The sequence below is a fragment of the Narcine bancroftii genome, chromosome 1 (genome assembly GCF_036971445.1).
Source record: "Narcine bancroftii isolate sNarBan1 chromosome 1, sNarBan1.hap1, whole genome shotgun sequence".
NCBI lineage: Eukaryota > Metazoa > Chordata > Chondrichthyes > Torpediniformes > Narcinidae > Narcine > Narcine bancroftii.
This window is the reverse complement of record NC_091469.1, coordinates 184,107,167-184,179,255: the sequence shown is the minus strand read 5'-3', so window position 1 is coordinate 184,179,255 and position 72,089 is coordinate 184,107,167.

The window sequence follows — 72,089 nt, the reverse complement described above, 5'->3', positions numbered from 1 at the left end:
GGCGGGGAATCTGAGTTTGGGAATCAGAGGCGGAGAATAAGATGTGGGGAATCAGAGGCGGGGAATCAGATATGTGCAATCAGAGGAGGGGAATCAGAGGTTGGGCATCAGAGGCGGGAATCAGAATTGGGGAATCAGACATGGGGAATCAGAGAAGGGGAATCAGAGGCAGTGAATCAGAGATGGTGAATCAGAGGCGGGGAATCACAGGCAGGGAATCAGACGCAGGGAATCAGTGGTGGTGAATCCAAGATGGGGAATCAGAGGCGGGGAATCAGAGGCAGGGAATTAGACACGGGGAATCAGAGGTGGGGAATCAGAGCTGAGGAATCAGAGGCGGGGAAGCAGAGGCTGGGAATCTGATATGGGGCATCAGAGGCAGGGAATCAGATAGGGGAATCAGAGGCGGGGAATTAGTGGCAGGGAATCAGAGGCGGGGAATCAGAGGCGGGATATCAGAGGCAGGGAATCAGATGTGGGGAATCAGACATGGGGAATCAGAGGCAGGGAATCAGAGGCGGGGAATCAGAGGAGGGGAATCAGAGGTTGGGCATCAGAGGCGGGAATCAGAATTGGGGAATCAGACATGGGGAATCAGAGAAGGGGAATCAGAGGCAGTGAATCAGAGATGGTGAATCAGAGGCGGGGAATCACAGGCAGGGAATCAGACGCAGGGAATCAGTGGTGGTGAATCCACGATGGGGAATCAGAGGCGGGGAATCAGAGGCAGGGAATTAGACACGGGGAATCAGAGGTGGGGAATCAGAGCTGAGGAATCAGCGGGGAATCAGAGTTGGGGAATCAGAGGCAGGGAATCAGATATGGGGCATCAGAGGCAGGGAATCAGATAGGGGAATCAGAGGCGGGGAATCACAGGCAGGGAATCAGACGCAGGGAATCAGTGGTGGTGAATCAGAGATGGGGAATCAGAGGCGGGGAATCAGAGGCAGGGAATCAGACGCGGGGAATCAGAGGCGGGGAATCAGAGCTGAGGAATCAGAGGCGGGGAATCAGAGTTGGGGAATCAGAGGCGGGGAATCAGATATGGGGAATCAGAGGCGGGGAATCAGAGGCGGGGAAACAGAGGAGGGATATCAGATATGGGGAACCAGAGGTGGGGAATCGGAGGGCGGGAATCCGAGATGGCGAATCAGAGGCAGGGAATCAGATATGGGGAATCAGAGATGGGGAATCAGAGGCAGGGAATCAGAGGCGGGGAATCAGAAGCGGAGAATCATATTCCGGGAATCAGAGTCTGGGAATCAGAGGTGGGGAATCTGAGTCCGGGAATCAGAGATGGGGAATCAGAGGTGGGGAATCAGATATGGGGAATCAGAGGCGGGGAATCAGAGGCGGGGAAACAAAGATGGCTTATCAGATATGGGTTATCAGAGGTGGTGAATCAGAGGCGGTGAATCAGAGATGGGGAATCAGAGGCGGGGAATCAGAGGCAGGGAATCAGACACGGGGAATCAGAGGCGGGGAATCAGAGCTGGGGAATCAGAGGCGGGGAATCAGAGTTGGGGAATCAGAGGTGGGGAATCAGATATGGGGAAACAGAAGCGGGGAATCAGAGGCGGGGAAACAGAGGAGGGGAATCAGATATTGGGAATCAGAGGTTGGGAATCAGAGGCAGGGAATCAGAATTTGGGAATATGAGATGGGGAATCAGAGCTGGGGAATCAGAGGCGGGGAATCAGAATTTGGGAATCAGAGATGGGGAATCACAGATGGGGAATCAGAGGCAGGGAATCAGAAGCAGGGAATCAGACGCGGGGAATCAGAGGTGGGGAATCATAGCTGGGGAATCAGAGGCGGGGAATCAGAGTTGGGGAATCAGAGTTGGGGAATCCGAGGTGGGGTATCAGATATGGGGATTCAGAGGTGGGGAATCAGAGGTGGTGAATCAGAGATGGGGAATCAGAGGCGGGGAATTAGAATCAGGGAATCAGACGCGGGTAATCAGAGGTGGGGAATCAGAGCTGGTGAATCAGAGATGGTGAATCATAGGCGGGGAATCACAGGCAGGGAATCAGACGCAGGGAATCAGTGGTGGTGAATCAGAGATGGGGAATCAGAGGCGGGGAATCAGAGGCAGGGAATCAGACACAGGGAATCAGAGGCGGGGAATCAGAGCTGAAGAATCAGAGGCGGGGAATCAGAGTTGGGGAATCAGAGGCGGGGAATCAGATATGGGGAATCAGAGGCGGGGAATCAGAGGCGGGGAAACAGAGGAGGGATATCAGATATGGGGAACCAGAGGTGGGGAATCGGAGGGCGGGAATCCGAGATGGCGAATCAGAGGCAGGGAATCAGATATTGGGAATCGGAGATGGGGAATCAGAGGCAGGGAATCAGAGGCGGGGAATCAGAAGCGGGGAATCATATTCCGGGAATCAGAGTCTGGGAATCAGAGGTGGGGAATCTGAGTCCTGGAATCAGAGATGGGGAATCAGAGGTGGGGAATCAGATATGGGGAATCAGAGGCGGGGAATCAGAGGCAGGGAAACAAAGATGGCTTATCAGATATGGGGAATCAGAGGTGGTGAATCAGAGGCGGTGAATCAGAGATGGGGAATCAGAGGCGGGGAATCAGAGGCAGGGAATCAGACACGGGGAATCAGAGGCGGGGAATCAGAGCTGGGGAATCAGAGGCGGGGTATCAGAGTTGGGCAATCAGAGGTGGGGAATCAGATATGGGGAAACAGAGGCGGGGAATCAGAGGTGGGGAAACAGAGGCAGGGAATCAGATATTGGGAATCAGAGGTGGGGAATCAGAAGCAGGGAATCAGATGTGGGGAATCAGAGCTGGGGAATCAGAGGCAAGGAATCAGAGGCGGGGAATCAGAAGCGGAGAATCATATTCCGGGAATCAGAGTCTGGGAATCAGAGGTGGGGAATCTGAGTCCGGGAATCAGAGATGGGGAATCAGAGGTGGGGAATCAGATATGGGGAATCAGAGGCGGGGAAACAAAGATGGCTTATCAGATATGGGGAATCAGAGGTGGTGAATCAGAGGCGGTGAATCAGAGATGGGGAATCAGAGGCGGGGAATCAGAGGCAGGGAATCAGACACGGGGAATCAGAGGCGGGGAATCAGAGCTGGGGAATCAGAGGCGGGGAATCAGAGTTGGGGAATCAGAGGTGGGGAATCAGATATGGGGAAACAGAAGCGGGGAATCAGAGGCGGGGAAACAGAGGAGGGGAATCAGATATTGGGAATCAGAGGTGGGGAATCAGAGGCAGGGAATCAGAATTTGGGAATATGAGATGGGGAATCAGAGCTGGGGAATCAGAGGCGGGGAATCAGAATTTGGGAATCAGAGATGGGGAATCAGAGATGGGGAATCAGAGGTGCGGAATCAGACGTGGAGAATCAGAGGTGGTTAATCACAGATGGGGAATCAGAGGCAGGGAATCAGAAGCAGGGAATCAGACGCGGGGAATCAGAGGTGGGGAATCATAGCTGGGGAATCAGAGGCGGGGAATCAGAGTTGGGGAATCAGAGTTGGGGAATCCGAGGCGGGGTATCAGATATGGGGAATCAGAGGTGGGGAATCAGAGGTGGTGAATCAGAGATGGGGAATCAGAGGCGGGGAATTAGAATCAGGGAATCAGACGCGGGTAATCAGAGGTGGGGAATCAGAGCTGGTGAATCAGAGATGGTGAATCATAGGCGGGGAATCACAGGAAGGGAATCAGACGCAGGGAATCAGTGGTGGTGAATCAGAGATGGGGAATCAGAGGCGGGGAATCAGAGGCAGGGAATCAGACACGGGGAATCAGAGGCGGGGAATCAGAGCTGAAGAATCAGAGGCGGGGAATCAGAGTTGGGGAATCAGAGGCGGGGAATCTGAGTTTGGGAATCAGAGGCGGAGAATAAGATGTGGGGAATCAGAGGCGGGGAATCAGATATGTGCAATCAGAGGAGGGGAATCAGAGGTTGGGCATCAGAGGCGGGAATCAGAATTGGGGAATCAGACATGGGGAATCAGAGAAGGGGAATCAGAGGCAGTGAATCAGAGATGGTGAATCAGAGGCGGGGAATCACAGGCAGGGAATCAGACGCAGGGAATCAGTGGTGGTGAATCCAAGATGGGGAATCAGAGGCGGGGAATCAGAGGCAGGGAATTAGACACGGGGAATCAGAGGTGGGGAATCAGAGCTGAGGAATCAGAGGCGGGGAAGCAGAGGCTGGGAATCTGATATGGGGCATCAGAGGCAGGGAATCAGATAGGGGAATCAGAGGCGGGGAATTAGTGGCAGGGAATCAGAGGCGGGGAATCAGAGGCGGGATATCAGAGGCAGGGAATCAGATGTGGGGAATCAGACATGGGGAATCAGAGGCAGGGAATCAGAGGCGGGGAATCAGAGGAGGGGAATCAGAGGTTGGGCATCAGAGGCGGGAATCAGAATTGGGGAATCAGACATGGGGAATCAGAGAAGGGGAATCAGAGGCAGTGAATCAGAGATGGTGAATCAGAGGCGGGGAATCACAGGCAGGGAATCAGACGCAGGGAATCAGTGGTGGTGAATCCACGATGGGGAATCAGAGGCGGGGAATCAGAGGCAGGGAATTAGACACGGGGAATCAGAGGTGGGGAATCAGAGCTGAGGAATCAGCGGGGAATCAGAGTTGGGGAATCAGAGGCTGGGAATCAGATATGGGGCATCAGAGGCAGGGAATCAGATAGGGGAATCAGAGGCGGGGAATCACAGGCAGGGAATCAGACGCAGGGAATCAGTGGTGGTGAATCAGAGATGGGGAATCAGAGGCGGGGAATCAGAGGCAGGGAATCAGACGCGGGGAATCAGAGGCGGGGAATCAGAGCTGAGGAATCAGAGGCGGGGAATCAGAGTTGGGGAATCAGAGGCGGGGAATCAGATATGGGGAATCAGAGGCGGGGAATCAGAGGCGGGGAAACAGAGGAGGGATATCAGATATGGGGAACCAGAGGTGGGGAATCGGAGGGCGGGAATCCGAGATGGCGAATCAGAGGCAGGGAATCAGATATGGGGAATCAGAGATGGGGAATCAGAGGCAGGGAATCAGAGGCGGGGAATCAGAAGCGGAGAATCATATTCCGGGAATCAGAGTCTGGGAATCAGAGGTGGGGAATCTGAGTCCGGGAATCAGAGATGGGGAATCAGAGGTGGGGAATCAGATATGGGGAATCAGAGGCGGGGAATCAGAGGCGGGGAAACAAAGATGGCTTATCAGATATGGGTTATCAGAGGTGGTGAATCAGAGGCGGTGAATCAGAGATGGGGAATCAGAGGCGGGGAATCAGAGGCAGGGAATCAGACACGGGGAATCAGAGGCGGGGAATCAGAGCTGGGGAATCAGAGGCGGGGAATCAGAGTTGGGGAATCAGAGGTGGGGAATCAGATATGGGGAAACAGAAGCGGGGAATCAGAGGCGGGGAAACAGAGGAGGGGAATCAGATATTGGGAATCAGAGGTTGGGAATCAGAGGCAGGGAATCAGAATTTGGGAATATGAGATGGGGAATCAGAGCTGGGGAATCAGAGGCGGGGAATCAGAATTTGGGAATCAGAGATGGGGAATCATAGCTGGGGAATCGGAGGCGGGGAATCAGAGTTGGGGAATCAGAGTTGGGGAATCCGAGGTGGGGTATCAGATATGGGGATTCAGAGGTGGGGAATCAGAGGTGGTGAATCAGAGATGGGGAATCAGAGGCGGGGAATTAGAATCAGGGAATCAGACGCGGGTAATCAGAGGTGGGGAATCAGAGCTGGTGAATCAGAGATGGTGAATCATAGGCGGGGAATCACAGGCAGGGAATCAGACGCAGGGAATCAGTGGTGGTGAATCAGAGATGGGGAATCAGAGGCGGGGAATCAGAGGCAGGGAATCAGACACAGGGAATCAGAGGCGGGGAATCAGAGCTGAAGAATCAGAGGCGGGGAATCAGAGTTGGGGAATCAGAGGCGGGGAATCAGATATGGGGAATCAGAGGCGGGGAATCAGAGGCGGGGAAACAGAGGAGGGATATCAGATATGGGGAACCAGAGGTGGGGAATCGGAGGGCGGGAATCCGAGATGGCGAATCAGAGGCAGGGAATCAGATATTGGGAATCGGAGATGGGGAATCAGAGGCAGGGAATCAGAGGCGGGGAATCAGAAGCGGGGAATCATATTCCGGGAATCAGAGTCTGGGAATCAGAGGTGGGGAATCTGAGTCCTGGAATCAGAGATGGGGAATCAGAGGTGGGGAATCAGATATGGGGAATCAGAGGCGGGGAATCAGAGGCGGGGAAACAAAGATGGCTTATCAGATATGGGGAATCAGAGGTGGTGAATCAGAGGCGGTGAATCAGAGATGGGGAATCAGAGGCGGGGAATCAGAGGCAGGGAATCAGACACGGGGAATCAGAGGCGGGGAATCAGAGCTGGGGAATCAGAGGCGGGGTATCAGAGTTGGGCAATCAGAGGTGGGGAATCAGATATGGGGAAACAGAGGCGGGGAATCAGAGGTGGGGAAACAGAGGCAGGGAATCAGATATTGGGAATCAGAGGTGGGGAATCAGAAGCAGGGAATCAGATGTGGGGAATCAGAGCTGGGGATCAGAGGCGGGGCATCTGAGTTTGGGAATAAGAGGCGGGGAATAAGATATGGGGAATCAGAGAAGGGGAATCAGAGGCAGTGAATCAGAGATGGTGAATCAGAGGCGGGGAATCACAGGCAGGAAATCAGACGCAGGGAATCAGTGGTGGTGAATCCAAGATGGGGAATCAGAGGCGGGGAATCAGAGGCAGGGAATTAGACACGGGGAATCAGAGGTGGGGAATCAGAGCTGAGGAATCAGAGGCAGGGAATCAGATATGGGGCATCTGAGGCAGGGAATCAGATATGGGGAATCAGAGGCGGGGAATTAGTGGCAGGGAATCAGAGGCGGGGAATCAGTGGTGGGGTATCAGAGGCAGGGAATCAGATGTGGGGAATCAGACATGGGGAATCAGAGGCAGGGAATCAGAGGCGGGGAATCAGAAGCGGGGAATCATAGGCCGGGAATCAGAGGCAGGGAATCAGTGGTGGGGAATCAGAGTACGGGAATCAGAGATGGGGAATCAGAGGCGGGGAATCAGATATGGGGAATCAGAGGCGGGAATCAGAGGCTGAGAAACAGAGGTGGCTAATCAGATATGGGGAATCAGAGGTGGGGAATCAGAGGCAGTGAATCAGAGATGGGGAATCAGAGGCAGGGAATCAGAGGCGGGGAATCAGAAGCGGGGAATCATTGGCCGGGAATCAGAGGCTGTGAATCAGAGGTGGGGAATGTGAGTCCGTGAATCAGAGATGGGGAATCAGAGGTGGGGAATCAGATATGGGGAATCAGAGGCGGGGAATCAGAGGCGGGGAAACAGAGGTGGCTAATTAGATATGGGGAATCAGAGGTGGGGAATCAGAGGCGGTGAATCAGAGATGGGGAATCAGAGGCGGGGAATCAGAGGCAGGGAATCAGACACGGGGAATCAAAGGCGGGGAATCAGAGCTGGGGAATCAGATGCGTGGAATCAGAGTTGAGGAATCAGAGGTGGGGAATCAGATATGGAGAAACAGAGGCGGGGAATCAGAGGCGGGGAAACAGAGGCGGGGAATCAGATATTGGGAATCAGAGTTGGGGAATCAGAGGCAGGGAATCAGAATTTGGGAATCAGAGACGGGGAATCAGAGATGGGGAATCAGAGGCGGGGAAACAGACGCGGAGAATCAAAGGTGGTTAATCACAGATGGGGAAACAGAGGCAGGGAATCAGAAGCAGGGATTCAGACGCGGGGGATCAGAGGCGGGGAATCATAGCTGGGGAATCAGAGGCGGGGATTCAGAGTTGGGGAATCAGAGGCGGGGTATCAGATATGGGGAATCAGAGGCGGGGAATCAGAGGCGGGGAATCAGATATGGGGAATCAGAGGTGGGTAATCAGAGGCGGTGAATGAGAGATGGGGAATCAGAGGCCGGGAATTAGAGTCAGGGAATCAGATGCGGGTAATCAGAATGGGGAATCAGAGCTGGGGAATCAGAGGCGGGGAATCAGAGTCAGGGAATCAGAGGTGGGGAATCAGAGATGGGGAATCAGAGGCGGGGTATCAGAGGCCGGGAATCAGAGGCCGGGAATTAGCGGTGGTGAATCAGAGATGGGGAATCAGAGGCAGGGATTCAGAGGCGGGGAATCAGACGCGGGGAATCTGAGGCGGGGTATCAGAGCTGGGGAATCAGAGGCGGTGAATCAGAGATGTTGAATCAGAGGCGGGGAATCAGAGGCAGGGAATCAGACACGGGGAATCAGAGGCGGGGAATCAGAGCTGGGGAATCAGAGGCGGGGAATCAGAGTTGGGGAATCAGAGGCGGGTAATCAGATATGGGGAAACAGAGGCGGGGAATCATAGGTGGGGAATCAGAGGCAGAGAATCAGATGTGGGGAATCAGAGCTGGGGAATCAGAGGCGGGGAATCTGAGTTTGGGAATCAGAGGCGGAGAATAAGATATGGGGAATCAGAGGCGGGGAATCAGATATGGGCAATCAGAGGAGGGGAATCAGAGGTTGGGCATCAGAGGCGGGAATCAGAATTGGGGAATCAGACATGGGGAATCAGAGAAGGGGAATCAGAGGCAGTGAATCAGAGATGGTGAATCAGAGGCGGGGAATCACAGGCAGGGAATCAGACGCAGGGAATCAGTGGTGGTGAATCCAAGATGGGGAATCAGAGGCGTGGAATCAGAGGCAGGGAATTAGACACGGGGAATCAGAGGTGGGGAATCAGAGCTGAGGAATCAGAGGCGGGGAATCAGAGGCTGGGAATCAGATATGGGGCATCAGAGGCAGGGAATCAGATAGGGGAATCAGAGGCGGGGAATTAGTGGCAGGGAATCAGAGGCGGGGAATCAGAGGCGGGATATCAGAGGCAGGGAATCAGATGTGGGGAATCAGACATGGGGAATCAGAGGCAGGGAATCAGAGGCGGGGAATCAGAGGAGGGGAATCAGAGGTTGGGCATCAGAGGCGGGAATCAGAATTGGGGAATCAGAGACGGGGAATCAGAGATGGGGAATCAGAGGCGGGGAAACAGACGCGGAGAATCAAAGGTGGTTAATCACAGATGGGGAAACAGAGGCAGGGAATCAGAAGCAGGGATTCAGACGCGGGGGATCAGAGGCGGGGAATCATAGCTGGGGAATCAGAGGCGGGGATTCAGAGTTGGGGAATCAGAGGCGGGGTATCAGATATGGGGAATCAGAGGCGGGGAATCAGAGGCGGGGAATCAGATATGGGGAATCAGAGGTGGGTAATCAGAGGTGGTGAATGAGAGATGGGGAATCAGAGGCCGGGAATTAGAGTCAGGGAATCAGATGCGGGTAATCAGAGGTGGGGAATCAGAGCTGGGGAATCAGAGGCGGGGAATCAGAGTCAGGGAATCAGAGGTGGGGAATCAGAGATGGGGAATCAGAGGCGGGGTATCAGAGGCCGGGAATCAGAGGCCGGGAATTAGCGGTGGTGAATCAGAGATGGGGAATCAGAGGCGGGGAATCAGAGGCAGGGAATCAGACACGGGGAATCAGAGGCGGGGAATCAGAGCTGGGGAATCAGAGGCGGGGAATCAGAGTTGGGGAATCAGAGGCGGGTAATCAGATATGGGGAATCAGAGGCGGGGAATCATAGGTGGGGAATCAGAGGCAGAGAATCAGATGTGGGGAATCAGAGCTGGGGAATCAGAGGCGGGGAATCTGAGTTTGGGAATCAGAGGCGGAGAATAAGATATGGGGAATCAGAGGCGGGGAATCAGATATGGGCAATCAGAGGAGGGGAATCAGAGGTTGGGCATCAGAGGCGGGAATCAGAATTGGGGAATCAGACATGGGGAATCAGAGAAGGGGAATCAGAGGCAGTGAATCAGAGATGGTGAATCAGAGGCGGGGAATCACAGGCAGGGAATCAGACGCAGGGAATCAGTGGTGGTGAATCCAAGATGGGGAATCAGAGGCGTGGAATCAGAGGCAGGGAATTAGACACGGGGAATCAGAGGTGGGGAATCAGAGCTGAGGAATCAGAGGCGGGGAATCAGAGGCTGGGAATCAGATATGGGGCATCAGAGGCAGGGAATCAGATAGGGGAATCAGAGGCGGGGAATTAGTGGCAGGGAATCAGAGGCGGGGAATCAGAGGCGGGATATCAGAGGCAGGGAATCAGATGTGGGGAATCAGACATGGGGAATCAGAGGCAGGGAATCAGAGGCGGGGAATCAGAGGAGGGGAATCAGAGGTTGGGCATCAGAGGCGGGAATCAGAATTGGGGAATCAGACATGGGGAATCAGAGAAGGGGAATCAGAGGCAGTGAATCAGAGATGGTGAATCAGAGGCGGGGAATCACAGGCAGGGAATCAGACGCAGGGAATCAGTGGTGGTGAATCCAAGATGGGGAATCAGAGGCGGGGAATCAGAGGCAGGGAATTAGACACGGGGAATCAGAGGTGGGGAATCAGAGCTGAGGAATCAGAGGCGGGGAATCAGAGTTGGGGAATCAGAGGCTGGGAATCAGATATGGGGCATCAGAGGCAGGGAATCAGATAGGGGAATCAGAGGCGGGGAATCACAGGCAGGGAATCAGACGCAGGGAATCAGTGGTGGTGAATCAGAGATGGGGAATCAGAGGCGGGGAATCAGAGGCAGGGAATCAGACGCGGGGAATCAGAGGCGGGGAATCAGAGCTGAGGAATCAGAGGCGGGGAATCAGAGTTGGGGAATCAGAGGCGGGGAATCAGATATGGGGAATCAGAGGCGGGGAATCAGAGGCGGGGAAACAGAGGGGGGATATCAGATAAGGGGAACCAGAGGTGGGGAATCAGAAGGCGGGAGTCCGAGATGGCGAATCAGAGGCAGGGAATCAGATATGGGGAATCAGAGATGGGGAATCAGAGGCAGGGAATCAGAGGCGGGGAATCAGAAGCGGAGAATCATATTCCGGGAATCAGAGTCTGGGAATCAGAGGTGGGGAATCTGAGTCCGGGAATCAGAGATGGGGAATCAGAGGTGGGGAATCAGATATGGGGAATCAGAGGCGGGTTATCAGAGGCGGGGATACAAAGATGGCTTATCAGATATGGGGAATCAGAGGTGGTGAATCAGAGGCGGTGAATCAGAGATGGGGAATCAGAGGCGGGGAATCAGAGGCAGGGAATCAGACACGGGGAATCAGAGGCGGGGAATCAGAGCAGGGGAATCAGAGGCGGGGAATCAGAGTTGGGGAATCAGAGGTGGGGAATCAGATATGGGGAAACAGAGGCGGGGAATCAGAGTCGGGGAAACAGAGGAGGGGAATCAGATATTGGGAATCAGAGGTGGGGATTCAGAGGCAGAGAATCAGAATTTGGGAATCAGAGATGGGGAATCAGAGCTGGGGAATCAGAGGCGGGGAATCAGAATTTGGGAATCAGAGATGGGGAATCAGAGATGGGGAATCAGAGGTGCGGAATCAGACGTGGAGATTCAGAGGTGGTTAATCACAGATGTGGAATCAGAGGCAGGGAATCAGAAGCAGGGAATCAGACGCGGGGAATCAGAGGTGGGGAATCATAGCTGGGGAATCAGAGGCGGGGAATCAGAGTTGGGGAATCAGAGTTGGGGAATCCGAGGCGGGGTATCAGATATGGGGAATCAGAGGTGGGGAATCAGAGGTGGTGAATCAGAGATGAGGAATCAGAGGCGGGGAATTAGAATCAGGGAATCAGACGCGGGTAATCAGAGGTGGGGAATCAGAGCTGGTGAATCAGAGATGGTGAATCAGAGGCGGGGAATCACAGGCAGGGAATCAGACGCAGGGAATCAGTGGTGGTGAATCAGAGATGGGGAATCAGAGGCGGGGAATCAGAGGCAAGGAATCAGACGCGGGGAATCAGAGGAGGGGAATCAGAGCTGAGGAATCAGAGGCGGGGAATCAGAGTTGGGGAATCAGAGGCGGGGAATCAGATATGGGGAATCAGAGGCGGGGAATCAGAGGCGGGGAAACAGAGGAGGGATATCAGATATGGGGAACCAGAGGTGGGGAATCGGAGGGCGGGAATCCGAGATGGCGAATCAGAGGCAGGGAATCAGATATGGGGAATCAGAGATGGGGAATCAGAGGCAGGGAATCAGAGGCGGGGAATCAGAAGCGGGGAATCATATTCCGGGAATCAGAGTCTGGGGATCAGAGGTGGGGAATCTGAGTCCGGGAATCAGAGATGGGGAATCAGAGGTGGGGAATCAGATATGGGGAATCAGAGGCGGGGAATCAGAGGCGGGGAAACAAAGATGGCTTATCAGATATGGGGAATCAGAGGTGGTGAATCAGAGGCGGTGAATCAGAGATGGGGAATCAGAGGCGGGGAATCAGAGGCAGGGAATCAGACACGGGGAATCAGAGGCGGGGAATCAGAGCTGGGGAATCAGAGGCGGGGAATCAGAGTTGGGGAATCAGAGGTGGGGAATCAGATATGGGGAAACAGAGGCGGGGAATCAGAGGTGGCGAAACAGAGGCAGGGAATCAGATATTGGGAATCAGAGGTGTGGAATCAGAAGCAGGGAATCAGATGTGGGGAATCAGAGCTGGGGATCAGAGGCGGGGCATCTGAGTTTGGGAATAAGAGGCGGGGAATAAGATATGGGGAATCAGAGAAGGGGAATCAGAGGCAGTGAATCAGAGATGGTGAATCAGAGGCGGGGAATCACAGGCAGGGAATCAGACGCAGGGAATCAGTGGTGGTGAATCCAAGATGGGGAATCAGAGGCGGGGAATCAGAGGCAGGGAATTAGACACGGGGAATCAGAGGTGGGGAATCAGAGCTGAGGAATCAGAGGCAGGGAATCAGATATGGGGCATCAGAGGCAGGGAATCAGATATGGGGAATCAGAGGCGGGGAATTAGTGGCAGGGAATCAGAGGCGGGGAATCAGAGGTGGGGTATCAGAGGCAGGGAATCAGATGTGGGGAATCAGACATGGGGAATCAGAGGCAGGGAATCAGAGGCGGGGAATCAGAAGCGGGGAATCATAGGCCGGGAATCAGAGGCAGGGAATCAGAGGTGGGGAATCAGAGTACGGGAATCAGAGATGGGGAATCAGAGGTGGGGAATCAGATATGGGGAATCAGAGGCGGGGAATCAGAGGCGGGGAAACAGAGGTGGCTAATTAGATATGGGGAATCAGAGGTGGGGAATCAGAGGCGGGGAATCAGAGGCAGGGAATCAGACACGGGGAATCAAAGGCGGGGAATCAGAGCTGGGGAATCAGATGCGGGGAATCAGAGTTGAGGAATCAGAGGTGGGGAATCAGATATGGGGAAACAGAGGCGGGGAATCAGAGGCGGGGAAACAGAGGCGGGGAATCAGATATTGGGAATCAGAGTTGGGGAATCAGAGGCAGGGAATCAGATGTGGGGAGTCAGAGCTGGGGAATCAGAGGCGGGGAATCAGAATTTGGGAATCAGAGATGGGGAATCAGAGATGGGGAATCAGAGGCGGGGAAACAGACGCGGAGAATCAAAGGTGGTTAATCACAGATGGGGAAACAGAGGCAGGGAATCAGAAGCAGGGATTCAGACGCGGGGGATCAGAGGCGGGGAATCATAGCTGGGGAATCAGAGGCGGGGATTCAGAGTTGGGGAATCAGAGGCGGGGTATCAGATATGGGGAATCAGAGGCGGGTAATCAGAGGCGGGGAATCAGATATGGGGAATCAGAGGTGGGTAATCAGAGGCGGTGAATGAGAGATGTGGAATCCGAGGCCGGGAATTAGAGTCAGGGAATCAGATGCGGGTAATCAGAGGTGGGGAATCCGAGCTGGGGAATCAGAGGCGGGGAATCAGAGTCGGGGAATCAGACGCGGGGAATCAGAGGCGGGGAATCAGAGCTGAGGAATCAGAGGCGGGGAATCAGAGTTGGGGAATCAGAGACGGGGAATCAGATATGGGGAATCAGAGGCGGGGAATCACAGGCGGGGAAACAGAGGAGGGGTATCAGATATGGGGAACCTGAGGTGGGGAATCGGAGGGCGGGAATCCGAGATGGGTAATCAGAGGCAGGGAATCAGACGCGGGGAATCTGAGGCGGGGTATCAGAGCTGGGGAATCAGAGGCGGGGAATCTGAGTTTGGGAATCAGAGGCGGGGAATAAGATATGGGGAATCAGAGGCGGGGAATCAGATATGGGGAATCAGAGGAGGGGATTCAGAGGTGGGGCATCATAGGCGGGAATCAGAATTGGGGAATCAGACATGGGGAATCAGAGAAGGGGAATCAGAGGCAGTGAATCAGAGATGGTGAATCAGAGGCGGGGAATCACAGGCAGGGAATCAGATGCAGGGAATCAGTGGTGGTGAATCAGAGATGGGGAATCAGAGGCGGGGAATCAGAGGCAGGGAATCAGACGCGGGGAATCAGAGGCGGGGAATCAGAGCTGAGGAATCAGAGGCGGGGAATCAGAGTTGGGGAATCAGAGACGGGGAATCAGATATGGGGAATCAGAGGCGGGGAATCAGAGGCGGGGAAACAGAGGAGGGGTATCAGATATGGGGAACCTGAGGTGGGGAATCGGAGGGCGGGAATCCGAGATGGGTAATCAGAGGCAGGGAATCAGATATGGGGAATCAGAGGCGGGGAATCAGAGGCAGGGAATCAGATGTGGGGAATCAGAGATGGGGAATCAGAGGCAGGGAATCAGAGGCGGGGAATCAGAAGCGGGGAATCATATTTCGGGAATCAGAGGCTTGGAATCAGAGGTGGGGAATCTGAGTCCGGGAATCAGAGATGGGGAATCAGAGGCGGGGAATCAGATATGGGGAATCAGAGACGGGGAATCAGAGGCGGGGAATCAGAGGCGGGGAAACAGAGATGGCTTATCAGATATGGGGAATCAGAGGTGGGGAATCAGAGGCGGTGAATCAGAGATGGGGAATCAGAGGCGGGGAATCAGAGGCAGGGAATCAGACACGGGGAATCAGAGGCGGGGAATCAGATACGGGGTATCAGAGGCGGGGAATCAGATTTGGGGAATCAGAGGTGGGGAATCAGATATGGGGAAACAGAGGCGGGGAATCAGAGGTGGGGAAACAGAGGCAGGGAATCAGATATAGGGAATCAGAGGTGGGGAATCAGAGGCAGGGAATCAGATGTGGGGAATCAGAGCTGGGCAATCAGCGACGGGGAATCTGAGTTTGGGAATCAGAGGCGGGGAATAAGATATGGGGAATCAGAGGCGGGGAATCAGATATGGGCAATCAGAGGAGGGGAATCAGAGGTGGGGCATCAGAGGCGGGAATCAGAGGCGGGAATCAGAATTGGGGAATCAGACATGGGGAATCAGAGAAGGGGAATCAGAGGCAGTGAATCAGAGATGGTGAATCAGAGGCGGGGAATCACAGGCAGGGAATCAGACGCAAGGAATCAGTGGTGGTGAATCCAAGATGGGGAATCAGAGGCGGGGAATCTGAGGCAGGGAATTAGACACGGGGAATCAGAGGTGGGGAATCAGAGCTGAGGAATCAGATGCGGGGAATCAGAGTTGGGGAATCAGAGGCAGGGAATCAGATATGGGGCATCAGAGGCAGGAAATCAGATATGGGGAATCAGAGGCGGGGAATTAGTGGCAGGGAATCAGAGGCGGGGAATCAGAGGCGGGGTATCAGAGGCAGGGAATCAGATGTGGGGAATCAGACATGGGGAATCAGAGGCAGGGAATCAGAGGCGGGGAATCAGAAGCGGGGAATCATAGGCCGTGAATCAGAGGCCGGGAATCAGAGGTGGGGATTCAGATTCCGGGAATCAGAGATGGGGAATCAGAGGCGGGGAATCAGATATGGGGAATCAGAGGCGGGGAATCAGAGGCGGAGAAACAGAGGTGGCTAATCAGATATGGGGAATCAGAGGTGGGGAATCGGAGGCAGTGAATCAGAGATGGGGAATCAGAGGCAGGGAATCAGAGGCGGGGAATCAGAAGCGGGGAATCATAGGCCGGGAATCAGAGGCCGGGAATCAGAGGTGGGGAATCTGAGTCCGGGAATCAGAGATGGGGAATCAGAGGCGGGGAATCAGATATGGGGAATCAGAGGCGGGGAATCAGAGGCGGGGAAACAGAGATTGCTTATCAGATATGGGGAATCAGAGGTGGGGAATCAGAGGCGGGGAATCAGAAATGGGGAATCAGAGGCGGGGAATCAGAGGCGGGGAAACAGAGCTGAGGAACCAGAGGCGGGGAATCAGAGTTGGGGAATCAGAGACGGGAAATCAGATATGGGGAATAAGAGGCGGGGAATCAGAGGCGGGGAAACAGAGGAGGGGTATCAGATATGGGGAACCAGAGCTGGGGAATCAGAGGGCGGGAATCCGAGATGGGTAATCAGAGGCAGGGAATCAGATATGGGGAATCAGAGGCGGGGAATCAGAGGCAGGGAATCAGATGTGGGGAATCAGAGATGGGTAATCAGAGGCAGGGAATCAGATATGGGGAATCAGAAGCCGGGAATAATATTCCGGGAATCAGAGGCTTGGAATCAGAGGTGGGGAATCTGAGTCCTGGAATCAGAGATGGGGAATCAGAGGCGGGGAATCAGATATGGGGAATCAGATGCGGGGAATCAGAGGCGGGGAAACAGAGATGGCTTATCAGATATGGGGAATCAGAAGTGGGGAATCAGAGGCGGGGATTCAGAGGCGGGGAAACAGAGTAGGGGTATCAGATATGGGGAACCAGAGGTGGGGAATCGGAGGGCGGGAATCCGAGATGGGTAATCAGAGGCAGGGAATCAGATATGTGGAATCAGAGGCGGGGAATCAGAGACAGGGAATCAGATGTGGGGAATCAGAGATGGGGAATCAGAGGCAGGGAATCAGAGGCGGGGAATCAGAAGTGGGGAATCATATTCCGGGAATCAGAGGCTGGGAATCAGAGGTGGGGAATCTGAGTCGGGGAATCAGAGGCGGGGAATCAGATATGGGGAATCAGAGGCGGGGAATCAGAGGCGGGGAAACAGAGATGGCTTATCAGATATGGGGAATCAGAGGTGGGGAATCAGAGGCGGTGAATCAGAGATGGGGAATCAGAGGCGGGGAATCAGAGGCAGGAAATCTGACATGGGGAATCAGAGGCGGGGTATCAGAGCTGGGGAATCAGAGGCGGGGAATCAGAGTTGGGGAATCAGAGGTGGGGAATCAGATATGGGGAAACAGAGGCGGGGAATCAGAGGTGGGGAAACAGAGGCAGGGAATCAGATATTGGGAATCAGAGCTGGGGAATCAGAGACGGGGAATCTGAGTTTGGGAATCAGAGGCGGGGAATAAGATATGGGGAATCAGAGGCGGGGAATCAGATATGGGCAATCAGAGGAGTGGAATCAGAGGTGGGGCATCAGAGGCGGGAATCAGAATTGAGGAATCAGACATGGGGAATCAGAGAAGGGGAATCAGAGGCAGTGAATCAGAGATGGTGAATCAGAGGCGGGGAATCACAGGGAGGGAATCAGACGCAAGGAATCAGTGGTGATGAATCCAAGATGGGGAATCAGAGGCGGGGAATCAGAGGCAGGGAATTAGACACGGGGAATCAGAGGTGGGGAATCAGAGCTGGGGAATCAGAGGCGGGGAATCAGAGTTGGGGAATCAGAGGCAGGGAATCAGATATGGGGCATCAGAGGCAGGAAAACAGATATGGGGAATCAGAGGCGGGGAATTAGTGGCAGGGAATCAGAGGCGGGGAATCAGAGGCGGGGTATCAGAGGCAGGGAATCAGATGTGGGGAATCAGACATGGGGAATCATAGGCCGGGAATCAGAGGCCGGGAAACAGAGGTGGGGATTCAGAGTCCGGGAATCAGAGATGGGGAATCAGAGGCGGGGAATCGGATATGGGGAATCAGAGGCGGGGAATCAGAGGTGGAGAAACAGAGGTGGCTAATCAGATATGGGGAATTAGAGGTGGGGAATCAGACGCAGTGCATCAGAGATGGGGAATCAGGCGGGGAATCAGAAGCGGGGAATCATAGGCCGGGAATCAGAGGCCGGGAATCAGAGGTGGGGAATCTGAGTCCGGGAATCAGAGATGGGGAATCAGTTGCGGGGAATCAGATATGGGGAATCAGAGGCGGGGAATCAGATGCGGGGAAACAGAGATTGCTTATCAGATATGGGGAATCAGAGGTGGGGAATCAGAGGCGGGGAATCAGATATGGGGAATCAGAGGCGGGGAATCAGAGGCGGGGAAACAGAGGTGGCTAATCAGATATGGGGAATCAGAGGTGGGGAATCAGAGGCGGTGAATCAGAGATGGGGAATCAGAGGCGGGGAATCAGAGGCAGGGAATCAGACACAGGGAATCAGAGGCGGGGATTCAGAGCTGGGGAATCAGAGGCGGGCAATCAGAGTTGGGGAATCAGAGGTGGGGAATCAGATATGGGGAAACAGAGGCGGGGAATCAGAGGCGGGGTAACAGAGGCGGGGAATCAGATATTGGGAATCAGAGGTGGGGAATCAGAGGCAGGGAATCAGATGAGGGGAATCAGTGCTGGGGAATCAGAGGCGGGGAATCAGAATTTGGGAATCAGAGATGGGGAATCAGAGGCGCTGATTCAGAGTTGGGGAATCAGAGGCGGGGTATCAGATATGGGGAATCAGAGGCGGGGAATCAGAGGCGGGGAAACTGAGGCGGGGAATCAGATATGGGGAATCATGGGTGGGGAATCAGAGGCGGTGAATCAGAGATGGGGAATCAGAGGCCGGAAATTAGATTCAGGGAATCAGACGCGGGTAATCAGAGGTGGGGAATCAGAGCTGGGGATTCAGAGGCGGGGAATCAGAGTCGGGAAATCAGAGGCGGGGAATCAGAGATGGGGAATCAGAGGCGGGGAATCAGAGGCCGGGAATCAGAGGCCGGGAATCAGTTGTGGGGAATCAGAGGCCGGGAATTAGCGGTGGTGAATCAGAGATGGGGAATCAGACGCGGGGATTCAGAGGCGGGGAATCAGACGCGGGGAATCAGAGGCAGGGAATCAGAGGTGGGGAATCAGAGGCGGGGAATCTGAGTTTGGGAATCAGAGGCGGGGAATAAGATATGGGGAATCAGAGGCGGGGAATCAGATATGGGGAATCAGGGGAGGGGAATCAGAGGTGGGGCATCAGAGGCGGGAATCAGATTTGGGGAATCAGACATGGTGAATCAGAGGTGGGGAATCACAGGCAGGGAATCAGACGCAGGGAATCAGTGGTGGAGAATCAGAAATGGGGAATCAGAGGCGGGGAATCAGAGGCAGGGTATCAGACACGGGGAATCAGAGGCGGGGAATCAGAGCTGGGGAATCAGAGGCGGGGAATAAGTGTTGGGGAATCAGAGGTGGGGAATCAGATATGGGGAAACAGATGCGGGGAATCAGAGGTGGGGAAACAGAGGCAGGGAATCAGATATTGGGAATCAGAGGTGGGGAAACAGAGGCAGGGAATCAGAGGTGGGGAATCAGTGGCAGGGAATCAGATGTGGGGAATCAGAGCTGGGGAATCAGAGGCGGGGAATCAGAATTTGGGAATCAGAGATGGGGAATCAGAGATGGGGAATCAGAGGCGGGGAATCAGACGCGGAGTATCAGAGGTGGTTAATCACAGATGGGGAACCAGAGGCAGGGAATCAGAAGCAGGGAATCAGACGCAGGGAATCAGAGGCGGGGAATCATACCTTGGGAATCAGAGGCGGGGATTCAGAGTTGGGGAATCAGAGGCGGGGTATCAGATATGGGGAATCAGAGGTGGGGAATCAGAGGCGGGGAAACTGAGGCGGGGAATCAGATATGGGGAATCAGAGGTGGGGAATCAGAGGCGGTGAATCAGAGATGGGGAATCAGAGGCCGGGAATTAGATTCAGGGAATCAGACGCGGGTAATCAGAGGTGGGGAATCAGAGCTGGGGATTCAGAGGCGGGGAATCAGAGTCGTGGAATCAGAGGCGGGGAATCAGATGGGGAATCAGAGGCGGGGAATCAGAGGCCGGGAATCAGAGGCCGGGAATCAGTTTTGGGGAATCAGAGGTGGGGAATCAGATATGGGGAAACAGAGGCGGGGAATCAGAGGTGGGGAAACAGAGGCAGGGAATCAGATATTGGGAATCAGAGCTGGGGAATCAGAGACGGGGAATCTGAGTTTGGGAATCAGAGGCGGGGAATAAGATATGGGGAATCAGAGGCGGGGAATCAGATATGGGCAATCAGAGGAGTGGAATCAGAGGTGGGGCATCAGAGGCGGGAATCAGAATTGAGGAATCAGACATGGGGAATCAGAGAAGGGGAATCAGAGGCAGTGAATCAGAGATGGTGAATCAGAGGCGGGGAATCACAGGGAGGGAATCAGACGCAAGGAATCAGTGGTGATGAATCCAAGATGGGGAATCAGAGGCGGGGAATCAGAGGCAGGGAATTAGACACGGGGAATCAGAGGTGGGGAATCAGAGCTGGGGAATCAGAGGCGGGGAATCAGAGTTGGGGAATCAGAGGCAGGGAATCAGATATGGGGCATCAGAGGCAGGAAAACAGATATGGGGAATCAGAGGCGGGGAATTAGTGGCAGGGAATCAGAGGCGGGGAATCAGAGGCGGGGTATCAGAGGCAGGGAATCAGATGTGGGGAATCAGACATGGGGAATCATAGGCCGGGAATCAGAGGCCGGGAAACAGAGGTGGGGATTCAGAGTCCGGGAATCAGAGATGGGGAATCAGAGGCGGGGAATCGGATATGGGGAATCAGAGGCGGGGAATCAGAGGTGGAGAAACAGAGGTGGCTAATCAGATATGGGGAATTAGAGGTGGGGAATCAGACGCAGTGCATCAGAGATGGGGAATCAGGCGGGGAATCAGAAGCGGGGAATCATAGGCCGGGAATCAGAGGCCGGGAATCAGAGGTGGGGAATCTGAGTCCGGGAATCAGAGATGGGGAATCAGTTGCGGGGAATCAGATATGGGGAATCAGAGGCGGGGAATCAGAGGCGGGGAAACAGAGATTGCTTATCAGATATGGGGAATCAGAGGTGGGGAATCAGAGGCGGGGAATCAGATATGGGGAATCAGAGGCGGGGAATCAGAGGCGGGGAAACAGAGGTGGCTAATCAGATATGGGGAATCAGAGGTGGGGAATCAGAGGCGGTGAATCAGAGATGGGGAATCAGAGGCGGGGAATCAGAGGCAGGGAATCAGACACAGGGAATCAGAGGCGGGGATTCAGAGCTGGGGAATCAGAGGCGGGCAATCAGAGTTGGGGAATCAGAGGTGGGGAATCAGATATGGGGAAACAGAGGCGGGGAATCAGAGGCGGGGTAACAGAGGCGGGGAATCAGATATTGGGAATCAGAGGTGGGGAATCAGAGGCAGGGAATCAGATGAGGGGAATCAGTGCTGGGGAATCAGAGGCGGGGAATCAGAATTTGGGAATCAGAGATGGGGAATCAGAGGCGCTGATTCAGAGTTGGGGAATCAGAGGCGGGGTATCAGATATGGGGAATCAGAGGCGGGGAATCAGAGGCGGGGAAACTGAGGCGGGGAATCAGATATGGGGAATCATGGGTGGGGAATCAGAGGCGGTGAATCAGAGATGGGGAATCAGAGGCCGGAAATTAGATTCAGGGAATCAGACGCGGGTAATCAGAGGTGGGGAATCAGAGCTGGGGATTCAGAGGCGGGGAATCAGAGTCGGGAAATCAGAGGCGGGGAATCAGAGATGGGGAATCAGAGGCGGGGAATCAGAGGCCGGGAATCAGAGGCCGGGAATCAGTTGTGGGGAATCAGAGGCCGGGAATTAGCGGTGGTGAATCAGAGATGGGGAATCAGACGCGGGGATTCAGAGGCGGGGAATCAGACGCGGGGAATCAGAGGCAGGGAATCAGAGGTGGGGAATCAGAGGCGGGGAATCTGAGTTTGGGAATCAGAGGCGGGGAATAAGATATGGGGAATCAGAGGCGGGGAATCAGATATGGGGAATCAGGGGAGGGGAATCAGAGGTGGGGCATCAGAGGCGGGAATCAGATTTGGGGAATCAGACATGGTGAATCAGAGGTGGGGAATCACAGGCAGGGAATCAGACGCAGGGAATCAGTGGTGGAGAATCAGAAATGGGGAATCAGAGGCGGGGAATCAGAGGCAGGGTATCAGACACGGGGAATCAGAGGCGGGGAATCAGAGCTGGGGAATCAGAGGCGGGGAATAAGTGTTGGGGAATCAGAGGTGGGGAATCAGATATGGGGAAACAGATGCGGGGAATCAGAGGTGGGGAAACAGAGGCAGGGAATCAGATATTGGGAATCAGAGGTGGGGAAACAGAGGCAGGGAATCAGAGGTGGGGAATCAGTGGCAGGGAATCAGATGTGGGGAATCAGAGCTGGGGAATCAGAGGCGGGGAATCAGAATTTGGGAATCAGAGATGGGGAATCAGAGATGGGGAATCAGAGGCGGGGAATCAGACGCGGAGTATCAGAGGTGGTTAATCACAGATGGGGAACCAGAGGCAGGGAATCAGAAGCAGGGAATCAGACGCAGGGAATCAGAGGCGGGGAATCATACCTTGGGAATCAGAGGCGGGGATTCAGAGTTGGGGAATCAGAGGCGGGGTATCAGATATGGGGAATCAGAGGTGGGGAATCAGAGGCGGGGAAACTGAGGCGGGGAATCAGATATGGGGAATCAGAGGTGGGGAATCAGAGGCGGTGAATCAGAGATGGGGAATCAGAGGCCGGGAATTAGATTCAGGGAATCAGACGCGGGTAATCAGAGGTGGGGAATCAGAGCTGGGGATTCAGAGGCGGGGAATCAGAGTCGTGGAATCAGAGGCGGGGAATCAGATGGGGAATCAGAGGCGGGGAATCAGAGGCCGGGAATCAGAGGCCGGGAATCAGTTTTGGGGAATCAGAGGCCGGGAATTAGCGGTGGTGAATCAGAGATGGGGAATCAGAGGCGGGGATTCAGAGGCGGGGAATCAGACGTGGGGAATCAGAGGCGGGGAATCAGAGCTGGGGAATCAGAGGCGGGGAATCTGAGTTTGGGAATCAGAGGCGGGGAATAAGATATGGGGAATCAAAGGCGGGGAATCAGATATGGGGAATCAGAGGAGGGGAATCAGAGGCAGGGAATCAGATGTGGGGAATCAGAGCTGGGGAATCAGACATGGGGAATCTGAGTTTGGGAATCAGAGGCGGGGAATCAGAGGTTGCGAATCAGATATGGGGAAACAGAGGCGGGGAATCAGAGGTGGTGAAACAGAGGCAGGGAATCAGATATTGGGAATCAGAGGTGGGGAATCAGAGGCAGGGTATCAGATGTGGGGAATCAGAGCTGGGGAATCAGAGGCAGGGATTCTGAGTTTGGGAATCAGAGGCGGGGAATAAGATATGGGGAATCAGAGGCGGGGAATTAGTGGCGGGGAATCAGAGGCGGGGTATCAGAGGCGGGGTATCAGAGGCAGGGAATCAGATGTGGGGAATCAGACATGGGGAATCAGAGGCAGGGAATCAGAGGCGGGGAATCAGAAGCGGGGAATCATAGGCCGGGAATCAGAGGCCGGGAATCAGAGGTGGGGAATCTGAGTCCGGGAATCAGAGATCGGGAATCAGAGGCGGGGAATCAGATATGGGGAATCAGAGGCGGGGAATCAGAGGCGGGGAAACAGAGATTGCTTATCAGATATGGGGAATCAGAGGTGGGGAATCAGAGGCGGGGAATCAGAAATGGGGAATCAGAGGCGGGGAATCAGAGGCGGAGAAACAGAGCTGAGGAACCAGAGGCGGGGAATCAGAGTTGGGGAATCAGAGACGGGGAATCAGATATGGGGAATCAGAGGCGGGGAATCAGAGGCGGGGAAACAGAGATGGCTTATCAGATATGGGGAACCAGAGGTGGGGAATCAGAGGGCGGGAATCCGAGATGGGTAATCAGAGGCAGGGAATCAGATATGGGGAATCAGAGGCGGGGAATCAGAGGCAGGGAATCAGATGTGTGGAATCAGAGATGGGGAATCAGAGGCAGGGAATCAGAGGCGGGGAATCAGAAGCCGGGAATCATATTCCGGGAATCAGAGGCTTGGAATCAGAGGTGGGGAATCTGAGTCCTGGAATCAGAGATGGGGAATCAGAGGCGGGGAATCAGATATGGGGAATCAGAGGCGGGGAATCAGAGGCGGGGAAACAGAGATGGCTTATCAGATATGGGGAATCAGAGGTGGGGAATCAGAGGCGGGGATTCAGAGGCGGGGAAACAGAGTAGGGGTATCAGATATGGGGAACCAGAGGTGGGGAATCGGAGGGCGGGAATCCGAGATGGGTAATCAGAGGCAGGGAATCAGATATGTGGAATCAGAGGCGGGGAATCAGAGGCAGGGAGTCAGATGTGGGGAATCAGAGATGGGGAATCAGAGGCAGGGAATCAGAGGCGGGGAATCAGAGTCGTGGAATCAGAGGCGGGGAATCAGATGGGGAATCAGAGGCGGGGAATCAGAGGCCGGGAATCAGAGGCCGGGAATCAGTTTTGGGGAATCAGAGGCCGGGAATTAGCGGTGGTGAATCAGAGATGGGGAATCAGAGGCGGGGATTCAGAGGCGGGGAATCAGACGTGGGGAATCAGAGGCGGGGAATCAGAGCTGGGGAATCAGAGGCGGGGAATCTGAGTTTGGGAATCAGAGGCGGGGAATAAGATATGGGGAATCAAAGGCGGGGAATCAGATATGGGGAATCAGAGGAGGGGAATCAGAGGCAGGGAATCAGATGTGGGGAATCAGAGCTGGGGAATCAGACATGGGGAATCTGAGTTTGGGAATCAGAGGCGGGGAATCAGAGGTTGCGAATCAGATATGGGGAAACAGAGGCGGGGAATCAGAGGTGGTGAAACAGAGGCAGGGAATCAGATATTGGGAATCAGAGGTGGGGAATCAGAGGCAGGGTATCAGATGTGGGGAATCAGAGCTGGGGAATCAGAGGCAGGGATTCTGAGTTTGGGAATCAGAGGCGGGGAATAAGATATGGGGAATCAGAGGCGGGGAATTAGTGGCGGGGAATCAGAGGCGGGGTATCAGAGGCGGGGTATCAGAGGCAGGGAATCAGATGTGGGGAATCAGACATGGGGAATCAGAGGCAGGGAATCAGAGGCGGGGAATCAGAAGCGGGGAATCATAGGCCGGGAATCAGAGGCCGGGAATCAGAGGTGGGGAATCTGAGTCCGGGAATCAGAGATCGGGAATCAGAGGCGGGGAATCAGATATGGGGAATCAGAGGCGGGGAATCAGAGGCGGGGAAACAGAGATTGCTTATCAGATATGGGGAATCAGAGGTGGGGAATCAGAGGCGGGGAATCAGAAATGGGGAATCAGAGGCGGGGAATCAGAGGCGGAGAAACAGAGCTGAGGAACCAGAGGCGGGGAATCAGAGTTGGGGAATCAGAGACGGGGAATCAGATATGGGGAATCAGAGGCGGGGAATCAGAGGCGGGGAAACAGAGATGGCTTATCAGATATGGGGAACCAGAGGTGGGGAATCAGAGGGCGGGAATCCGAGATGGGTAATCAGAGGCAGGGAATCAGATATGGGGAATCAGAGGCGGGGAATCAGAGGCAGGGAATCAGATGTGTGGAATCAGAGATGGGGAATCAGAGGCAGGGAATCAGAGGCGGGGAATCAGAAGCCGGGAATCATATTCCGGGAATCAGAGGCTTGGAATCAGAGGTGGGGAATCTGAGTCCTGGAATCAGAGATGGGGAATCAGAGGCGGGGAATCAGATATGGGGAATCAGAGGCGGGGAATCAGAGGCGGGGAAACAGAGATGGCTTATCAGATATGGGGAATCAGAGGTGGGGAATCAGAGGCGGGGATTCAGAGGCGGGGAAACAGAGTAGGGGTATCAGATATGGGGAACCAGAGGTGGGGAATCGGAGGGCGGGAATCCGAGATGGGTAATCAGAGGCAGGGAATCAGATATGTGGAATCAGAGGCGGGGAATCAGAGGCAGGGAGTCAGATGTGGGGAATCAGAGATGGGGAATCAGAGGCAGGGAATCAGAGGCGGGGAATCAGAAGCGGGGAATCATATTCCGGGAATCAGAGGCTGGGAATCAGAGGTGGGAAATCAGAGATGGGGAATCAGAGGCGGGGAATCAGATATGGGGAATCAGAGGCGGGGAATCAGAGGCGGGGAAACAGAGATGTCTTATCAGATATGGGGAATCAGAGGTGGGGAATCAGAGGCGGTGAATCAGAGATGGGGAATCAGAGGAGGGGAATCAGAGGCAGGAAATCTGACATGGGGAATCAGAGGCGGGGTATCAGAGCTGGGGAATCAGAGGCGGGGAATCAGAGTTGGGGAATCAGAGGTGGGGAATCAGATATGGGGAAACAGAGGCGGGGAATCAGAGGTGGGGAAACAGAGGCAGGGAATCAGATATTGGGAATCAGAGGTGGGGAATCAGAGGCAGGGAATCAGATGTGGGGAATCAGAGCTGGGGAATCAGAGACGGGGAATCTGAGTTTGGGAATCAGAGGCGGGGAATAAGATATGGGGAATCAGAGGCGGGGAATCAGATATGGGCAATCAGAGGAGGGGAATCAGAGGTGGGGCATCAGAGGCGGGAATCAGAATTGGGGAATCAGACATGGGGAATCAGAGAAGGGGAATCAGAGGCAGTGAATCAGAGATGGTGAATCAGAGGCGGGGAATCACAGGGAGGGAATCAGACGCAAGGAATCAGTGGTGATGAATCCAAGATGGGGAATCAGAGGCGGGGAATCAGAGGCAGGGAATTAGACACGGGGAATCAGAGGTGGGGAATCAGAGCTGAGGAATCAGAGGTGGGGAATCAGAGTTGGGGAATCAGAGGCAGGGAATCAGATATGGGGCATCAGAGGCAGGAAATCAGATATGGGGAATCAGAGGCGGGGAATTAGTGGCAGGGAATCAGAGGCGGGGAATCAGAGGCGGGGAATCAGATATGGGGAATCAGAGGCGGGGAATCAGAGGCGGGGAAACAGAGGTGGCTAATCAGATATGGGGAATCAGAGGTGGGGAATCAGAGGCGGTGAATCAGAGATGGGGAATCAGAGGCGGGGAATCATAGCTGGGGAATCAGAGGCGGGGATTCAGAGTTGGGGAATCAGAGGCGGGGTATCAGATATGGGGAATCAGAGGCGGGGAATCAGAGGCGGGGAATCAGATATGGGGAATCAGAGGTGGGTAATCAGAGGCGGTGAATGAGAGATGGGGAATCAGAGGCCGGGAATTAGAGTCAGGGAATCAGATGCGGGTAATCAGAGGTGGGGAATCAGAGCTGGGGAATCAGAGGCGGGGAATCAGAGTTGGGGAATCAGAGGCAGGGAATCAGATATGGGGCATCAGAGGCAGGAAATCAGATATGGGGAATCAGAGGCGGGGAATTAGTGGCAGGGAATCAGAGGCGGGGAATCAGAGGCGGGGTATCAGAGGCAGGGAATCAGATGTGGGGAATCAGACATGGGGAATCAGAGGCAGGGAATCAGAGGCGGGGAATCAGAAGCGGGGAATCATAGGCCGTGAATCAGAGGCCGGGAATCAGAGGTGGGGAATCAGATTCCGGGAATCAGAGATGGGGAATCAGAGGCGGGGAATCAGATATGGGGAATCAGAGGCGGGGAATCAGAGGCGGAGAAACAGAGGTGGCTAATCAGATATGGGGAATCAGAGGTGGGGAATCGGAGGCAGTGAATCAGAGATGGGGAATCAGAGGCAGGGAATCAGAGGCGGGGAATCAGAAGCGGGGAATCATAGGCCGGGAATCAGAGGCCGGGAATCAGAGGTGGGGAATCTGAGTCCGGGAATCAGAGATGGGGAATCAGAGGCGGGGAATCAGATATGGGGAATCAGAGGCGGGGAATCAGAGGCGGGGAAACAGAGATTGCTTATCAGATATGGGGAATCAGAGGTGGGGAATCAGAGGCGGGGAATCAGAAATGGGGAATCAGAGGCGGGGAAACAGAGCTGAGGAACCAGAGGCGGGGAATCAGATGTGGGGAATCAGAGACGGGAAATCAGATATGGGGAATCAGAGGCGGGGAATCAGAGGCGGGGAAACAGAGGAGGGGTATCAGATATGGGGAACCAGAGGTGGGGAATCAGAGGGCGGGAATCCGAGATGGGTAATCAGAGGCAGGGAATCAGATATGGGGAATCAGAGGCGGGGAATCAGAGGCAGGGAATCAGATGTGGGGAATCAGAGATGGGGAATCAGAGGCAGGGAATCAGAGGCGGGGAATCAGAAGCCGGGAATAATATTCCGGGAATCAGAGGCTTGGAATCAGAGGTGGGGAATCTGAGTCCTGGAATCAGAGATGGGGAATCAGAGGCGGGGAATCAGATATGGGGAATCAGAGGCGGGGAATCAGAGGCGGGGAAACAGAGATGGCTTATCAGATATGGGGAATCAGAAGTGGGGAATCAGAGGCGGGGAATCAGAGGCGGGGAAACAGAGATGGCTTATCAGATATGGGGAATCAGAGGCGGGGATTCAGAGGCGGGGTATCAGAGGCAGGGAATCAGATGTGGGGAATCAGAGCTGGGGAATCAGAGACGGGGAATCAGAGGCCGGGAAACAGAGGCGGGGAATAAGATATGGGGAATCAGAGGCGGGGAATCAGATATGGGCAATCAGAGGAGGGGAATCAGAGGTGGGGCATCAGAGGCGGGAATCAGAATTGAGGAATCAGACATGGGGAATCAGAGAAGGGGAATCAGAGGCAGTGAATCAGAGATGGTGAATCAGAGGCGGGGAATCACAGGGAGGGAATCAGACGCAAGGAATCAGTGGTGATGAATCCAAGATGGGGAATCAGAGGCGGGGAATCAGAGGCAGGGAATAAGATATGGGGAATCAGAGGTGGGGAATCAGAGCTGGGGAATCAGAGGCGGGGAATCAGAGTTGGGGAATCAGAGGCAGGGAATCAGATATGGGGCATCAGAGGCAGGAAAACAGATATGGGGAATCAGAGGCGGGGAATTAGTGGCAGGGAATCAGAGGCGGGGAATTTGAGGCGGGGTATCAGAGGCAGGGAATCAGATGTGGGGAATCAGACATGGGGAATCATAGGCCGGGAATCAGAGGCCGGGAAACAGAGGCGGGAATCAGAATTGGGGAATCAGACATGGGGAATCAGAGAAGGGGAATCAGAGGCAGTGAATCAGAGATGGTGAATCAGAGGCGGGGAATCACAGGCAGGGAATCAGACGCAGGGAATCAGTGGTGGTGAATCCAAGATGGGGAATCAGAGGCGGGGAATCAGAGGAAGGGAATTAGACACGGGGAATCAGAGGTGGGGAATCAGAGCTGAGGAATCAGAGGCGGGGAATCAGAGTTGGGGAATCAGAGGCTGGGAATCAGATATGGGGCATCAGAGGCAGGGAATCAGATAGGGGAATCAGAGGCGGGGAATCACAGGCAGGGAATCAGACGCAGGGAATCAGTGGTGGTGAATCAGAGATGGGGAATCAGAGGCGGGGAATCAGAGGCAGGGAATCAGACGCGGGGAATCAGAGGCGGGGAATCAGAGCTGAGGAATCAGAGGCGGGGAATCAGAGTTGGGGAATCAGAGGCGGGGAATCAGATATGGGGAATCAGAGGCGGGGAATCAGAGGCGGGGAAACAGAGGGGGGATATCAGATAAGGGGAACCAGAGGTGGGGAATCGGAAGGCGGGAGTCCGAGATGGCGAATCAGAGGCAGGGAATCAGATATGGGGAATCAGAGATGGGGAATCAGAGGCAGGGAATCAGAGGTGGGGAATCAGAAGCGGAGAATCATATTCCGGGAATCAGAGTCTGGGAATCAGAGGTGGGGAATCTGAGTCCGGGAATCAGAGATGGGGAATCAGAGGTGGGGAATCAGATATGGGGAATCAGAGGCGGGTTATCAGAGGCGGGGATACAAAGATGGCTTATCAGATATGGGGAATCAGAGGTGGTGAATCAGAGGCGGTGAATCAGAGATGGGGAATCAGAGGCGGGGAATCAGAGGCAGGGAATCAGACACGGGGAATCAGAGGCGGGGAATCAGAGCAGGGGAATCAGAGGCGGGGAATCAGAGTTGGGGAATCAGAGGCCGGGAATTAGCGGTGGTGAATCAGAGATGGGGAATCAGAGGCGGGGATTCAGAGGCGGGGAATCAGACGTGGGGAATCAGAGGCGGGGAATCAGAGCTGGGGAATCAGAGGCGGGGAATCTGAGTTTGGGAATCAGAGGCGGGGAATAAGATATGGGGAATCAAAGGCGGGGAATCAGATATGGGGAATCAGAGGAGGGGAATCAGAGGCAGGGAATCAGATGTGGGGAATCAGAGCTGGGGAATCAGACATGGGGAATCTGAGTTTGGGAATCAGAGGCGGGGAATCAGAGGTTGCGAATCAGATATGGGGAAACAGAGGCGGGGAATCAGAGGTGGTGAAACAGAGGCAGGGAATCAGATATTGGGAATCAGAGGTGGGGAATCAGAGGCAGGGTATCAGATGTGGGGAATCAGAGCTGGGGAATCAGAGGCAGGGATTCTGAGTTTGGGAATCAGAGGCGGGGAATAAGATATGGGGAATCAGAGGCGGGGAATTAGTGGCGGGGAATCAGAGGCGGGGTATCAGAGGCGGGGTATCAGAGGCAGGGAATCAGATGTGGGGAATCAGACATGGGGAATCAGAGGCAGGGAATCAGAGGCGGGGAATCAGAAGCGGGGAATCATAGGCCGGGAATCAGAGGCCGGGAATCAGAGGTGGGGAATCTGAGTCCGGGAATCAGAGATCGGGAATCAGAGGCGGGGAATCAGATATGGGGAATCAGAGGCGGGGAATCAGAGGCGGGGAAACAGAGATTGCTTATCAGATATGGGGAATCAGAGGTGGGGAATCAGAGGCGGGGAATCAGAAATGGGGAATCAGAGGCGGGGAATCAGAGGCGGAGAAACAGAGCTGAGGAACCAGAGGCGGGGAATCAGAGTTGGGGAATCAGAGACGGGGAATCAGATATGGGGAATCAGAGGCGGGGAATCAGAGGCGGGGAAACAGAGATGGCTTATCAGATATGGGGAACCAGAGGTGGGGAATCAGAGGGCGGGAATCCGAGATGGGTAATCAGAGGCAGGGAATCAGATATGGGGAATCAGAGGCGGGGAATCAGAGGCAGGGAATCAGATGTGTGGAATCAGAGATGGGGAATCAGAGGCAGGGAATCAGAGGCGGGGAATCAGAAGCCGGGAATCATATTCCGGGAATCAGAGGCTTGGAATCAGAGGTGGGGAATCTGAGTCCTGGAATCAGAGATGGGGAATCAGAGGCGGGGAATCAGATATGGGGAATCAGAGGCGGGGAATCAGAGGCGGGGAAACAGAGATGGCTTATCAGATATGGGGAATCAGAGGTGGGGAATCAGAGGCGGGGATTCAGAGGCGGGGAAACAGAGTAGGGGTATCAGATATGGGGAACCAGAGGTGGGGAATCGGAGGGCGGGAATCCGAGATGGGTAATCAGAGGCAGGGAATCAGATATGTGGAATCAGAGGCGGGGAATCAGAGGCAGGGAGTCAGATGTGGGGAATCAGAGATGGGGAATCAGAGGCAGGGAATCAGAGGCGGGGAATCAGAAGCGGGGAATCATATTCCGGGAATCAGAGGCTGGGAATCAGAGGTGGGAAATCAGAGATGGGGAATCAGAGGCGGGGAATCAGATATGGGGAATCAGAGGCGGGGAATCAGAGGCGGGGAAACAGAGATGTCTTATCAGATATGGGGAATCAGAGGTGGGGAATCAGAGGCGGTGAATCAGAGATGGGGAATCAGAGGCGGGGAATCAGAGGCAGGAAATCTGACATGGGGAATCAGAGGCGGGGTATCAGAGCTGGGGAATCAGAGGCGGGGAATCAGAGTTGGGGAATCAGAGGTGGGGAATCAGATATGGGGAAACAGAGGCGGGGAATCAGAGGTGGGGAAACAGAGGCAGGGAATCAGATATTGGGAATCAGAGGTGGGGAATCAGAGGCAGGGAATCAGATGTGGGGAATCAGAGCTGGGGAATCAGAGACGGGGAATCTGAGTTTGGGAATCAGAGGCGGGGAATAAGATATGGGGAATCAGAGGCGGGGAATCAGATATGGGCAATCAGAGGAGGGGAATCAGAGGTGGGGCATCAGAGGCGGGAATCAGAATTGGGGAATCAGACATGGGGAATCAGAGAAGGGGAATCAGAGGCAGTGAATCAGAGATGGTGAATCAGAGGCGGGGAATCACAGGGAGGGAATCAGACGCAAGGAATCAGTGGTGATGAATCCAAGATGGGGAATCAGAGGCGGGGAATCAGAGGCAGGGAATTAGACACGGGGAATCAGAGGTGGGGAATCAGAGCTGAGGAATCAGAGGTGGGGAATCAGAGTTGGGGAATCAGAGGCAGGGAATCAGATATGGGGCATCAGAGGCAGGAAATCAGATATGGGGAATCAGAGGCGGGGAATTAGTGGCAGGGAATCAGAGGCGGGGAATCAGAGGCGGGGAATCAGATATGGGGAATCAGAGGCGGGGAATCAGAGGCGGGGAAACAGAGGTGGCTAATCAGATATGGGGAATCAGAGGTGGGGAATCAGAGGCGGTGAATCAGAGATGGGGAATCAGAGGCGGGGAATCATAGCTGGGGAATCAGAGGCGGGGATTCAGAGTTGGGGAATCAGAGGCGGGGTATCAGATATGGGGAATCAGAGGCGGGGAATCAGAGGCGGGGAATCAGATATGGGGAATCAGAGGTGGGTAATCAGAGGCGGTGAATGAGAGATGGGGAATCAGAGGCCGGGAATTAGAGTCAGGGAATCAGATGCGGGTAATCAGAGGTGGGGAATCAGAGCTGGGGAATCAGAGGCGGGGAATCAGAGTTGGGGAATCAGAGGCAGGGAATCAGATATGGGGCATCAGAGGCAGGAAATCAGATATGGGGAATCAGAGGCGGGGAATTAGTGGCAGGGAATCAGAGGCGGGGAATCAGAGGCGGGGTATCAGAGGCAGGGAATCAGATGTGGGGAATCAGACATGGGGAATCAGAGGCAGGGAATCAGAGGCGGGGAATCAGAAGCGGGGAATCATAGGCCGTGAATCAGAGGCCGGGAATCAGAGGTGGGGAATCAGATTCCGGGAATCAGAGATGGGGAATCAGAGGCGGGGAATCAGATATGGGGAATCAGAGACGGGGAATCAGAGGCGGGGAATCAGAGGCGGGGAAACAGAGATGGCTTATCAGATATGGGGAATCAGAGGTGGGGAATCAGAGGCGGTGAATCAGAGATGGGGAATCAGAGGCGGGGAATCAGAGGCAGGGAATCAGACACGGGGAATCAGAGGCGGGGAATCAGACACGGGGTATCAGAGGCGGGGAATCAGAGTTGGGGAATCAGAGGTGGGGAATCTGATATGGGGAAACAGAGGCGGGGAATCAGAGGTGGGGAAACAGAGGCAGGGAATCAGATATAGGGAATCAGAGGTGGGGAATCAGAGGCAGGGAATCAGATGTGGGGAATCAGAGCTGGGCAATCAGCGACGGGGAATCTGAGTTTGGGAATCAGAGGCGGGGAATAAGATATGGGGAATCAGAGGCGGGGAATCAGATATGGGCAATCAGAGGAGGGGAATCAGAGGTGGGGCATCAGAGGCGGGAATCAGAATTGGGGAATCAGACATGGGGAATCAGAGAAGGGGAATCAGAGGCAGTGAATCAGAGATGGTGAATCAGAGGCGGGGAATCACAGGCAGGGAATCAGACGCAAGGAATCAGTGGTGGTGAATCCAAGATGGGGAATCAGAGGCGGGGAATCTGAGGCAGGGAATTAGACACGGGGAATCAGAGGTGGGGAATCAGAGCTGAGGAATCAGAGGCGGGGAATCAGAGTTGGGGAATCAGAGGCAGGGAATCAGATATGGGGCATCAGAGGCAGGAAATCAGATATGGGGAATCAGAGGCGGGGAATTAGTGGCAGGGAATCAGAGGCGGGGAATCAGAGGCGGGGTATCAGAGGCAGGGAATCAGATGTGGGGAATCAGACATGGGGAATCAGAGGCAGGGAATCAGAGGCGGGGAATCAGAAGCGGGGAATCATAGGCCGTGAATCAGAGGCCGGGAATCAGAGGTGGGGATTCAGATTCCGGGAATCAGAGATGGGGAATCAGAGGCGGGGAATCAGATATGGGGAATCAGAGGCGGGGAATCAGAGGCGGAGAAACAGAGGTGGCTAATCAGATATGGGGAATCAGAGGTGGGGAATCGGAGGCAGTGAAACAGAGATGGGGAATCAGAGGCAGGGAATCAGAGGCGGGGAATCAGAAGCGGGGAATCATAGGCCGGGAATCAGAGGCCGGGAATCAGAGGTGGGGAATCTGAGTCCGGGAATCAGAGATGGGGAATCAGAGGCGGGGAATCAGAGGCAGGGAATCAGACACGGGGAATCAGAGGCGGGGAATCAGACACGGGGTATCAGAGGCGGGGAATCAGAGTTGGGGAATCAGAGGTGGGGAATCTGATATGGGGAAACAGAGGCGGGGAATCAGAGGTGGGGAAACAGAGGCAGGGAATCAGATATAGGGAATCAGAGGTGGGGAATCAGAGGCAGGGAATCAGATGTGGGGAATCAGAGCTGGGCAATCAGCGACGGGGAATCTGAGTTTGGGAATCAGAGGCGGGGAATAAGATATGGGGAATCAGAGGCGGGGAATCAGATATGGGCAATCAGAGGAGGGGAATCAGAGGTGGGGCATCAGAGGCGGGAATCAGAATTGGGGAATCAGACATGGGGAATCAGAGAAGGGGAATCAGAGGCAGTGAATCAGAGATGGTGAATCAGAGGCGGGGAATCACAGGCAGGGAATCAGACGCAAGGAATCAGTGGTGGTGAATCCAAGATGGGGAATCAGAGGCGGGGAATCTGAGGCAGGGAATTAGACACGGGGAATCAGAGGTGGGGAATCAGAGCTGAGGAATCAGAGGCGGGGAATCAGAGTTGGGGAATCAGAGGCAGGGAATCAGATATGGGGCATCAGAGGCAGGAAATCAGATATGGGGAATCAGAGGCGGGGAATTAGTGGCAGGGAATCAGAGGCGGGGAATCAGAGGCGGGGTATCAGAGGCAGGGAATCAGATGTGGGGAATCAGACATGGGGAATCAGAGGCAGGGAATCAGAGGCGGGGAATCAGAAGCGGGGAATCATAGGCCGTGAATCAGAGGCCGGGAATCAGAGGTGGGGATTCAGATTCCGGGAATCAGAGATGGGGAATCAGAGGCGGGGAATCAGATATGGGGAATCAGAGGCGGGGAATCAGAGGCGGAGAAACAGAGGTGGCTAATCAGATATGGGGAATCAGAGGTGGGGAATCGGAGGCAGTGAAACAGAGATGGGGAATCAGAGGCAGGGAATCAGAGGCGGGGAATCAGAAGCGGGGAATCATAGGCCGGGAATCAGAGGCCGGGAATCAGAGGTGGGGAATCTGAGTCCGGGAATCAGAGATGGGGAATCAGAGGCGGGGAATCAGATATGGGGAATCAGAGGCGGGGAATCAGAGGCGGGGAAACAGAGATTGCTTATCAGATATGGGGAATCAGAGGTGGGGAATCAGAGGCGGGGAATCAGAAATGGGGAATCAGAGGCGGGGAATCAGAGGCGGGGAAACAGAGCTGAGGAACCAGAGGCGGGGAATCAGAGTTGGGGAATCAGAGACGGGAAATCAGATATGGGGAATCAGAGGCGGGGAATCAGAGGCGGGGAAACAGAGGAGGGGTATCAGATATGGGGAACCAGAGGTGGGGAATCAGAAGGCGGGAATCCGAGATGGGTAATCAGAGGCAGGGAATCAGATATGGGGAATCAGAGGCGGGGAATCAGAGGCAGGGAATCAGATGTGGGGAATCAGAGATGGGTAATCAGAGGCAGGGAATCAGATATGGGGAATCAGAAGCCGGGAATAATATTCCGGGAATCAGAGGCTTGGAATCAGAGGTGGGGAATCTGAGTCCTGGAATCAGAGATGGGGAATCAGAGGCGGGGAATCAGATATGGGGAATCAGATGCGGGGAATCAGAGGCGGGGAAACAGAGATGGCTTATCAGATATGGGGAATCAGAAGTGGGGAATCAGAGGCGGGGATTCAGAGGCGGGGAAACAGAGTAGGGGTATCAGATATGGGGAACCAGAGGTGGGGAATCGGAGGGCCGGAATCCGAGATGGGTAATCAGAGGCAGGGAATCAGATATGTGGAATCAGATGTGGGGAATCAGAGATGGGGAATCAGAGGCAGGGAATCAGAGGCGGGGAATCAGAAGTGGGGAATCATATTCCGGGAATCAGAGGCTGGGAATCAGAGGTGGGGAATCTGAGTCGGGGAATCAGAGGCAGGGAATCAGATATGGGGAATCAGAGGCGGGGAATCAGAGGCGGGGAAACAGAGATGGCTTATCAGATATGGGGAATCAGAGGTGGGGAATCAGAGGCGGTGAATCAGAGATGGGGAATCAGAGGCGGGGAATCAGAGGCAGGAAATCTGACATGGGGAATCAGAGGCGGGGTATCAGAGCTGGGGAATCAGAGGCGGGGAATCAGAGTTGGGGAATCAGAGGTGGGGAATCAGATATGGGGAAACAGAGGCTGGGAATCAGAGGTGGGGAAACAGAGGCAGGGAATCAGATATTGGGAATCAGAGGTGGGGAATCAGAGGCAGGGAATCAGATGTGGGGAATCAGAGCTGGGGAATCAGAGACGGGGAATCTGAGTTTGGGAATCAGAGGCGGGGAATAAGATATGGGGAATCAGAGGCGGGGAATCAGATATGGGCAATCAGAGGAGTGGAATCAGAGGTGGGGCATCAGAGGCGGGAATCAGAATTGAGGAATCAGACATGGGGAATCAGAGAAGGGGAATCAGAGGCAGTGAATCAGAGATGGTGAATCAGAGGCGGGGAATCACAGGGAGGGAATCAGACGCAAGGAATCAGTGGTGATGAATCCAAGATGGGGAATCAGAGGCGGGGAATCAGAGGCAGGGAATTAGACACGGGGAATCAGAGGTGGGGAATCAGAGCTGGGGAATCAGAGGCGGGGAATCAGAGTTGGGGAATCAGAGGCAGGGAATCAGATATGGGACATCAGAGGCAGGAAAACAGATATGGGGAATCAGAGGCGGGGAATTAGTGGCAGGGAATCAGAGGCGGGGAATCAGAGGCGGGGTATCAGAGGCAGGGAATCAGATGTGGGGAATCAGACATGGGGAATCATAGGCCGGGAATCAGAGGCCGGGAAACAGAGGTGGGGATTCAGAGTCCGGGAATCAGAGATGGGGAATCAGAGGCGGGGAATCGGATATGGGGAATCAGAGGCGGGGAATCAGAGGTGGAGAAACAGAGGTGGCTAATCAGATATGGGGAATTAGAGGTGGGGAATCAGACGCAGTGCATCAGAGATGGGGAATCAGGCGGGGAATCAGAAGCGGGGAATCATAGGCCGGGAATCAGAGTCCGGGAATCAGAGGTGGGGAATCTGAGTCCGGGAATCAGAGATGGGGAATCAGTTGCGGGGAATCAGATATGGGGAATCAGAGGCGGGGAATCAGAGGCGGGGAAACAGAGATTGCTTATCAGATATGGGGAATCAGAGGTGGGGAATCAGAGGCGGGGAATCAGATATGGGGAATCAGAGGCGGGGAATCAGAGGCGGGGAAACAGAGGTGGCTAATCAGATATGGGGAATCAGAGGTGGGGAATCAGAGGCGGTGAATCAGAGATGGGGAATCAGAGGCGGGGAATCAGAGGCAGGGAATCAGACACAGGGAATCAGAGGCGGGGATTCAGAGCTGGGGAATCAGAGGCGGGCAATCAGAGTTGGGGAATCAGAGGTGGGGAATCAGATATGGGGAAACAGAGGCGGGGAATCAGAGGCGGGGTAACAGAGGCGGGGAATCAGATATTGGGAATCAGAGGTGGGGAATCAGAGGCAGGGAATCAGATGAGGGGAATCAGTGCTGGGGAATCAGAGGCGGGGAATCAGAATTTGGGAATCAGAGATGGGGAATCAGAGGCGCTGATTCAGAGTTGGGGAATCAGAGGCGGGGTATCAGATATGGGGAATCAGAGGCGGGGAATCAGAGGCGGGGAAACTGAGGCGGGGAATCAGATATGGGGAATCATGGGTGGGGAATCAGAGGCGGTGAATCAGAGATGGGGAATCAGAGGCCGGAAATTAGATTCAGGGAATCAGACGTGGGTAATCAGAGGTGGGGAATCTGAGCTGGGGATTCAGAAGCGGGGAATCAGAGTCAGGAAATCAGAGGCGGGGAATCAGAGATGGGGAATCAGAGGCGGGGAATCAGAGGCCGGGAATCAGAGGCCGGGAATCAGTTGTGGGGAATCAGAGGCCGGGAATTAGTGGTGGTGAATCAGAGATGGGGAATCAGACGCGGGGATTCAGAGGCGGGGAATCAGACGCGGGGAATCAGAGGCAGGGAATCAGAGGTGGGGAATCAGAGGCGGGGAATCTGAGTTTGGGAATCAGAGGCGGGGAATAAGATATGGGGAATCAGAGGCGGGGAATCAGATATGGGGAATCAGGGGAGGGGAATCAGAGGTGGGGCATCAGAGGCGGGAATCAGATTTGGGGAATCAGACATGGTGAATCAGAGGTGGGGAATCACAGGCAGGGAATCAGACGCAGGGAATCAGTGGTGGAGAATCAGAAATGGGGAATCAGAGGCGGGGAATCAGAGGCAGGGTATCAGACACGGGGAATCAGAGGCGGGGAATCAGAGCTGGGGAATCAGAGGCGGGGAATAAGTGTTGGGTAATCAGAGGTGGGGAATCAGATATGGGGAAACAGATGCGGGGAATCAGAGGTGGGGAAACAGAGGCAGGGAATCAGATATTGGGAATCAGAGGTGGGGAAACAGAGGCAGGGAATCAGAGGTGGGGAATCAGTGGCAGGGAATCAGATGTGGGGAATCAGAGCTGGGGAATCAGAGGCGGGGAATCAGAATTTGGGAATCAGAGATGGGGAATCAGAGATGGGGAATCAGAGGCGGGGAATCAGACGCGGAGTATCAGAGGTGGTTAATCACAGATGGGGAACCAGAGGCAGGGAATCAGAAGCAGGGAATCAGACGCAGGGAATCAGAGGCGGGGAATCATACCTTGGGAATCAGAGGCGGGGATTCAGAGTTGGGGAATCAGAGGCGGGGTATCAGATATGGGGAATCAGAGGTGGGGAATCAGAGGCGGGGAAACTGAGGCGGGGAATCAGATATGGGGAATCAGAGGTGGGGAATCAGAGGCGGTGAATCAGAGATGGGGAATCAGAGGCCGGGAATTAGATTCAGGGAATCAGACGCGGGTAATCAGAGGTGGGGAATCAGAGCTGGGGATTCAGAGGCGGGGAATCAGAGTCGGGGAATCAGAGGCGGGGAATCAGAGATGGGGAATCAGAGGCGGGGAATCAGAGGCCGGGAATCAGAGGCCGGGAATCAGTTGTGGGGAATCAGAGGCCGGGAATTAGCGGTGGTGAATCAGAGATGGGGAATCAGAGGCGGGGATTCAGAGGCGGGGAATCAGACGTGGGGAATCAGAGGCGGGGAATCAGAGCTGGGGAATCAGAGGCGGGGAATCTGAGTTTGGGAATCAGAGGCGGGGAATAAGATATGGGGAATCAAAGGCGGGGAATCAGATATGGGGAATCAGAGGAGGGGAATCAGAGGCAGGGAATCAGATGTGGGGAATCAGAGCTGGGGAATCAGACATGGGGAATCTGAGTTTGGGAATCAGAGGCGGGGAATCAGAGGTTGCGAATCAGATATGGGGAAACAGAGGCGGGGAATCAGAGGTGGTGAAACAGAGGCAGGGAATCAGATATTGGGAATCAGAGGTGGGGAATCAGAGGCAGGGTATCAGATGTGGGGAATCAGAGCTGGGGAATCAGAGGCAGGGATTCTGAGTTTGGGAATCAGAGGCGGGGAATAAGATATGGGGAATCAGAGGCGGGGAATTAGTGGCGGGGAATCAGAGGCGGGGTATCAGAGGCGGGGTATCAGAGGCAGGGAATCAGATGTGGGGAATCAGACATGGGGAATCAGAGGCAGGGAATCAGAGGCGGGGAATCAGAAGCGGGGAATCATAGGCCGGGAATCAGAGGCCGGGAATCAGAGGTGGGGAATCTGAGTCCGGGAATCAGAGATCGGGAATCAGAGGCGGGGAATCAGATATGGGGCATCAGAGGCGGGGAATCAGAGGCGGGGAAACAGAGATTGCTTATCAGATATGGGGAATCAGAGGTGGGGAATCAGAGGCGGGGAATCAGAAATGGGGAATCAGAGGCGGGGAATCAGAGGCGGAGAAACAGAGCTGAGGAACCAGAGGCGGGGAATCAGAGTTGGGGAATCAGAGACGGGGAATCAGATATGGGGAATCAGAGGCGGGGAATCAGAGGCGGGGAAACAGAGGAGGGGTATCAGATATGGGGAACCAGAGGTGGGGAATCAGAGGGCGGGAATCCGAGATGGGTAATCAGAGGCAGGGAATCAGATATGGGGAATCAGAGGCGGGGAATCAGAGGCAGGGAATCAGATGTGTGGAATCAGAGATGGGGAATCAGAGGCAGGGAATCAGAGGCGGGGAATCAGAAGCCGGGAATCATATTCAGGGAATCAGAGGCTTGGAATCAGAGGTGGGGAATCTGAGTCCTGGAATCAGAGATGGGGAATCAGAGGCGGGGAATCAGATATGGGGAATCAGAGGCGGGGAATCAGAGGCGGGGAAACAGAGATGGCTTATCAGATATGGGGAATCAGAGGTGGGGAATCAGAGGCGGGGATTCAGAGGCGGGGAAACAGAGTAGGGGTATCAGATATGGGGAACCAGAGGTGGGGAATCGGAGGGCGGGAATCCGAGATGGGTAATCAGAGGCAGGGAATCAGATATGTGGAATCAGAGGCGGGGAATCAGAGGCAGGGAGTCAGATGTGGGGAATCAGAGATGGGGAATCAGAGGCAGGGAATCAGAGGCGGGGAATCAGAAGCGGGGAATCATATTCCGGGAATCAGAGGCTGGGAATCAGAGGTGGGAAATCAGAGATGGGGAATCAGAGGCGGGGAATCAGATATGGGGAATCAGAGGCGGGGAATCAGAGGCGGGGAAACAGAGATGTCTTATCAGATATGGGGAATCAGAGGTGGGGAATCAGAGGCGGTGAATCAGAGATGGGGAATCAGAGGCGGGGAATCAGAGGCAGGAAATCTGACATGGGGAATCAGAGGCGGGGTATCAGAGCTGGGGAATCAGAGGCGGGGAATCAGAGTTGGGGAATCAGAGGTGGGGAATCAGATATGGGGAAACAGAGGCGGGGAATCAGAGGTGGGGAAACAGAGGCAGGGAATCAGATATTGGGAATCAGAGGTGGGGAATCAGAGGCAGGGAATCAGATGTGGGGAATCAGAGCTGGGGAATCAGAGACGGGGAATCTGAGTTTGGGAATCAGAGGCGGGGAATAAGATATGGGGAATCAGAGGCGGGGAATCAGATATGGGCAATCAGAGGAGGGGAATCGGAGGTGGGGCATCAGAGGCGGGAATCAGAATTGGGGAATCAGACATGGGGAATCAGAGAAGGGGAATCAGAGGCAGTGAATCAGAGATGGTGAATCAGAGGCGGGGAATCACAGGGAGGGAATCAGACGCAAGGAATCAGTGGTGATGAATCCAAGATGGGGAATCAGAGGCGGGGAATCAGAGGCAGGGAATTAGACACGGGGAATCAGAGGTGGGGAATCAGAGCTGAGGAATCAGAGGTGGGGAATCAGAGTTGGGGAATCAGAGGCAGGGAATCAGATATGGGGCATCAGAGGCAGGAAATCAGATATGGGGAATCAGAGGCGGGGAATTAGTGGCAGGGAATCAGAGGCGGGGAATCAGAGGCGGGGAATCAGATATGGGGAATCAGAGGCGGGGAATCAGAGGCGGGGAAACAGAGGTGGCTAATCAGATATGGGGAATCAGAGGTGGGGAATCAGAGGCGGTGAATCAGAGATGGGGAATCAGAGGCGGGGAATCATAGCTGGGGAATCAGAGGCGGGGATTCAGAGTTGGGGAATCAGAGGCGGGGTATCAGATATGGGGAATCAGAGGCGGGGAATCAGAGGCGGGGAATCAGATATGGGGAATCAGAGGTGGGTAATCAGAGGCGGTGAATGAGAGATGGGGAATCAGAGGCCGGGAATTAGAGTCAGGGAATCAGATGCGGGTAATCAGAGGTGGGGAATCAGAGCTGGGGAATCAGAGGCGGGGAATCAGAGTTGGGGAATCAGAGGCAGGGAATCAGATATGGGGCATCAGAGGCAGGAAATCAGATATGGGGAATCAGAGGCGGGGAATTAGTGGCAGGGAATCAGAGGCGGGGAATCAGAGGCGGGGTATCAGAGGCAGGGAATCAGATGTGGGGAATCAGACATGGGGAATCAGAGGCAGGGAATCAGAGGCGGGGAATCAGAAGCGGGGAATCATAGGCCGTGAATCAGAGGCCGGGAATCAGAGGTGGGGATTGAGATTCCGGGAATCAGAGATGGGGAATCAGAGGCGGGGAATCAGATATGGGGAATCAGAGGCGGGGAATCAGAGGCGGAGAAACAGAGGTGGCTAATCAGATATGGGGAATCAGAGGTGGGGAATCGGAGGCAGTGAATCAGAGATGGGGAATCAGAGGCAGGGAATCAGAGGCGGGGAATCAGAAGCGGGGAATCATAGGCCGGGAATCAGAGGCCGGGAATCAGAGGTGGGGAATCTGAGTCCGGGAATCAGAGATGGGGAATCAGAGGCGGGGAATCAGATATGGGGAATCAGAGGCGGGGAATCAGAGGCGGGGAAACAGAGATTGCTTATCAGATATGGGGAATCAGAGGTGGGGAATCAGAGGCGGGGAATCAGAAATGGGGAATCAGAGGCGGGGAATCAGAGGCGGGGAAACAGAGCTGAGGAACCAGAGGCGGGGAATCAGATGTGGGGAATCAGAGACGGGAAATCAGATATGGGGAATCAGAGGCGGGGAATCAGAGGCGGGGAAACAGAGGAGGGGTATCAGATATGGGGAACCAGAGGTGGGGAATCAGAGGGCGGGAATCCGAGATGGGTAATCAGAGGCAGGGAATCAGATATGGGGAATCAGAGGCGGGGAATCAGAGGCAGGGAATCAGATGTGGGGAATCAGAGATAGGGAATCAGAGGCAGGGAATCAGAGGCGGGGAATCAGAAGCCGGGAATAATATTCCGGGAATCAGAGGCTTGGAATCAGAGGTGGGGAATCTGAGTCCTGGAATCAGAGATGGGGAATCAGAGGCAGGGAATCAGATATGTGGAATCAGATGTGGGGAATCAGAGATGGGGAATCAGAGGCAGGGAATCAGAGGCGGGGAATCAGAAGTGGGGAATCATATTCAGGGAATCAGAGGCTGGGAATCAGAGGTGGGGAATCTGAGTCGGGGAATCAGAGGCAGGGAATCAGATATGGGGAATCAGAGGCGGGGAATCAGAGGCGGGGAAACAGAGATGGCTTATCAGATATGGGGAATCAGAGGTGGGGAATCAGAGGCGGTGAATCAGAGATGGGGAATCAGAGGCGGGGAATCAGAGGCAGGAAATCTGACATGGGGAATCAGAGGCGGGGTATCAGAGCTGGGGAATCAGAGGCGGGGAATCAGAGTTGGGGAATCAGAGGTGGGGAATCAGATATGGGGAAACAGAGGCTGGGAATCAGAGGTGGGGAAACAGAGGCAGGGAATCAGATATTGGGAATCAGAGGTGGGGAATCAGAGGCAGGGAATCAGATGTGGGGAATCAGAGCTGGGGAATCAGAGACGGGGAATCTGAGTTTGGGAATCAGAGGCGGGGAATAAGATATGGGGAATCAGAGGCGGGGAATCAGATATGGGCAATCAGAGGAGTGGAATCAGAGGTGGGGCATCAGAGGCGGGAATCAGAATTGAGGAATCAGACATGGGGAATCAGAGAAGGGGAATCAGAGGCAGTGAATCAGAGATGGTGAATCAGAGGCGGGGAATCACAGGGAGGGAATCAGACGCAAGGAATCAGTGGTGATGAATCCAAGATGGGGAATCAGAGGCGGGGAATCAGAGGCAGGGAATTAGACACGGGGAATCAGAGGTGGGGAATCAGAGCTGGGGAATCAGAGGCGGGGAATCAGAGTTGGGGAATCAGAGGCAGGGAATCAGATATGGGACATCAGAGGCAGGAAAACAGATATGGGGAATCAGAGGCGGGGAATTAGTGGCAGGGAATCAGAGGCGGGGAATCAGAGGCGGGGTATCAGAGGCAGGGAATCAGATGTGGGGAATCAGACATGGGGAATCATAGGCCGGGAATCAGAGGCCGGGAAACAGAGGTGGGGATTCAGAGTCCGGGAATCAGAGATGGGGAATCAGAGGCGGGGAATCGGATATGGGGAATCAGAGGCGGGGAATCAGAGGTGGAGAAACAGAGGTGGCTAATCAGATATGGGGAATTAGAGGTGGGGAATCAGACGCAGTGCATCAGAGATGGGGAATCAGGCGGGGAATCAGAAGCGGGGAATCATAGGCCGGGAATCAGAGTCCGGGAATCAGAGGTGGGGAATCTGAGTCCGGGAATCAGAGATGGGGAATCAGTTGCGGGGAATCAGATATGGGGAATCAGAGGCGGGGAATCAGAGGCGGGGAAACAGAGATTGCTTATCAGATATGGGGAATCAGAGGTGGGGAATCAGAGGCGGGGAATCAGATATGGGGAATCAGAGGCGGGGAATCAGAGGCGGGGAAACAGAGGTGGCTAATCAGATATGGGGAATCAGAGGTGGGGAATCAGAGGCGGTGAATCAGAGATGGGGAATCAGAGGCGGGGAATCAGAGGCAGGGAATCAGACACAGGGAATCAGAGGCGGGGATTCAGAGCTGGGGAATCAGAGGCGGGCAATCAGAGTTGGGGAATCAGAGGTGGGGAATCAGATATGGGGAAACAGAGGCGGGGAATCAGAGGCGGGGTAACAGAGGCGGGGAATCAGATATTGGGAATCAGAGGTGGGGAATCAGAGGCAGGGAATCAGATGAGGGGAATCAGTGCTGGGGAATCAGAGGCGGGGAATCAGAATTTGGGAATCAGAGATGGGGAATCAGAGGCGCTGATTCAGAGTTGGGGAATCAGAGGCGGGGTATCAGATATGGGGAATCAGAGGCGGGGAATCAGAGGCGGGGAAACTGAGGCGGGGAATCAGATATGGGGAATCATGGGTGGGGAATCAGAGGCGGTGAATCAGAGATGGGGAATCAGAGGCCGGAAATTAGATTCAGGGAATCAGACGTGGGTAATCAGAGGTGGGGAATCAGAGCTGGGGATTCAGAAGCGGGGAATCAGAGTCAGGAAATCAGAGGCGGGGAATCAGAGATGGGGAATCAGAGGCGGGGAATCAGAGGCCGGGAATCAGAGGCCGGGAATCAGTTGTGGGGAATCAGAGGCCGGGAATTAGTGGTGGTGAATCAGAGATGGGGAATCAGACGCGGGGATTCAGAGGCGGGGAATCAGACGCGGGGAATCAGAGGCAGGGAATCAGAGGTGGGGAATCAGAGGCGGGGAATCTGAGTTTGGGAATCAGAGGCGGGGAATAAGATATGGGGAATCAGAGGCGGGGAATCAGATATGGGGAATCAGGGGAGGGGAATCAGAGGTGGGGCATCAGAGGCGGGAATCAGATTTGGGGAATCAGACATGGTGAATCAGAGGTGGGGAATCACAGGCAGGGAATCAGACGCAGGGAATCAGTGGTGGAGAATCAGAAATGGGGAATCAGAGGCGGGGAATCAGAGGCAGGGTATCAGACACGGGGAATCAGAGGCGGGGAATCAGAGCTGGGGAATCAGAGGCGGGGAATAAGTGTTGGGTAATCAGAGGTGGGGAATCAGATATGGGGAAACAGATGCGGGGAATCAGAGGTGGGGAAACAGAGGCAGGGAATCAGATATTGGGAATCAGAGGTGGGGAAACAGAGGCAGGGAATCAGAGGTGGGGAATCAGTGGCAGGGAATCAGATGTGGGGAATCAGAGCTGGGGAATCAGAGGCGGGGAATCAGAATTTGGGAATCAGAGATGGGGAATCAGAGATGGGGAATCAGAGGCGGGGAATCAGACGCGGAGTATCAGAGGTGGTTAATCACAGATGGGGAACCAGAGGCAGGGAATCAGAAGCAGGGAATCAGACGCAGGGAATCAGAGGCGGGGAATCATACCTTGGGAATCAGAGGCGGGGATTCAGAGTTGGGGAATCAGAGGCGGGGTATCAGATATGGGGAATCAGAGGTGGGGAATCAGAGGCGGGGAAACTGAGGCGGGGAATCAGATATGGGGAATCAGAGGTGGGGAATCAGAGGCGGTGAATCAGAGATGGGGAATCAGAGGCCGGGAATTAGATTCAGGGAATCAGACGCGGGTAATCAGAGGTGGGGAATCAGAGCTGGGGATTCAGAGGCGGGGAATCAGAGTCGGGGAATCAGAGGCGGGGAATCAGAGATGGGGAATCAGAGGCGGGGAATCAGAGGCCGGGAATCAGAGGCCGGGAATCAGTTGTGGGGAATCAGAGGCCGGGAATTAGCGGTGGTGAATCAGAGATGGGGAATCAGAGGCGGGGATTCAGAGGCGGGGAATCAGACGTGGGGAATCAGAGGCGGGGAATCAGAGCTGGGGAATCAGAGGCGGGGAATCTGAGTTTGGGAATCAGAGGCGGGGAATAAGATATGGGGAATCAAAGGCGGGGAATCAGATATGGGGAATCAGAGGAGGGGAATCAGAGGCAGGGAATCAGATGTGGGGAATCAGAGCTGGGGAATCAGACATGGGGAATCTGAGTTTGGGAATCAGAGGCGGGGAATCAGAGGTTGCGAATCAGATATGGGGAAACAGAGGCGGGGAATCAGAGGTGGTGAAACAGAGGCAGGGAATCAGATATTGGGAATCAGAGGTGGGGAATCAGAGGCAGGGTATCAGATGTGGGGAATCAGAGCTGGGGAATCAGAGGCAGGGATTCTGAGTTTGGGAATCAGAGGCGGGGAATAAGATATGGGGAATCAGAGGCGGGGAATTAGTGGCGGGGAATCAGAGGCGGGGTATCAGAGGCGGGGTATCAGAGGCAGGGAATCAGATGTGGGGAATCAGACATGGGGAATCAGAGGCAGGGAATCAGAGGCGGGGAATCAGAAGCGGGGAATCATAGGCCGGGAATCAGAGGCCGGGAATCAGAGGTGGGGAATCTGAGTCCGGGAATCAGAGATCGGGAATCAGAGGCGGGGAATCAGATATGGGGCATCAGAGGCGGGGAATCAGAGGCGGGGAAACAGAGATTGCTTATCAGATATGGGGAATCAGAGGTGGGGAATCAGAGGCGGGGAATCAGAAATGGGGAATCAGAGGCGGGGAATCAGAGGCGGAGAAACAGAGCTGAGGAACCAGAGGCGGGGAATCAGAGTTGGGGAATCAGAGACGGGGAATCAGATATGGGGAATCAGAGGCGGGGAATCAGAGGCGGGGAAACAGAGGAGGGGTATCAGATATGGGGAACCAGAGGTGGGGAATCAGAGGGCGGGAATCCGAGATGGGTAATCAGAGGCAGGGAATCAGATATGGGGAATCAGAGGCGGGGAATCAGAGGCAGGGAATCAGATGTGTGGAATCAGAGATGGGGAATCAGAGGCAGGGAATCAGAGGCGGGGAATCAGAAGCCGGGAATCATATTCAGGGAATCAGAGGCTTGGAATCAGAGGTGGGGAATCTGAGTCCTGGAATCAGAGATGGGGAATCAGAGGCGGGGAATCAGATATGGGGAATCAGAGGCGGGGAATCAGAGGCGGGGAAACAGAGATGGCTTATCAGATATGGGGAATCAGAGGTGGGGAATCAGAGGCGGGGATTCAGAGGCGGGGAAACAGAGTAGGGGTATCAGATATGGGGAACCAGAGGTGGGGAATCGGAGGGCGGGAATCCGAGATGGGTAATCAGAGGCAGGGAATCAGATATGTGGAATCAGAGGCGGGGAATCAGAGGCAGGGAGTCAGATGTGGGGAATCAGAGATGGGGAATCAGAGGCAGGGAATCAGAGGCGGGGAATCAGAAGCGGGGAATCATATTCCGGGAATCAGAGGCTGGGAATCAGAGGTGGGAAATCAGAGATGGGGAATCAGAGGCGGGGAATCAGATATGGGGAATCAGAGGCGGGGAATCAGAGGCGGGGAAACAGAGATGTCTTATCAGATATGGGGAATCAGAGGTGGGGAATCAGAGGCGGTGAATCAGAGATGGGGAATCAGAGGCGGGGAATCAGAGGCAGGAAATCTGACATGGGGAATCAGAGGCGGGGTATCAGAGCTGGGGAATCAGAGGCGGGGAATCAGAGTTGGGGAATCAGAGGTGGGGAATCAGATATGGGGAAACAGAGGCGGGGAATCAGAGGTGGGGAAACAGAGGCAGGGAATCAGATATTGGGAATCAGAGGTGGGGAATCAGAGGCAGGGAATCAGATGTGGGGAATCAGAGCTGGGGAATCAGAGACGGGGAATCTGAGTTTGGGAATCAGAGGCGGGGAATAAGATATGGGGAATCAGAGGCGGGGAATCAGATATGGGCAATCAGAGGAGGGGAATCGGAGGTGGGGCATCAGAGGCGGGAATCAGAATTGGGGAATCAGACATGGGGAATCAGAGAAGGGGAATCAGAGGCAGTGAATCAGAGATGGTGAATCAGAGGCGGGGAATCACAGGGAGGGAATCAGACGCAAGGAATCAGTGGTGATGAATCCAAGATGGGGAATCAGAGGCGGGGAATCAGAGGCAGGGAATTAGACACGGGGAATCAGAGGTGGGGAATCAGAGCTGAGGAATCAGAGGTGGGGAATCAGAGTTGGGGAATCAGAGGCAGGGAATCAGATATGGGGCATCAGAGGCAGGAAATCAGATATGGGGAATCAGAGGCGGGGAATTAGTGGCAGGGAATCAGAGGCGGGGAATCAGAGGCGGGGAATCAGATATGGGGAATCAGAGGCGGGGAATCAGAGGCGGGGAAACAGAGGTGGCTAATCAGATATGGGGAATCAGAGGTGGGGAATCAGAGGCGGTGAATCAGAGATGGGGAATCAGAGGCGGGGAATCATAGCTGGGGAATCAGAGGCGGGGATTCAGAGTTGGGGAATCAGAGGCGGGGTATCAGATATGGGGAATCAGAGGCGGGGAATCAGAGGCGGGGAATCAGATATGGGGAATCAGAGGTGGGTAATCAGAGGCGGTGAATGAGAGATGGGGAATCAGAGGCCGGGAATTAGAGTCAGGGAATCAGATGCGGGTAATCAGAGGTGGGGAATCAGAGCTGGGGAATCAGAGGCGGGGAATCAGAGTTGGGGAATCAGAGGCAGGGAATCAGATATGGGGCATCAGAGGCAGGAAATCAGATATGGGGAATCAGAGGCGGGGAATTAGTGGCAGGGAATCAGAGGCGGGGAATCAGAGGCGGGGTATCAGAGGCAGGGAATCAGATGTGGGGAATCAGACATGGGGAATCAGAGGCAGGGAATCAGAGGCGGGGAATCAGAAGCGGGGAATCATAGGCCGTGAATCAGAGGCCGGGAATCAGAGGTGGGGATTGAGATTCCGGGAATCAGAGATGGGGAATCAGAGGCGGGGAATCAGATATGGGGAATCAGAGGCGGGGAATCAGAGGCGGAGAAACAGAGGTGGCTAATCAGATATGGGGAATCAGAGGTGGGGAATCGGAGGCAGTGAATCAGAGATGGGGAATCAGAGGCAGGGAATCAGAGGCGGGGAATCAGAAGCGGGGAATCATAGGCCGGGAATCAGAGGCCGGGAATCAGAGGTGGGGAATCTGAGTCCGGGAATCAGAGATGGGGAATCAGAGGCGGGGAATCAGATATGGGGAATCAGAGGCGGGGAATCAGAGGCGGGGAAACAGAGATTGCTTATCAGATATGGGGAATCAGAGGTGGGGAATCAGAGGCGGGGAATCAGAAATGGGGAATCAGAGGCGGGGAATCAGAGGCGGGGAAACAGAGCTGAGGAACCAGAGGCGGGGAATCAGATGTGGGGAATCAGAGACGGGAAATCAGATATGGGGAATCAGAGGCGGGGAATCAGAGGCGGGGAAACAGAGGAGGGGTATCAGATATGGGGAACCAGAGGTGGGGAATCAGAGGGCGGGAATCCGAGATGGGTAATCAGAGGCAGGGAATCAGATATGGGGAATCAGAGGCGGGGAATCAGAGGCAGGGAATCAGATGTGGGGAATCAGAGATAGGGAATCAGAGGCAGGGAATCAGAGGCGGGGAATCAGAAGCCGGGAATAATATTCCGGGAATCAGAGGCTTGGAATCAGAGGTGGGGAATCTGAGTCCTGGAATCAGAGATGGGGAATCAGAGGCAGGGAATCAGATATGGGGAATCAGAGGCGGGGAATCAGAGGCGGGGAAACAGAGATGGCTTATCAGATATGGGGAATCAGAAGTGGGGAATCAGAGGCGGGGAATCAGAGGCGGGGAAACAGAGATGGCTTATCAGATATGGGGAATCAGAGGCGGGGATTCAGAGGCGGGGTATCAGAGGCAGGGAATCAGATGTGGGGAATCAGAGCTGGGGAATCAGAGACGGGGAATCAGAGGCCGGGAAACAGAGGCGGGGAATAAGATATGGGGAATCAGAGGCGGGGAATCAGATATGGGCAATCAGAGGAGGGGAATCAGAGGTGGGGCATCAGAGGCGGGAATCAGAATTGAGGAATCAGACATGGGGAATCAGAGAAGGGGAATCAGAGGCAGTGAATCAGAGATGGTGAATCAGAGGTGGGGAATCACAGGGAGGGAATCAGACGCAAGGAATCAGTGGTGATGAATCCAAGATGGGGAATCAGAGGCGGGGAATCAGAGGCAGGGAATAAGATATGGGGAATCAGAGGTGGGGAATCAGAGCTGGGGAATCAGAGGCGGGGAATCAGAGTTGGGGAATCAGAGGCAGGGAATCAGATATGGGGCATCAGAGGCAGGAAAACAGATATGGGGAATCAGAGGCGGGGAATTAGTGGCAGGGAATCAGAGGCGGGGAATCAGAGGCGGGGTATCAGAGGCAGGGAATCAGATGTGGGGAATCAGACATGGGGAATCATAGGCCGGGAATCAGAGGCCGGCAAACAGAGGCGGGGAATCGGATATGGGGAATCAGAGGCGGGGAATCAGAGGCGGGGAAACAGAGATGGCTTATCAGATATGGGGAATCAGAGGCGGGGAATCAGAGGCGGGGTATCAGAGGCAGGGAATCAGATGTGGGGAATCAGAGCTGGGGAATCAGAGACGGGGAATCAGAGGCCGGGAAACAGAGGCGGGGAATAAGATATGGGGAATCAGAGGCGGGGAATCAGATATGGGCAATCAGAGGAGGGGAATCAGAGGTGGGGCATCAGAGGCGGGAATCAGAATTGAGGAATCAGACATGGGGAATCAGAGAAGGGGAATCAGAGGCAGTGAATCAGAGATGGTGAATCAGAGGCGGGGAATCACAGGGAGGGAATCAGACGCAAGGAATCAGTGGTGATGAATCCAAGATGGGGAATCAGAGGCGGGGAATCAGAGGCGGGGAATAAGATATGGGGAATCAGAGGCGGGGAATTAGTGGCGGGGAATCAGAGGCGGGGTATCAGAGGCGGGGTATCAGAGGCAGGGAATCAGATGTGGGGAATCAGACATGGGGAATCAGAGGCAGGGAATCAGAGGCGGGGAATCAGAAGCGGGGAATCATAGGCCGGGAATCAGAGGCCGGGAATCAGAGGTGGGGAATCTGAGTCCGGGAATCAGAGATCGGGAATCAGAGGCGGGGAATCAGATATGGGGAATCAGAGGCGGGGAATCAGAGGCGGGGAAACAGAGATTGCTTATCAGATATGGGGAATCAGAGGTGGGGAATCAGAGGCGGGGAATCAGAAATGGGGAATCAGAGGCGGGGAATCAGAGGCGGAGAAACAGAGCTGAGGAACCAGAGGCGGGGAATCAGAGTTGGGGAATCAGAGACGGGGAATCAGATATGGGGAATCAGAGGCGGGGAATCAGAGGCGGGGAAACAGAGGAGGGGTATCAGATATGGGGAACCAGAGGTGGGGAATCAGAGGGCGGGAATCCGAGATGGGTAATAAGAGGCAGGGAATCAGATATGGGGAATCAGAGGCGTGGAATCAGAGGCAGGGAATCAGATGTGTGGAATCAGAGATGGGGAATCAGAGGCAGGGAATCAGAGGCGGGGAATCAGAAGCCGGGAATCATATTCCGGGAATCAGAGGCTTGGAATCAGAGGTGGGGAATCTGAGTCCTGGAATCAGAGATGGGGAATCAGAGGCGGGGAATCAGATATGGGGAATCAGAGGCGGGGAATCAGAGGCGGGGAAACAGAGATGGCTTATCAGATATGGGGAATCAGAAGTGGGGAATCAGAGGCGGGGAATCAGAGGCGGGGAAACAGAGTAGGGGTATCAGATATGGGGAATCAGAGGCGGGGAATCAGAGGCGGGGTATCAGAGGCAGGGAATCAGATGTGGGGAATCAGAGCTGGGGAATCAGAGACGGGGAATCAGAGGCCGGGAAACAGAGGCGGGGAATAAGATATGGGGAATCAGAGGCGGGGAATCAGATATGGGCAATCAGAGGAGGGGAATCAGAGGTGGGGCATCAGAGGCGGGAATCAGAATTGAGGAATCAGACATGGGGAATCAGAGAAGGGGAATCAGAGGCAGTGAATCAGAGATGGTGAATCAGAGGCGGGGAATCACAGGGAGGGAATCAGACGCAAGGAATCAGTGGTGATGAATCCAAGATGGGGAATCAGAGGCGGGGAATCAGAGGCAGGGAATTAGACACGGGGAATCAGAGGTGGGGAATCAGAGCTGGGGAATCAGAGGCGGGGAATCAGAGTTGGGGAATCAGAGGCAGGGAATCAGATATGGGGCATCAGAGGCAGGAAAACAGATATGGGGAATCAGAGGCGGGGAATTAGTGGCAGGGAATCAGAGGCGGGGAATCAGAGGCGGGGTATCAGAGGCAGGGAATCAGATGTGGGGAATCAGACATGGGGAATCATAGGCCGGGAATCAGAGGCCGGGAAACAGAGGCGGGGAATCGGATATGGGGAATCAGAGGCGGGGAATCAGAGGTGGAGAAACAGAGGTGGCTAATCAGATATGGGGAATTAGAGGTGGGGAATCAGACGCAGTGCATCAGAGATGGGGAATCAGGCGGGGAATCAGAAGCGGGGAATCATAGGCCGGGAATCAGAGGCCGGGAATCAGAGGTGGGGAATCTGAGTCCGGGAATCAGAGATGGGGAATCAGTTGCGGGGAATCAGATATGGGGAATCAGAGGCGGGGAATCAGAGGCGGGGAAACAGAGATTGCTTATCAGATATGGGGAATCAGAGGTGGGGAATCAGAGGCGGGGAATCAGATATGGGGAATCAGAGGCGGGGAATCAGAGGCGGGGAAACAGAGGTGGCTAATCAGATATGGGGAATCAGAGGTGGGGAATCAGAGGCGGTGAATCAGAGATGGGGAATCAGAGGCGGGGAATCAGAGGCAGGGAATCAGACACAGGGAATCAGAGGCGGGGAATCAGAGCTGGGGAATCAGAGGCGGGGAATCAGAGTTGGGGAATCAGAGGTGGGGAATCAGATATGGGGAAACAGAGGCGGGGAATCAGAGGCGGGGTAACAGAGGCGGGGAATCAGATATTGGGAATCAGAGGTGGGGAATCAGAGGCAGGGAATCAGATGAGGGGAATCAGTGCTGGGGAATCAGAGGCGGGGAATCAGAATTTGGGAATCAGAGATGGGGAATCAGAGGCGGGGATTCAGAGTTGGGGAATCAGAGGCGGGGTATCAGATATGGGGAATCAGAGGCGGGGAATCAGAGGCGGGGAAACTGAGGCGGGGAATCAGATATGGGGAATCATGGGTGGGGAATCAGAGGCGGTGAATCAGAGATGGGGAATCAGAGGCCGGGAATTAGATTCAGGGAATCAGACGCGGGTAATCAGAGGTGGGGAATCAGAGCTGGGGATTCAGAGGCGGGGAATCAGAGTCGGGAAATCAGAGGCGGGGAATCAGAGATGGGGAATCAGAGGCGGGGAATCAGAGGCCGGGAATCAGAGGCCGGGAATCAGTTGTGGGGAATCAGAGGCCGGGAATTAGCGGTGGTGAATCAGAGATGGGGAATCAGACGCGGGGATTCAGAGGCGGGGAATCAGACGCGGGGAATCAGAGGCAGGGAATCAGAGGTGGGGAATCAGAGGCGGGGAATCTGAGTTTGGGAATCAGAGGCGGGGAATAAGATATGGGGAATCAGAGGCGGGGAATCAGATATGGGGAATCAGGGGAGGGGAATCAGAGGTGGGGCATCAGAGGCGGGAATCAGATTTGGGGAATCAGACATGGTGAATCAGAGGTGGGGAATCACAGGCAGGGAATCAGACGCAGGGAATCAGTGGTGGAGAATCAGAGATGGGGAATCAGAGGCGGGGAATCAGAGGCAGGGTATCAGACACGGGGAATCAGAGGCGGGGAATCAGAGCTGGGGAATCAGAGGCGGGGAATCAGTGTTGGGGAATCAGAGGTGGGGAATCAGATATGGGGAAACAGATGCGGGGAATCAGAGGTGGGGAAACAGAGGCAGGGAATCAGATATTGGGAATCAGAGGTGGGGAAACAGAGGCAGGGAATCAGAGGTGGGGAATCAGTGGCAGGGAATCAGATGTGGGGAATCAGAGCTGGGGAATCAGAGGCGGGGAATCAGAATTTGGGAATCAGAGATGGGGAATCAGAGATGGGGAATCAGAGGCGGGGAATCAGACGCGGAGTATCAGAGGTGGTTAATCACAGATGGGGAACCAGAGGCAGGGAATCAGAAGCAGGGAATCAGACGCAGGGAATCAGAGGCGGGGAATCATACCTTGGGAATCAGAGGCGGGGATTCAGAGTTGGGGAATCAGAGGCGGGGTATCAGATATGGGGAATCAGAGGTGGGGAATCAGAGGCGGGGAAACTGAGGCGGGGAATCAGATATGGGGAATCAGAGGTGGGGAATCAGAGGCGGTGAATCAGAGATGGGGAATCAGAGGCCGGGAATTAGATTCAGGGAATCAGACGCGGGTAATCAGAGGTGGGGAATCAGAGCTGGGGATTCAGAGGCGGGGAATCAGAGTCGGGGAATCAGAGGCGGGGAATCAGAGATGGGGAATCAGAGGCGGGGAATCAGAGGCCGGGAATCAGAGGCCGGGAATCAGTTGTGGGGAATCAGAGGCCGGGAATTAGCGGTGGTGAATCAGAGATGGGGAATCAGAGGCGGGGATTCAGAGGCGGGGAATCAGACGTGGGGAATCAGAGGCGGGGAATCAGAGCTGGGGAATCAGAGGCGGGGAATCTGAGTTTGGGAATCAGAGGCGGGGAATAAGATATGGGGAATCAAAGGCGGGGAATCAGATATGGGGAATCAGAGGAGGGGAATCAGAGGTGGGGCATCAGCCGCGGGAATCAGAATTGGGGAATCAGACATGGTGAATCAGAGGCGGGGAATCAGAGTTGGGGAATCAGAGGTTGCGAATCAGATATGGGGAAACAGAGGCGGGGAATCAGAGGTGGTGAAACAGAGGCAGGGAATCAGATATTGGGAATCAGAGGTGGGGAATCAGAGGCAGGGAATCAGATGTGGGGAATCAGAGCTGGGGAATCAGAGGCAGGGATTCTGAGTTTGGGAATCAGAGGCGGGGAATAAGATATGGGGAATCAGAGGCGGGGAATTAGTGGCGGGGAATCAGAGGCGGGGTATCAGAGGCGGGGTATCAGAGGCAGGGAATCAGATGTGGGGAATCAGACATGGGGAATCAGAGGCAGGGAATCAGAGGCGGGGAATCAGAAGCGGGGAATCATAGGCCGGGAATCAGAGGCCGGGAATCAGAGGTGGGGAATCTGAGTCCGGGAATCAGAGATCGGGAATCAGAGGCGGGGAATCAGATATGGGGAATCAGAGGCGGGGAATCAGAGGCGGGGAAACAGGGATTGCTTATCAGATATGGGGAATCAGAGGTGGGGAATCAGAGGCGGGGAATCAGAAATGGGGAATCAGAGGCGGGGAATCAGAGGCGGAGAAACAGAGCTGAGGAACCAGAGGCGGGGAATCAGAGTTGGGGAATCAGAGACGGGGAATCAGATATGGGGAATCAGAGGCGGGGAATCAGAGGCGGGGAAACAGAGGAGGGGTATCAGATATGGGGAACCAGAGGTGGGGAATCAGAGGGCGGGAATCCGAGATGGGTAATCAGAGGCAGGGAATCAGATATGGGGAATCAGAGGCGGGGAATCAGAGGCAGGGAATCAGATGTGTGGAATCAGAGATGGGGAATCAGAGGCAGGGAATCAGAAGCGGGGAATCAGAAGCCGGGAATCATATTCCGGGAATCAGAGGCTTGGAATCAGAGGTGGGGAATCTGAGTCCTGGAATCAGAGATGGGGAATCAGAGGCGGGGAATCAGATATGGGGAATCAGAGGCGGGGAATCAGAGGCGGGGAAACAGAGATGGCTTATCAGATATGGGGAATCAGAGGTGGGGAATCAGAGGCGGGGATTCAGAGGCGGGGAAACAGAGTAGGGGTATCAGATATGGGGAACCAGAGGTGGGGAATCGGAGGGCGGGAATGCGAGATGGGTAATCAGAGGCAGGGAATCAGATATGTGGAATCAGAGGCGGGGAATCAGAGGCAGGGAGTCAGATGTGGGGAATCAGAGATGGGGAATCAGAGGCAGGGAATCAGAGGCGAGGAATCAGAAGCGGGGAATCATATTCCGGGAATCAGAGGCTGGGAATCAGAGGTGGGAATTCAGAGATGGGGAATCAGAGGCGGGGAATCAGATATGGGGAATCAGGGGCGGGGAATCAGAGGCGGGGAAACAGAGATGTCTTATCAGATATGGGGAATCAGAGGTGGGGAATCAGAGGCGGTGAATCAGAGATGGGGAATCAGAGGCGGGAAATCAGAGGCAGGAAATCTGACATGGGGAATCAGAGGCGGGGTATCAGAGCTGGGGAATCAGAGGCGGGGAATCAGAGTTGGGGAATCAGAGGTGGGGAATCAGATATGGGGAAACAGAGGCGGGGAATCAGAGGTGGGGAAACAGAGGCAGGGAATCAGATATTGGGAATCAGAGGTGGGGAATCAGAGGCAGGGAATCAGATGTGGGGAATCAGAGCTGGGGAATCAGAGACGGGGAATCAGAGCTGGGGAATCAGAGACGGGGAATCTGAGTTTGGGAATCAGAGGCGGGGAATAAGATATGGGGAATCAGAGGCGGGGAATCAGATATGGGCAATCAGAGGAGTGGAATCAGAGGTGGGGCATCAGAGGCGGGAATCAGAATTGAGGTATCAGACATGGGGAATCAGAGAAGGGGAATCAGAGGCAGTGAATCAGAGATGGTGAATCAGAGGCGGGGAATCACAGGGAGGGAATCAGACGCAAGGAATCAGTGGTGATGAATCCAAGATGGGGAATCAGAGGCGGGGAATCAGAGGCAGGGAATTAGACACGGGGAATCAGAGGTGGGGAATCAGAGCTGGGGAATCAGAGGCGGGGAATCAGAGTTGGGGAATCAGAGGCAGGGAATCAGATATGGGGCATCAGAGGCAGGAAAACAGATATGGGGAATCAGAGGCGGGGAATTAGTGGCAGGGAATCAGAGGCGGGGAATCAGAGGCGGGGTATCAGAGGCAGGGAATCAGATGTGGGGAATCAGACATGGGGAATCATAGGCCGGGAATCAGAGGCCGGGAAACAGAGGTGGGGATTCAGAGTCCGGGAATCAGAGATGGGGAATCAGAGGCGGGGAATCGGATATGGGGAATCAGAGGCGGGGAATCAGAGGTGGAGAAACAGAGGTGGCTAATCAGATATGGGGAATTAGAGGTGGGGAATCAGACGCAGTGCATCAGAGATGGGGAATCAGGCGGGGAATCAGAAGCGGGGAATCATAGGCCGGGAATCAGAGGCCGGGAATCAGAGGTGGGGAATCTGAGTCCGGGAATCAGAGATGGGGAATCAGTTGCGGGGAATCAGATATGGGGAATCAGAGGCGGGGAATCAGAGGCGGGGAAACAGAGATTGCTTATCAGATATGGGGAATCAGAGGTGGGGAATCAGAGGCGGGGAATCAGATATGGGGAATCAGAGGCAGGGAATCAGAGGCGGGGAAACAGAGGTGGCTAATCAGATATGGGGAATCAGAGGTGGGGAATCAGAGGCGGTGAATCAGAGATGGGGAATCAGAGGCGGGGAATCAGAGGCAGGGAATCAGACACAGGGAATCAGAGGCGGGGATTCAGAGCTGGGGAATCAGAGGCGGGCAATCAGAGTTGGGGAATCAGAGGTGGGGAATCAGATATGGGGAAACAGAGGCGGGGAATCAGAGGCGGGGTAACAGAGGCGGGGAATCAGATATTGGGAATCAGAGGTGGGGAATCAGAGGCAGGGAATCAGATGAGGGGAATCAGTGCTGGGGAATCAGAGGCGGGGAATCAGAATTTGGGAATCAGAGATGGGGAATCAGAGGCGCTGATTCAGAGTTGGGGAATCAGAGGCGGGGTATCAGATATGGGGAATCAGAGGCGGGGAATCAGAGGCGGGGAAACTGAGGCGGGGAATCAGATATGGGGAATCATGGGTGGGGAATCAGAGGCGGTGAATCAGAGATGGGGAATCAGAGGCCGGAAATTAGATTCAGGGAATCAGACGCGGGTAATCAGAGGTGGGGAATCAGAGCTGGGGATTCAGAGGCGGGGAATCAGAGTCGGGAAATCAGAGGCGGGGAATCAGAGATGGGGAATCAGAGGCGGGGAATCAGAGGCCGGGAATCAGAGGCCGGGAATCAGTTGTGGGGAATCAGAGGCCGGGAATTAGCGGTGGTGAATCAGAGATGGGGAATCAGACGCGGGGATTCAGAGGCGGGGAATCAGACGCGGGGAATCAGAGGCAGGGAATCAGAGGTGGGGAATCAGAGGCGGGGAATCTGAGTTTGGGAATCAGAGGCGGGGAATAAGATATGGGGAATCAGAGGCGGGGAATCAGATATGGGGAATCAGGGGAGGGGAATCAGAGGTGGGGCATCAGAGGCGGGAATCAGATTTGGGGAATCAGACATGGTGAATCAGAGGTGGGGAATCACAGGCAGGGAATCAGACGCAGGGAATCAGTGGTGGAGAATCAGAAATGGGGAATCAGAGGCGGGGAATCAGAGGCAGGGTATCAGACACGGGGAATCAGAGGCGGGGAATCAGAGCTGGGGAATCAGAGGCGGGGAATAAGTGTTGGGGAATCAGAGGTGGGGAATCAGATATGGGGAAACAGATGCGGGTAATCAGAGGTGGGGAAACAGAGGCAGGGAATCAGATATTGGGAATCAGAAGTGGGGAAACAGAGGCAGGGAATCAGAGGTGGGGAATCAGTGGCAGGGAATCAGATGTGGGGAATCAGAGCTGGGGAATCAGAGGCGGGGAATCAGAATTTGGGAATCAGAGATGGGGAATCAGAGATGGGGAATCAGAGGCGGGGAATCAGACGCGGAGTATCAGAGGTGGTTAATCACAGATGGGGAACCAGAGGCAGGGAATCAGAAGCAGGGAATCAGACGCAGGGAATCAGAGGCGGGGAATCATACCTTGGGAATCAGAGGCGGGGATTCAGAGTTGGGGAATCAGAGGCGGGGTATCAGATATGGGGAATCAGAGGTGGGGAATCAGAGGCAGGGAAACTGAGGCGGGGAATCAGATATGGGGAATCAGAGGTGGGGAATCAGAGGCGGTGAATCAGAGATGGGGAATCAGAGGCCGGGAATTAGATTCAGGGAATCAGACGCGGGTAATCAGAGGTGGGGAATCAGAGCTGGGGATTCAGAGGCGGGGAATCAGAGTCGGGGAATCAGAGGCGGGGAATCAGAGATGGGGAATCAGAGGCGGGGAATCAGAGGCCGGGAATCAGAGGCCGGGAATCAGTTGTGGGGAATCAGAAGCCGGGAATTAGCGGTGGTGAATCAGAGATGGGGAATCAGAGGCGGTGATTCAGAGGCGGGGAATCAGACGTGGGGAATCAGAGGCGGGGAATCAGAGCTGGGGAATCAGAGGCGGGGAATCTGAGTTTGGGAATCAGAGGCGGGGAATAAGATATGGGGAATCAAAGGCGGGGAATCAGATATGGGGAATCAGAGGAGGGGAATCAGAGGCAGGGAATCAGATGTGGGGAATCAGAGCTGGGGAATCAGACATGGGGAATCTGAGTTTGGGAATCAGAGGCGGGGAATCAGAGGTTGCGAATCAGATATGGGGAAACAGAGGCGGGAAATCAGAGGTGGTGAAACAGAGGCAGGGAATCAGATATTGGGAATCAGAGGTGGGGAATCAGAGGCAGGGTATCAGATGTGGGGAATCAGAGCTGGGGAATCAGAGGCAGGTATTCTGAGTTTGGGAATCAGAGGCGGGGAATAAGATATGGGGAATCAGAGGCGGGGAATTAGTGGCGGGGAATCAGAGGCGGGGTATCAGAGGCGGGGTATCAGAGGCAGGGAATCAGATGTGGGGAATCAGACATGGGGAATCAGAGGCAGGGAATCAGAGGCGGGGAATCAGAAGCGGGGAATCATAGGCCGGGAATCAGAGGCCGGGAATCAGAGGTGGGGAATCTGAGTCCGGGAATCAGAGATCGGGAATCAGAGGCGGGGAATCAGATATGGGGAATCAGAGGCGGGGAATCAGAGGCGGGGAAACAGAGATTGCTTATCAGATATGGGGAATCAGAGGTGGGGAATCAGAGGCGGGGAATCAGAAATGGGGAATCAGAGGCGGGGAATCAGAGGCGGAGAAACAGAGCTGAGGAACCAGAGGCGGGGAATCAGAGTTGGGGAATCAGAGACGGGGAATCAGATATGGGGAATCAGAGGCGGGGAATCAGAGGCGGGGAAACAGAGATGGCTTATCAGATATGGGGAACCAGAGGTGGGGAATCAGAGGGCGGGAATCCGAGATGGGTAATCAGAGGCAGGGAATCAGATATGGGGAATCAGAGGCGGGGAATCAGAGGCAGGGAATCAGATGTGTGGAATCAGAGATGGGGAATCAGAGGCAGGGAATCAGAGGCGGGGAATCAGAAGCCGGGAATCATATTCCGGGAATCAGAGGCTTGGAATCAGAGGTGGGGAATCTGAGTCCTGGAATCAGAGATGGGGAATCAGAGGCGGGGAATCAGATATGGGGAATCAGAGGCGGGGAATCAGAGGCGGGGAAACAGAGATGGCTTATCAGATATGGGGAATCAGAGGTGGGGAATCAGAGGCGGGGATTCAGAGGCGGGGAAACAGAGTAGGGGTATCAGATATGGGGAACCAGAGGTGGGGAATCGGAGGGCGGGAATCCGAGATGGGTAATCAGAGGCAGGGAATCAGATATGTGGAATCAGAGGCGGGGAATCAGAGGCAGGGAGTCAGATGTGGGGAATCAGAGATGGGGAATCAGAGGCAGGGAATCAGAGGCGGGGAATCAGAAGCGGGGAATCATATTCCGGGAATCAGAGGCTGGGAATCAGAGGTGGGAAATCAGAGATGGGGAATCAGAGGCGGGGAATCAGATATGGGGAATCAGAGGCGGGGAATCAGAGGCGGGGAAACAGAGATGTCTTATCAGATATGGGGAATCAGAGGTGGGGAATCAGAGGCGGTGAATCAGAGATGGGGAATCAGAGGCGGGGAATCAGAGGCAGGAAATCTGACATGGGGAATCAGAGGCGGGGTATCAGAGCTGGGGAATCAGAGGCGGGGAATCAGAGTTGGGGAATCAGAGGTGGGGAATCAGATATGGGGAAACAGAGGCGGGGAATCAGAGGTGGGGAAACAGAGGCAGGGAATCAGATATTGGGAATCAGAGGTGGGGAATCAGAGGCAGGGAATCAGATGTGGGGAATCAGAGCTGGGGAATCAGAGACGGGGAATCTGAGTTTGGGAATCAGAGGCGGGGAATAAGATATGGGGAATCAGAGGCGGGGAATCAGATATGGGCAATCAGAGGAGGGGAATCAGAGGTGGGGCATCAGAGGCGGGAATCAGAATTGGGGAATCAGACATGGGGAATCAGAGAAGGGGAATCAGAGGCAGTGAATCAGAGATGGTGAATCAGAGGCGGGGAATCACAGGGAGGGAATCAGACGCAAGGAATCAGTGGTGATTAATCCAAGATAGGGAATCAGAGGCGGGGAATCAGAGGCAGGGAATTAGACACGGGGAATCAGAGGTGGGGAATCAGAGCTGAGGAATCAGAGGTGGGGAATCAGAGTTGGGGAATCAGAGGCAGGGAATCAGATATGGGGCATCAGAGGCAGGAAATCAGATATGGGGAATCAGAGGCGGGGAATTAGTGGCAGGGAATCAGAGGCGGGGAATCAGAGGCGGGGAATCAGATATGGGGAATCAGAGGCGGGGAATCAGAGGCGGGGAAACAGAGGTGGCTAATCAGATATGGGGAATCAGAGGTGGGGAATCAGAGGCGGTGAATCAGAGATGGGGAATCAGAGGCGGGGAATCATAGCTGGGGAATCAGAGGCGGGGATTCAGAGTTGGGGAATCAGAGGCGGGGTATCAGATATGGGGAATCAGAGGCGGGGAATCAGAGGCGGGGAATCAGATATGGGGAATCAGAGGTGGGTAATCAGAGGCGGTGAATGAGAGATGGGGAATCAGAGGCCGGGAATTAGAGTCAGGGAATCAGATGCGGGTAATCAGAGGTGGGGAATCAGAGCTGGGGAATCAGAGGCGGGGAATCAGAGTTGGGGAATCAGAGGCAGGGAATCAGATATGGGGCATCAGAGGCAGGAAATCAGATATGGGGAATCAGAGGCGGGGAATTAGTGGCAGGGAATCAGAGGCGGGGAATCAGAGGCGGGGTATCAGAGGCAGGGAATCAGATGTGGGGAATCAGACATGGGGAATCAGAGGCAGGGAATCAGAGGCGGGGAATCAGAAGCGGGGAATCATAGGCCGTGAATCAGAGGCCGGGAATCAGAGGTGGGGATTCAGATTCCGGGAATCAGAGATGGGGAATCAGAGGCGGGGAATCAGATATGGGGAATCAGAGGCGGGGAATCAGAGGCGGAGAAACAGAGGTGGCTAATCAGATATGGGGAATCAGAGGTGGGGAATCGGAGGCAGTGAATCAGAGATGGGGAATCAGAGGCAGGGAATCAGAGGCGGGGAATCAGAAGCGGGGAATCATAGGCCGGGAATCAGAGGCCAGGAATCAGAGGTGGGGAATCTGAGTCCGGGAATCAGAGATGGGGAATCAGAGGCGGGGAATCAGATATGGGGAATCAGAGGCGGGGAATCAGAGGCGGGGAAACAGAGATTGCTTATCAGATATGGGGAATCAGAGGTGGGGAATCAGAGGCGGGGAATCAGAAATGGGGAATCAGAGGCGGGGAAACAGAGCTGAGGAACCAGAGGCGGGGAATCAGATGTGGGGAATCAGAGACGGGAAATCAGATATGGGGAATCAGAGGCGGGGAATCAGAGGCGGGGAAACAGAGGAGGGGTATCAGATATGGGGAACCAGAGGTGGGGAATCAGAGGGCGGGAATCCGAGATGGGTAATCAGAGGCAGGGAATCAGATATGGGGAATCAGAGGCGGGGAATCAGAGGCAGGGAATCAGATGTGGGGAATCAGAGATGGGGAATCAGAGGCAGGGAATCAGAGGCGGGGAATCAGAAGCCGGGAATAATATTCCGGGAATCAGAGGCTTGGAATCAGAGGTGGGGAATCTGAGTCCTGGAATCAGAGATGGGGAATCAGAGGCGGGGAATCAGATATGGGGAATCAGAGGCGGGGAATCAGAGGCGGGGAAACAGAGATGGCTTATCAGATATGGGGAATCAGAAGTGGGGAATCAGAGGCGGGGAATCAGAGGCGGGGAAACAGAGATGGCTTATCAGATATGGGGAATCAGAGGCGGGGATTCAGAGGCGGGGTATCAGAGGCAGGGAATCAGATGTGGGGAATCAGAGCTGGGGAATCAGAGACGGGGAATCAGAGGCCGGGAAACAGAGGCGGGGAATAAGATATGGGGAATCAGAGGCGGGGAATCAGATATGGGCAATCAGAGGAGGGGAATCAGAGGTGGGGCATCAGAGGCGGGAATCAGAATTGAGGAATCAGACATGGGGAATCAGAGAAGGGGAATCAGAGGCAGTGAATCAGAGATGGTGAATCAGAGGCGGGGAATCACAGGGAGGGAATCAGACGCAAGGAATCAGTGGTGATGAATCCAAGATGGGGAATCAGAGGCAGGGAATCAGATATTGGGCATCAGAGGCAGGAAAACAGATATGGGGAATCAGAGGCGGGGAATTAGTGGCAGGGAATCAGAGGCGGGGAATCAGAGGCGGGGTATCAGAGGCAGGGAATCAGATGTGGGGAATCAGACATGGGGAATCATAGGCCGGGAATCAGAGGCCGGGAAACAGAGGCGGGAATCAGAATTGGGGAATCAGACATGGGGAATCAGAGAAGGGGAATCAGAGGCAGTGAATCAGAGATGGTGAATCAGAGGCGGGGAATCACAGGCAGGGAATCAGACGCAGGGAATCAGTGGTGGTGAATCCAAGATGGGGAATCAGAGGCGGGGAATCAGAGGCAGGGAATTAGACACGGGGAATCAGAGGTGGGGAATCAGAGCTGAGGAATCAGAGGCGGGGAATCAGAGTTGGGGAATCAGAGGCTGGGAATCAGATATGGGGCATCAGAGGCAGGGAATCAGATAGGGGAATCAGAGGCGGGGAATCACAGGCAGGGAATCAGACGCAGGGAATCAGTGGTGGTGAATCAGAGATGGGGAATCAGAGGCGGGGAATCAGAGGCAGGGAATCAGACGCGGGGAATCAGAGGCGGGGAATCAGAGCTGAGGAATCAGAGGCGGGGAATCAGAGTTGGGGAATCAGAGGCGGGGAATCAGATATGGGGAATCAGAGGCGGGGAATCAGAGGCGGGGAAACAGAGGGGGGATATCAGATAAGGGGAACCAGAGGTGGGGAATCGGAAGGCGGACGTCCGAGATGGCGAATCAGAGACAGGGAATCAGATATGGGGAATCAGAGATGGGGAATCAGAGGCAGGGAATCAGAGGTGGGGAATCAGAAGCGGAGAATCATATTCCGGGAATCAGAGTCTGGGAATCAGAGGTGGGGAATCTGAGTCCGGGAATCAGAGATGGGGAATCAGAGGTGGGGAATCAGATATGGGGAATCAGAGGCGGGTTATCAGAGGCGGGGATACAAAGATGGCTTATCAGATATGGGGAATCAGAGGTGGTGAATCAGAGGCGGTGAATCAGAGATGGGGAATCAGAGGCGGGGAATCAGAGGCAGGGAATCAGACACGGGGAATCAGAGGCGGGGAATCAGAGCAGGGGAATCAGAGGCGGGGAATCAGAGTTGGGGAATCAGAGGTGGGGAATCAGATATGGGGAAACAGTGGCGGGGAATCAGAGTCGGGGAAACAGAGGAGGGGAATCAGATATTGGGAATCAGAGGTGGGGATTCAGAGGCAGAGAATCAGAATTTGGGAATCAGAGATGGGGAATCAGAGCTGGGGAATCAGAGGCGGGGAATCAGAATTTGGGAATCAGAGATGGGGAATCAGAGATGGGGAATCAGAGGTGCGGAATCAGACGTGGAGATTCAGAGGTGGTTAATCACAGATGTGGAATCAGAGGCAGGGAATCAGAAGCAGGGAATCAGACGCGGGGAATCAGAGGTGGGGAATCATAGCTGGGGAATCAGAGGCGGGAAATCAGAGTTGGGGAATCAGAGTTGGGGAATCCGAGGCGGGGTATCAGATATGGGGAATCAGAGGTGGGGAATCAGAGGTGGTGAATCAGAGATGAGGAATCAGAGGCGGGGAATTAGAATCAGGGAATCAGACGCGGGTAATCAGAGGTGGGGAATCAGAGCTGGTGAATCAGAGATGGTGAATCAGAGGCGGGGAATCACAGGCAGGGAATCAGACGCAGGGAATCAGTGGTGGTGAATCAGAGATGGGGAATCAGAGGCGGGGAATCAGAGGCAAGGAATCAGACGCGGGGAATCAGAGGCGGGGAATCAGAGCTGAGGAATCAGAGGCGGGGAATCAGAGTTGGGGAATCAGAGGCGGGGAATCAGATATGGGGAATCAGAGGCGGGGAATCAGAGGCGGGGAAACAGAGGAGGGATATCAGATATGGGGAACCAGAGGTGGGGAATCGGAGGGCGGGAATCCGAGATGGCGAATCAGAGGCAGGGAATCAGATATGGGGAATCAGAGATGGGGAATCAGAGGCAGGGAATCAGAGGCGGGGAATCAGAAGCGGGGAATCATATTCCGGGAATCAGAGTCTGGGAATCAGAGGTGGGGAATCTGAGTCCGGGAATCAGAGATGGGGAATCAGAGGTGGGGAATCAGATATGGGGAATCAGAGGCGGGGAATCAGAGGCGGGGAAACAAAGATGGCTTATCAGATATGGGGAATCAGAGGTGGTGAATCAGAGGCGGTGAATCAGAGATGGGGAATCAGAGGCGGGGAATCAGAGGCAGGGAATCAGACACGGGGAATCAGAGGCGGGGAATCAGAGCTGGGTTATCAGAGGCGGGGAATCAGAGTTGGGGAATCAGAGGTGGGGAATCAGATATGGGGAAACAGAGGCGGGGAATCAGAGGTGGGGAATCAGAAGCAGGGAATCAGATGTGGGGAATCAGAGCTGGGGATCAGAGGCGGGGCATCTGAGTTTGGGAATAAGAGGCGGGGAATAAGATATGGGGAATCAGAGAAGGGGAATCAGAGGCAGTGAATCAGAGATGGTGAATCAGAGGCGGGGAATCACAGGCAGGGAATCAGACGCAGGGAATCAGTGGTGGTGAATCCAAGATGGGGAATCAGAGGCGGGGAATCAGAGGCAGGGAATTAGACACGGGGAATCAGAGGTGGGGAATCAGAGCTGAGGAATCAGAGGCAGGGAATCAGATATGGGGCATCAGAGGCAGGGAATCAGATATGGGGAATCAGAGGCGGGGAATTAGTGGCAGGGAATCAGAGGCGGGGAATCAGAGGTGGGGTATCAGAGGCAGGGAATCAGATGTGGGGAATCAGACATGGGGAATCAGAGGCAGGGAATCAGAGGCGGGGAATCAGAAGCGGGGAATCATAGGCCGGGAATCAGAGGCAGGGAATCAGAGGTGGGGAATCAGAGTACGGGAATCAGAGATGGGGAATCAGAGGCGGGGAATCAGATATGGGGAATCAGAGGCGGAAATCAGAGGCTGAGAAACTGAGGTGGCTAATCAGATATGGGGAATCAGAGGTGGGGAATCAGAGGCAGTGAATCAGAGATGGGGAATCAGAGGCAGGGAATCAGAGGCGGGGAATCAGAAGCAGGGATTCAGACGCGGGGGATCAGAGGCGGGGAATCATAGCTGGGGAATCAGAGGCGGGGATTCAGAGTTGGGGAATCAGAGGCGGGGTATCAGATATGGGGAATCAGAGGCGGGTAATCAGAGGCGGGGAATCAGATATGGGGAATCAGAGGTGGGTAATCAGAGGCGGTGAATGAGAGATGTGGAATCCGAGGCCGGGAATTAGAGTCAGGGAATCAGATGCGGGTAATCAGAGGTGGGGAATCCGAGCTGGGGAATCAGAGGCGGGGAATCAGAGTCGGGGAATCAGACGCGGGGAATCAGAGGCGGGGAATCAGAGCTGAGGAATCAGAGGCGGGGAATCAGAGTTGGGGAATCAGAGACGGGGAATCAGATATGGGGAATCAGAGGCGGGGAATCACAGGCGGGGAAACAGAGGAGGGGTATCAGATATGGGGAACCTGAGGTGGGGAATCGGAGGGCGGGAATCCGAGATGGGTAATCAGAGGCAGGGAATCAGACGCGGGGAATCTGAGGCGGGGTATCAGAGCTGGGGAATCAGAGGCGGGGAATCTGAGTTTGGGAATCAGAGGCGGGGAATAAGATATGGGGAATCAGAGGCGGGGAATCAGATATGGGGAATCAGAGGAGGGGATTCAGAGGTGGGGCATCATAGGCGGGAATCAGAATTGGGGAATCAGACATGGGGAATCAGTGAAGGGGAATCAGAGGCAGTGAATCAGAGATGGTGAATCAGAGGCGGGGAATCACAGGCAGGGAATCAGATGCAGGGAATCAGTGGTGGTGAATCAGAGATGGGGAATCAGAGGCGGGGAATCAGAGGCAGGGAATCAGACGCGGGGAATCAGAGGCGGGGAATCAGAGCTGAGGAATCAGAGGCGGGGAATCAGAGTTGGGGAATCAGAGACGGGGAATCAGATATGGGGAATCAGAGGCGGGGAATCAGAGGCGGGGTATCAGATATGGGGAATCAGAGGTGGGGAATCAGAGGTGGTGAATCAGAGATGAGGAATCAGAGGCGGGGAATTAGAATCAGGGAATCAGACGCAGGGAATCAGTGGTGGTGAATCAGAGATGGGGAATCAGAGGCGGGGAATCAGAGGCAGGGAATCAGACGCGGGGAATCAGAGGCGGGGAATCAGAGCTGAGGAATCAGAGGCGGGGAATCAGAGTTGGGGAATCAGAGGCGGGGAATCAGATATGGGGAATCAGAGGCGGGGAATCAGAGGCGGGGAAACAGAGGGGGGATATCAGATAAGGGGAACCAGAGGTGGGGAATCGGAAGGCGGGAGTCCGAGATGGCGAATCAGAGGCAGGGAATCAGATATGGGGAATCAGAGATGGGGAATCAGAGGCAGGGAATCAGAGGTGGGGAATCAGAAGCGGAGAATCATATTCCGGGAATCAGAGTCTGGGAATCAGAGGTGGGGAATCTGAGTCCGGGAATCAGAGATGGGGAATCAGAGGTGGGGAATCAGATATGGGGAATCAGAGGCGGGTTATCAGAGGCGGGGATACAAAGATGGCTTATCAGATATGGGGAATCAGAGGTGGTGAATCAGAAGCGGTGAATCAGAGATGGGGAATCAGAGGCGGGGAATCAGAGGCAGGGAATCAGACACGGGGAATCAGAGGCGGGGAATCAGAGCTGGGGAATCAGAGGCGGGGAATCAGAGTTGGGGAATCAGAGGTGGGGAATCAGATATGGGGAAACAGAGGCGGGGAATCAGAGTCGGGGAAACAGAGGAGGGGAATCAGATATTGGGAATCAGAGGTGGGGATTCAGAGGCAGAGAATCAGAATTTGGGAATCAGAGATGGGGAATCAGAGCTGCGGAATCAGAGGCGGGGAATCAGAATTTGGGAATCAGAGATGGGGAATCAGAGATGGGGAATCAGAGGTGCGGAATCAGACGTGGAGATTCAGAGGTGGTTAATCACAGATGTGGAATCAGAGGCAGGGAATCAGAAGCAGGGAATCAGACGCGGGGAATCAGAGGTGGGGAATCATAGCTGGGGAATCAGAGGCGGGGAATCAGAGTTGGGGAATCAGAGTTGGGGAATCCGAGGCGGGGTATCAGATATGGGGAATCAGAGGTGGGGAATCAGAGGTGGTGAATCAGAGATGAGGAATCAGAGGCGGGGAATTAGAATCAGGGAATCAGACGCGGGTAATCGGAGGTGGGGAATCAGAGCTGGTGAATCAGAGATGGTGAATCAGAGGCGGGGAATCACAGGCAGGGAATCAGACGCAGGGAATCAGTGGTGGTGAATCAGAGATGGGGAATCAGAGGCGGGGAATCAGAGGCAAGGAATCAGACGCGGGGAATCAGAGGCGGGGAATCAGAGCTGAGGAATCAGAGGCGGGGAATCAGAGTTGGGGAATCAGAGGCGGGGAATCAGATATGGGGAATCAGAGGCGGGGAATCAGAGGCGGGGAAACAGAGGAGGGATATCAGATATGGGGAACCAGAGGTGGGGAATCGGAGGGCGGGAATCCGAGATGGCGAATCAGAGGCAGGGAATCAGGTATGGGGAATCAGAGATGGGGAATCAGAGGCAGGGAATCAGAGGCGGGGAATCAGAAGCGGGGAATCATATTCCGGGAATCTGAGTCTGGGAATCAGAGGTGGGGAATCTGAGTCCGGGAATCAGAGATGGGGAATCAGAGGTGGGGAATCAGATATGGGGAATCAGAGGCGGGGAATCAGAGGCGGGGAAACAAAGATGGCTTATCAGATATGGGGAATCAGAGGTGGTGAATCAGAGGCGGTGAATCAGAGATGGGGAATCAGAGGCGGGGAATCAGAGGCAGGGAATCAGACACGGTGAATCAGAGGCGGGGAATCAGAGCTGGGGAATCAGAGGCGGGGAATCAGAGTTGGGGAATCAGAGGTGGGGAATCAGATATGGGGAAACAGAGGCGGGGAATCAGAGGTGGGGAATCAGAAGCAGGGAATCAGATGTGGGGAATCAGAGCTGGGGATCAGAGGCGGGGCATCTGAGTTTGGGAATAAGAGGCGGGGAATAAGATATGGGGAATCAGAGAAGGGGAATCAGAGGCAGTGAATCAGAGATGGTGAATCAGAGGCGGGGAATCACAGGCAGGGAATCAGACGCAGGGAATCAGTGGTGGTGAATCCAAGATGGGGAATCAGAGGCGGGGAATCAGAGGCAGGGAATTAGACACGGGGAATCAGAGGTGGGGAATCAGAGATGAGGAATCAGAGGCAGGGAATCAGATATGGGGCATCAGAGGCAGGGAATCAGATATGGGGAATCAGAGGCGGGGAATTAGTGGCAGGGAATCAGAGGCGGGGAATCAGAGGTGGGGTATCAGAGGCAGGGAATCAGATGTGGGGAATCAGACATGGGGAATCAGAGGCAGGGAATCAGAGGCGGGGAATCAGAAGCGGGGAATCATAGGCCGGGAATCAGAGGCAGGGAATCAGAGGTGGGGAATCAGAGTACGGGAATCAGAGATGGGGAATCAGAGGCGGGGAATCAGATATGGGGAATCAGAGGCGGAAATCAGAGGCTGAGAAACTGAGGTGGCTAATCAGATATGGGGAATCAGAGGTGGGGAATCAGAGGCAGTGAATCAGAGATGGGGAATCAGAGGCAGGGAATCAGAGGCGGGGAATCAGAAGCGGGGAATCATTGGCCGGGAATCAGAGGCTGTGAATCAGAGGTGGGGAATGTGAGTCCGTGAATCAGAGATGGGGAATCAGAGGTGGGGAATCAGATATGGGGAATCAGAGGCGGGGAATCAGAGGCGGGGAAACAGAGGTGGCTAATTAGATATGGGGAATCAGAGGTGGGGAATCAGAGGCGGGGAATCAGAGGCAGGGAATCAGACACGGGGAATCAAAGGCGGGGAATCAGAGCTGGGGAATCAGATGCGGGGAATCAGAGTTGAGGAATCAGAGGTGGGGAATCAGATATGGGGAAACAGAGGCGGGGAATCAGAGGCGGGGAAACAGAGGCGGGGAATCAGATATTGGGAATCAGAGTTGGGGAATCAGAGGCAGGGAATCAGATGTGGGGAGTCAGAGCTGGGGAATCAGAGGCGGGGAATCAGAATTTGGGAATCAGAGATGGGGAATCAGAGATGGGGAATCAGAGGCGGGGAAACAGACGCGGAGAATCAAAGGTGGTTAATCACAGATGGGGAAACAGAGGCAGGGAATCAGAAGCAGGGATTCAGACGCGGGGGATCAGCGGCGGGGAATCATAGCTGGGGAATCAGAGGCGGGGATTCAGAGTTGGGGAATCAGAGGCAGGGTATCAGATATGGGGAATCAGAGGCGGGTAATCAGATATGGGGAATCAGAGGTGGGTAATCAGAGGCGGTGAATGAGAGATGTGGAATCCGAGGCCGGGAATTAGAGTCAGGGAATCAGATGCGGGTAATCAGAGGTGGGGAATCCGAGCTGGGGAATCAGAGGCGGGGAATCAGAGTCGGGGAATCAGACGCGGGGAATCAGAGGCGGGGAATCA